Raw genomic sequence first — 72,089 nt, forward strand, 5'->3', positions numbered from 1 at the left:
TTGCACCAGGTTCTAGGTGGTGGGTATTGGGGTACTAGTAAAAGCAATGTAGATCCTTCAACCCTGAATTTGTCTACTTCCCCACAGCTGAAATACTTATAATTAAATAATTATATCAGTCCTGAATCTTCCAACTTCATTGGAAGTTGGTTTACGAGTTCTGGTGTTACGGCAGAGGGAGAAAAACCTTTCCCTATCCTCTTTCTTCATGCTATGCATAATTTTATAATCTTCTGTCATATCGCCTCTAAGTCACTACTTTTTTTTTTTAAGTCCCAAATGCTGTAACTGTTCCTCTTAGGGGAGTTGCTCCACCCTCTTAATCACTTGGGTTGCCCTTTTCTGAACCATTTCCAACTCTACACTATCCTTTCTGAGGTAATGAGCAATTTTAATGCTCATTAAAATCCGCAGTCCCTCAGGAGAAAGGGTTGATTCTGCATGCAAATCATATGCTTTATTATCCTCTGCTGAAGTTTCTTTTTTCTTTTCTTTTCTTTTCTTTTCTTTTCTTTTCTTTTCTTTTCTTTTCTTTTCTGCTGTCCCCACAATGCATCTCAAAAATGCCCCCCTTCAAATGTATACTGTCAGCTTCTATTTCTAGTCAGCATTGTCCTACGCTAGGGCTTGGGAACCTCTTGCAGCCTGAGGGCTACACTCCCTGAGGGCAGCAGAAACAAAGGACTGCAGCAGGGCTCCCCAGACATGGTAGGGTTCCAGACTCGCCCAAGCTGTGGTCACTGCAGCTGCTACTTCCAAAAGTCTCATGTTCATGGTGGTGGGATGAGGAGGAGGAGGAGGCAGTGGCAGTGCAAGCAGCAGTGTCGGCAGTGCCCCTGGCTCGCCTTGTCTCATGGGGGAAAAAGGAGCAGCTCCATTCCATGCCCCATGCCAGAAGCTGGAGAAACTGGGCCTATCCCAGTGCTCTGCTCTGCTCAGTGCTCAGCCTCCTCCACCCTCTCACTATTGGAGGGCGGGTGCTGAGCTCCCTCCTAAACAATATCTAGGGGCTGAGGTGTCTTCAGCCCTAAGGAGTTGGCGCCTATGCCATACACCCTCCCAAACCAGGGCAGGGCCCAGTTCTGCTTGTAAGGAAGAAGAAGAAGAAGAAGAAGAAGAAGAAGAAGAAGAAGAAGAAGAAGAAGAAGAAGAAGAGTTTGGATTTGATATCCCGCCTTTCACTCCCCTTCAGGAGTCTCAACGCGGCTAACATTCTCCTTTCCCTTCCTCCCCCACAACAAACACTCTGTGAGGTGAGGGAGGCTGAGAGACTTCAGAGAAGTGTGACTTGCCCAAGGTCACCCAGCAGCTGCATGTGGAGGAGTGGAGACGCGAACCCGGTTCCCCAGATTACGTGACTACCGCTCTTAACCACTACACCACACTGGCTCTCAGAATATGGGCCGCAGAATATGCTGCTGTCATGCTCAGCCATCTAATTCAACCTCAGTACAGTGGTCCCTCTGGTTACATACGCTTCAGGTTACATTCACTTCAGGTTACAGACTCCGCTAACCCAGAAATAGTAAAATTCCTTCCAGTAGCACCTTAAAGACCAACTATAGTTGGTCTTTAAGGTGCTACTGGAAGGAATTTTTTTTTGTTTTGACTATGGCAGACCAACATGGCTACCTATCTGTAACCAGAAATAGTACCTTGGGTTAAGAACTTTGCTTCACGATGACAACAGAATTTGTCCTCCAGCGGCAATGTGGCAGCAGGAGGCCCCATTAGCTAAAGTGGTGATTCAGGTTAAGAACAGTTTGAGGTTAAGACCGGACCTCCAGAATGAATTAAGTACTTAACCTGAGGTACCACTGTACTGAAATCCAGAGCTAGAGCTCCCTTCACAGATGGCTGCCCAGCTTCTGTTTAGAGACCTCCAGCAAAGGAGAGCACACCATCCCTCTCTCATATTGCCCATACCATCAAGACATGTCTCCTAATGCTCAATCAAAATCTGCCTCCTTGTAACTTAAAGCAAGAAACACTGTAGCTCAGTAGCAGAGGATGATCTGTGCTGCATGCAGGTAGTCCCAGGTTTAAGCCCCAGCACTTTCTGGTGGGGTTGGGAGAGATCTCTGCCTGAAATCCTCAAAAGCCACTAGCAGTCATTGCAGAACAATAATAAGCTAGCTGGATGAACAGAAAAAGCAGCTTCCTATGTATTGGATACTGGAAAATGGTGAAGATTTAAGGATTAGCATGGAGTTCAATTCAGTTCTTAGAGTTTGCTTACTGCATTGAATCCCATTTTCTTCTGATGCTATAGATGCATTTTCTGCCTACATTACAAAGTTAATTGCCAGATTATTTCTATAGATAGCGTGTGGTGTACGGAGCTGAGAACTATTAATTCCAAATGTGTACTTTACCTCTTTTCTACAGAGGGTGCAGAAATCTCCTGACAGGCTGAAACTAAGGAAAACACCCAAATCAAATTACTTTCAAGCTTCCTTAAAGGTCAATTACTACATTGCAAACCTCACATTTGCTGTGAACTGCTTTTGGTCCTTCAATGTCTAAAACACATTCTATATCATCCCTATGAGGCTATAGCAATAGGGAGGAAAATGACAGCCATACTGTCAGGCCTCTAACAAAATGGAAAAAGCTCTTATAAATATGTTTGGTCTTTTGAATCTTTGAACGACACTGGCATGGTAAGAAGAGAGGTTATCTGAAAAGCTTTTCATGTTAGGCTCTCCAGAGAGAAAGCTAACTTTGGCAACCCAAAATCTATAGATTTTTTTAAAAAAATAAACATAATATTCCTGGCCCAATATATAGACTGACGTTGTGCTACAGTTGTCATATTTCAAAAAGTGAATGTCCAGATACAAAAGTTGTTCAGCTTTTATCCCCCCCTTTCCCCCCCTAAAATCTCAGTAAATAAATAAATAAATGATTTTTTAAACCTATTTTTAAAGGAAAATTGCCAAAAAATCTACACTTCTGATATGGGCTGCCATACGCCCAGGTTTCCCTGAACATTTTTGCTGCTTTTCAAAAATTCCACCCGGACGCCATTTTTTGACAGACAAATCCTGGCTATGTCCAGGAAATTCCAGATGTATGACAGCCCTAGATAATGCAGACATGCCTTTTCACTGTTTTATTTGTCTAACATGATGATTGGCAGCTGAAAATGTGAGATGACTTCACTTAAAAGTATTGACTTAAATCTATATTAAGTTAGCCTTGCTTTAGTTCCATCAGAATCAATTGGACTTAAGGGCGTCATGATGAGCAACTTGTCCTACTGATGTTAATAGGGCTACTATCAACACATGTGATGGGAATGCGGTATCGGGGTGGGGCTGGAAGTATGGCCCCATTTCTGTTGCTACATGAAAGCTCTCTACATGTGAGTAGACACATGTCTAGTGCTTGAATCTGGATCCTTTCCAATGCATTTTGGTTTAGAAGTTCTGGTGTGACATTTGATCTGAAATGGCCCCTTCACCCACTTGGTCATCAAGCAATAAATCATGCACGTGTGCATCAGCTTAGAGTCCACTAGCAGCAAAAGTGTCCTCATTAACCTCAGTGTTTAAGAAATGTTCCACACACAGTTCCAATGAGCATGGGGCACATTTCCCAATGCTGGACCTAGTGTAGGAAGCTCTTGCTTATACAGAGCTCAATGGACAAATTCAAAGTTATTCAGAATTATGTATTGTGCGACTGCTATTCATTCCTGTTTGTTTAGGTTTCTGATCATCCAAATTCAGGTAATCTGGTTTAATGAGAGAACATGGTTTTGTTTTTTATTTTTTAATATATTAATGTAAAATACTCTCATTGACGTCAACAGTTGAAAGATAAATTGCTTCATCCTTGTTGCAGGGGATTGATTTATATTTTGGTAATCCCACAAAAAGCAATTTAATTTAGCCAAAGTCAATTGAAATAAATCTCCATGGGCACAGTTATACTTGTTATACCTGAACTTGTTTAAATTCAATTCCCTTTCCCTGGGGTACTCTATGAAATCCAGGACCAAGAGAGGATCTAAGAAACAATTTTGAACAGAATTTTTTGCAGGAAAACATAAATCAAATTGACCCTGTTGTAAAGACGCATGGGGGATAGAGGCTTCTTTGTGACACCATCAAACCTGAATGTCAATCAAGTTTACTGTAGACTGAAGTTTGCTTCAATTCAGCAGTAAAGGGCGGGTTTTCGCAGGGAATGCAGTGAGACAAACAGATAACCAGGGGCGCCGACTTATAAAAAATATTGGGGGGGCCCATACCGACTTATAAAAAATATTGGGGGGGCCCAAGACCTCCAAACCGCTGCTGCTGGGGGAACGAAAGGGGCGAGCCCCGGGCTGCCCCGACCTTAAGTGAACCTGTGAGGGCCCGCCCTTTGCGGCAGCCGATTGGCTGCCGCCGTGGGCGGTGAATATTAATGAGCTAGGGGGAATCCCTGCTACTCGAGGGGGCTGACGGCAGCCCCGCGAGATTGTTGATGGGTCGAGAGCCCGCAACCCCACCCCCTCTCTAGATAAGCATAATATAACTAATGATTTTCTTAAATTATTGGGGGGGCGGAGCCCCCCCATACGAATTTTTGAGGGGGCTCAGGCCCCCTCAGGCCCCATGGAGTCGGCGCCTATGCAGATAACTGCTCAGACCCATGCCTAGAAACATGAGACAAGTGGAAGACCTCTTGGACTCATGCTTTCTAGGCACAGGACATGCAGAAATGTGGGCAAACTCTGAATCTTACTGAATCATTGTTTCATGCACTTTCACTTCTGTTTCCTTGAGATGGCTCCAGATAACCATGCTCTCCAATCTCCAGCACACGATTTAAACAGATTGAATCTTTAATGTTGACTTGTGGCAAAGGCTGCCTTAAACCCTAGTCTTATCAATGGTTCAACAAGTATCCCCATAATGGATAACCCACATCACAGGGATCTGAACCTCTCTTTCATTGGTGCCTTAGTAAATCCTGCTGCTCCACAATTCTGCAAGTGATAATTACAAAAGGCTGCCTTGCAGTGCAGTGCTGGCTAGTGCCCATTTGGTCTGGTAGAGTGGAAGGCAGGGAGGCCAATGGTACACGGAGCCAGAACAATGAAAGGCAGAGCCAACTAATTCTGGTTTTGTCTCCATCTTCCTCCCTAATGACTTCTGCAGGGACTAAAGAGGAGGGACCTAACAGCACAGGCCTCCCCTTGGGGTGGTTGTATGTAAGAGGGGCTGGCTGAGGGCAGTGCCCCATTTGCCCTCATGGACCAGTGTTGCAGTGCAACCTTGTGATATGAATCTCCACAGTTTCCAATTATTTCACATTGCACGCGTACCCTAAGTGAGTGTGTATGACAACAATAATGGTTGGAATTCCCAAAAGGAAGCAAAAAGGGATTGAATGACCTGAGGTCTGTAGAGGTAGGCTATTGAAGGAAGAGGTGTGGCCCAGGGATGGGATGGAGTCAAACAAGGACAAAGGAAAGGCAATTGGTGTTGATGAAGGGGCTGGGAATTGCCCCACAAACTCAGAGGGCAGTTTCTTGGCATCATTATCATGACAAAGGTACATTCTTTTGCTACAGAATATTTTCCACCATTACATGCTGCACTTCAAAAATGAATGTACCACAAGACAGGCAACAAAGAGGAACACAGAGAAGGTGAAGCTTCAAAATGACACACAGAGATTTTTGCAAATGCTTTTGGAATAAGGAAATGGTCCCTATGAGAGGGAGAGGAATAAGACCCACTTCACAACTGCACCACAAATTGTGGGAGCTGCTTCTCTTTGATGATGTCCCATGAGTGAATATTATAACTACATGCCCAGAACTAATCGTATGGATTAGTCCACTTGATTAGCACCCCAGAAGGAGGGAGTGTACTGGTTTGCTATCATAGACCCCCATATGATTTCCTTGCCTATGTGATTGTAGTGTTTCCCCTCCCACATTTTGACCACATGGGATGAAGGAGCCGTTCTCAGCAAGTCTGCCATCCATATGAAGGGTACACAAGCTTCTGAACTGTTGTTGCCAAGTGCAGAATCAGGGCCAGTTCTGAGCTGTGTACTTCCTATTGCAAAGGTGGGAAAGCTCCCCCCCCCCCCGCATCCTCGAGGGCTGCATTTCTCCATGGACAACCTTCCAGTGGCCACATGCCAGTAGTGGGCAGGGCCAGAGGCAAAAGCGGAGGGCGCAATGGCTGTGCCTTGACTTTGTGCAGTAGACTATCTTCCAGCCACACAAATGTCCAAGGTCCCCTGTCCCCAGACCTCTCCATCCAGGCAAGCAAAAGGCATTATCACAGTTCAATGACATATTCCAGCCTGGCAAAAACAATTAAGGGATGTATGGAGCAGGGCCAACTAGAGGCCTGGGTGAAAGGATGTACCACAGGAAGAGCCCCAAAGGCTGGTTGGAGAGGCCTAGGGGGTTGCATTCTGCTCCTGGGACTGAAGTCCCCCACCCTTACCCTTTTGGTGTCTTTTAAGCTATATGGTCCAAAGTTTCACAGGACTGGAATCAACAAAAAGAAAGGAGTCAAGTTAAAAGACCATCACATTTCTCCAATTAACTCATGGTTCTGCCTTGTCAAATTCCCCCTTTAGGTGTATGAAGTTACTCCACGACATAAAAGCTGAGAGCCAGAAAGAAGTTCCTGTGTTGAAACCAATAACAGATATTCATAGATCTCTATTGTAGGACACGCCACAACACTTTCCTCCACCCCAGCCCCAAAGTTAAGAGCGCAATGGCTAAACAATTGTAAATAAAACTAACTGAACCTCAGAGCCTTGAAAATAGCAAGGAAATAATAGCAGAATCGCTTGAAGAAGTCCAGCCTCAAGTGGTCCCATTTCTGAACCCCACAGATTTCACCTTGCCTGAGATTCCCTCAATAACTTGGATTCAGTCGAAGCTCACGTGCTTTGTTCTGCGTTAGCATCATTCCCTTGCTGGCATTCTCCCTTCTGTATTACCCCATTAAAAGCAGCCCCCTCCTTGGGTTGCCCATATTGAAGTACTGCATGTAAACCTCTTCTGGTCCCACCGGAATGATGGGTGCCTTTAAATATCCTCTCCGTTATCGCTGACAGAGACAGTGTGGATTTTAATGGTGGGCACTTTCTGGTCCTTTGCCATGTTTTCCCCTGATGTTCTTGCACAGCAGCAAACCTGCAGGAAACCTTTGCTCTTGACTTTGGCTGTCACACAGCTGGCCTTGTCCCTGGAGGCTGTGCTCTTGGTGGACACACTCTGCATGGCCGAGAAGAGCTTCCACTCGCAGACACCGTCCGATTTGGAAATCTTATAGAAGGTTTCTCCGGAGCCGACAGGGATGCGGACAACGTCTTTTGGAGCTTCGGCGACGTGGTTGCTTGCATGATTGAGGTTGAAGCTAAGGGAATATTTGTTGGCTGAGTACCTCCGTGGTGGGAGGCACTGGGCCCTTAGAACATTCTGGAATGCCTTTTTAAACTCTTGACTTGAACAAGGGTAGATGATGGGGTTGATGCAGCTGTTCAGGTATCCCAGCCAAAATGCGATTTTAAAAATTGTCTCTGAGGGCTTGCTCTCGGGAAAGAAAGAACCTGGAATTGAAAATATATGAACCATTACTGGAAATAATAGAAGCACAATTCCTGATTATCAACTAGTTAAGAAAAAAAGTGATGGCAGGGGATAAAGTTTTTGATTGTGCTCACCAGCACCACATTATTCAATTACGTCTCTGGAGATCAAGATGGCTAAAGCTCAGCTTCTAAGTCCTGTTTATTTCACTGCGGGAGACTGAAGCACATGCATGACTCTCTCACTAAAATGCTCTGCAGGGTGGGGTGGAGTGGGAAACAAAACTGGTGGGTCAAGAGGGGGAGTGAGAATGCATAGGGTGAGGCAGCAGAAACACAAACACAGAAACACAGGGGCAGCTGCAGGACAGAAGAGAGACGGACACACACTCAGACACAGATACCCATCCACTTGTCACATAATCCCATATTGCGAAGGGATGAGTGGGTGGGTGGAAGGCGTCCCACTCCCAGAAGTACCTGTTCAGGTAATGAGTGTGCTGCAACCCGTTGATGTGGTGCTGGCACTCACCCTTCCTCTGGTGGGAAATGTTCTGTGTGGTGGCTGAGGGACACCAAACAAGTGGGGGACAATGAAGGTCAGCTGGGGGGATTAAGAACTACGGGGGGGGGGCAGAAACACATATGGCAAAGGGGCAGCATAGCATCCAACATTACTCAGATGAAAAGGGAGGAAGGAGAAATGTTGGAGGGTATGACATTGCTGGTACTAGGCACACACATTTCACAGAGACTAAATCCACAAATCTTGGTTACAGCTGGTGGTTAAGTCTGGAAAAAGGTAAACCATGAGCCAATGTTCATATGATGTTCAAATCCGGCTATGGCTTAGCTCAGCATGGTGCAGTAGCAAAATAGCTAAGGAGCAGTGAAGCAGCTGTGATCTCCTTCCTAGGAGGCCGCACACTTGCACATCCACACTAAAACATGTTTTAACTTACTGTGACATGCAAACCAGGCAGCTGATTGGCACCTGCTCCCAAGGGTTCAGACAGAGGACATTTCTGGGCTACCTGCAGAGGCCGGGGACTGAACCTGAGACCTTCTGGATGGAAAGGAAATTCTTTTCCACTGAGTTACAGTTCTTGTCTTCCCCAAACAAATTTCTGGTGAGTCTGATTGTTTAACCTAGCTGATGTATTCTGGATCAGTCAACGTTTTATAAGGCAGGTCCATGCATTATTTACTTAGCTACTCATTTCTTCAATTACTTCTTGCCTTCCCTCTCATGCCTTGTGGGATAGAACTATCCACCGAAATAAATAAAAACAGCCTTAAGGTGGCTTACAATAAAATGATTAAAACTAGAATGAAATATAAATGCACTAATGAACAAACAGTGGAAGTCACATACATATTCAGTAACCTGGCAGCTGAAAAAGACAACTAATGCAAATAAAAAAGCTATTAAAATCAGATAATTTAAACAAATTGACTATCATAAACAGCCCATAAAAGGCTCCAAAGAACAGGACACGCAATAGCTCAGTTGCAAGGGTGGCAGAGTCCCCTCTCTGAAATCCTAGAGAGCTGGTTTCAGTCAGTGTACACAATACTGAGATAGATGGACCCATAATCTGAAACTGATAAGGCAGTTTCCTTCTTTCTCATGCACCTGGAAAAAACAAAAGTGATGGTGCCAGAGCATGCATAACTGTGGCAAAACTCATCTCTTTCCAGGAGGGAAAGCAGCAGACAGAGGACACCCCAGCTTCATGCCTTCTCCCCCAGCTCCCACAATGCCTGCACTCAACACATCATGGCTTTCCTCATCTCTGGCTGCCATTGGTGGGGAAAGGAAAGCACACGGCATAATTATGTCCTCAAGTGGTACACTACAGGGTCAAGGGAGTGAACTCAGTATAGGGGTTCCCATTCATTTGTCTGCCGTTTAGGATGGCCACACGGAGAACCCTTCATCTGAAAGAGGTGGTTTAAGGCAGGTGTGGCTAACCCTTCTCAGCCAAGGGCTACATTAATTCCTGGTCAACCTGCCAAGGTTGGCATGTCAAACTGGGCATGGGGCAAGTATAAAAGTGGGTGTGGCCAAATAGTAATAATGGGTACGACCTTTTTAAAAAAAAGAAAGTGTCATCTGGGGGTTGGTTGGCTGGCGCACTCTCACACACAGCTTTTGGCATAATGGCATTACAACAGAGGACCCATAGGAGCAGTCTGTTAAAACAAACTCCCGCCCCCCTTAAAAACAGCAAAAATAATTATTGGGGGCCCAGTTGTATCCTTCAACTGTGATAATGCCTCATGCTTGCCTGAATGGAAGATGGAAGGAGCTGTGTGCCGAAACCTGTGCCTTTTTGCATGGAACGTCGCCCACTGTAGAAAAGTGAGAGTCACATCCATTGATCTGCCTGCCATTGCTCCAGCCCTGCCAACCACTGACATGGGGCTCCCAGAAGGTCACCCATGAGGGAATGCTGGCCTCAGGCTGAAAAAGAAAGTGCTCAGGGCTGGCGTCAGAGGTAGGCATGGCTGGGCACCTGTCAAAACCCCACACCCTAGCAGGGGGGAAGGTACCACCACCAACAGCCCCCTCGATCTGTTTCTTTCCCCACTAGCTCATCTGTGTTGAGCTGCATATCTGTCCACCTTGTATATTTTGTTTACTTTGTACTAGTCATCCATTCCAAGATAGGAAGCAGAAATCTTTTCAAGCTCTGCTGCCTGGAAGCCTTTGAGGTGGAAATCACAGGGATCAAACATAGGACCTTCTCTGTGCAAAGCATGCTGCATCCCACTGAGCTGTGCCCCCCTCTTTCCACATTGCCATTGTCTCCGCCTGACTCTGCTGTTAGCGCTCCAAGGCAGTTTGTAATTTCAGCTGTGATTGAATTGCGAGCTTTTCTCCCACCAAAGTAATTAAAACGGGAAGAGCAAAGTGGCTCAAAGCCAAAACAGACTTCCGATTTCTGCAGCTAAAGCCAGGCACAGACGAGTCATAGTTAGAAGTAAAATAACTTCAGTGGGAAATGTTTGTCCAGAGTGCTCACAATGCAAGAATGAGCCAGCAGCTTCTTCCACCCTTAATAACTTAGAGTTCAACCAGCATATAGCCAGCAAATGAATGGGAATGTATGCATGCACAGTGCCACAGTCTACTCAGAGTAGACCCATTAAAATGAATGAACATAAACCAGCCATGTCAATTAATTTCAGTTGGCCTACTCGGAGTAGGATTAGCATGGGATACAACCCCATTCTTTTTTATTGTGCCTTTGCAGAGGTTGAAAAGCATTTTGAACACTGTGCATCTTTCAGCAAAGAATACACCTTTGGGTTAAAACAGATGCAGAACTGAGCTGTACCAAATGTTCTCCTATTTTACTTTTTAGGCAACTAATGCAGGGTTGTTTGTTGCCGTTGTTTTCCGATGTGCTACAATTTTTATTCCTCACATAGTGTTTTCACCTTCCAGGATTATTTGCTTGGCTGATACTGGCCAGTTAGGGTGCAAGCAGTAAACCGGAAGATATCATGTTGCTACAATATCGTTTGGGTATATGGCAAGTCATAGCCAACTAGTCATAGCCAACATATAGCTATCAAGACTGCATTAAAACGTTTGTGGCACCCTGGGCAGGTTGTTGTGGCAGCTTCCATCTTCTCTTGGGGTGTAGATCTCGAGAGGATATTGGGATGCAAACTGCCCCACTCAGCTCTTCAGAACTGCAGCACTTATGCTGTCTCCTGGCCGCCTCCACCTTGCCATGAATGGGCAATGTAAGATAAATGTTGTAAGCATTGGGATGGCACAGAGACCTCAGCAGCTGGGGTGGTGGAAAGGACAGGGACCTGCATGTTCCGGCTCTGAAAACTGTGAACTGCATCCGGCATCTGTGAACTGCTTGTTAGGGTGGGGGAACTCTGGCAACTTTTGCAGCCAGAAAGGCAGGTGAGGCAGATGCTGTGGGAGCAATGAGATGGAGGGAGCTCACATTAACATTGCCAGAACCTCCTTTTTCCCTGCTCCTCATTCCTGGCTCCCCAAAAGCACAGATGAGAATAGACTCCAGTCTGAGCAGTGAAGAAGGAAGCGCCTTCTGTTTGCACCCTTGAGAGCTTAGCTTGCTCGTTTTCTGTGAATAGCATCACAAATCAGAAGTGATGAGCAGTTTTATCCAGCCCTACTCCCCACTCCAACCTCTCTCATAAAGCACCCAGTCGCCTCTATGGCGCTGGGCCACATGCACGTATCGATGTCTTGAGTCTGGGGTCCAAATTAGCATCTCTGGCCCTGGATAACACATTTAATATCTTGGACTCATTTAATACCTTGGATTTGACCCCCTCTGATCCTAGGCTGTTGTTAGTAGATGAATTATTGGAGCCTAGCAGTGAATTGGAGGTGAGGCTAAGACAGGGGAGCTCAGTTGGCATGTCCCAGTGCAATGATGTGCCAAACTTGATAGCGCTCTTCCCCTGGCAGTCAGTTAGCCCCTCCTTCCATCATGGAGAGATGCTGCCAGTGACAGAGGGAGAATGGGTCCCAACTCAATGTTCACAGGTTGATATAGAAACTACTCCCAAGTACTCAAGGGGGCCCAACCAGAACACCATGATGATGCCCAGAATTCGAGGCCAAAAGTCATCATACACAATTGGTCAGCTCAAAACTTGAGAGGAGCACTGAGGTCTGAGACGGAAATAATCCAAGACATTCAAGATATTCTGGGGATACATCTGAAATTATAAAATGACCTGTGTTGTAATTGGGTGGATATACTGTATACAAGGAGACATGGGTGGTGCTGTGGGTTAAACCACAGAGCCTAGGACTTGCCGATCAGAAGGTCGGCGGTTCGAATCCCCGTGACAGCGTGAGCTCCTGTTGCTCGGTCCCTGCTCCTGCCAACCTAGCAGTTCGAAAGCACGTCAAAGTACAAGTAGATAAATAGGTACCTTTCCGGCGGGAAAGTAAATGGCGTTTCCGTGCGCTGCTCTGGTTTGCCAGAAGCTGCTTAGTCATGCTGGCCACATGACCCGGAAGCTGTACGCTGGTTCCCTCGGCCAATAAAGTGAGATGAGCGCCGCAACCCCAGAGTCAGCCATGACTAGACCTAATGGTCAGGGGTCCCTTTACCTTTACCTTTACTGTATACAAGCAGTGAGGCAGCACTGAGTTGATTTTTCATGATTTTGAGTCTCAAGATTCTGGTCCCTAATATATTTGTTGGCAAACAGAGATCTTCTTTCTGAGCCGAAAGGGCATCAAACAGAGCTTGGGAAAAGACAGAGGAACCGAAGGCCCCCAATATTGAATGGAAGTTGGGGCCTGTGACCCAGGCCCAGAAATGGAGGTCAAAGTAGCAGAGGGAGGGGGCAATGGAGAGCTGAGATTCCAGCGTTTGTCACCTTCTCAAATAACACTCAGACACAACCTAAGAAACCCACAGAGCCCAGGAGGTTTTCATCTAGGGAAGGGGAACTGACACTCGCCTGGTGCCATAATAGATTCACAGCTAAAACCTTGGTATTCTCAAGATGTAAAGCTGGTGACATGGACAGGCGTAGTGATGCTGGCACTATGGGGAGAGCGCCAGAGAGCTCCCAGTACTGACTTAGCAGACACCAGAAAGATTGTAATATCCCCACATGGAATTTGGCGAGACGGGACAATAAGAAAAGCAAAGGGTTTATGACTCATACAAAGTGATGGATAGTGGCTTTGTAGAATATCTTAAGCAGTTTCATGTAATTTGCCTGCAGGAGACTCGGGTGGAAGAGATGACGATGCAAGGATATGCTATCTACTCCCGGCCAGCTATTAGAGTTAATAGCAAGGGAAGAAGGAGTTGATTGACTCTGTGTGTCTTGACAAGTCTAAATGTGAGGGCAGAGGAAATAGGATCTCTCTCCCCAGAGTTCCAAGTGGTCCAGCTGTCCACTGAAAATGAGTTTAAAATACTGTGTGCCAATGTTTATATACCAGTTACAGGCTCCGTCCACTCTGGGAGCAACATATGGGCTTTGTTAGATGCCCAGTTAGAGAAATTGCATAACCAATCACATTTGGCTACATGCTGACATCACTATGGGCAAACTTAGCAACTGACACCTGGATGAGAATGATAACACAATGCTACTTAACGGATCAGATTTGACTACATGTTAGCTTCACTTAGGCAAAATTGTGGTGCACATTAGGAGAAATAGGATAGCTCAGTTGGTGGAGTGTGAGACTCTTAATCTCAGGATTGTGAGGTTGAACTCCATGTTGGGCAAAAAGATTGCAGGGAGTTGGGCTAGATGACCCTTGTGTGGCCCCTTCCAAATCTACAATTCTATGATTCTGTGAAATAATGTCAATTCAGAGTCAAAGCTATTGTTACAGTAACAGGAGAATACTTTTGAAATTATAACTCCCCTCCTTCCCAAAACATTCCCAAAAGATAGGGCCCAAATCCATCAGTCCTTGAAATACTTTAGCTGAATTCTATGCATGAAATCATATGTACTCTTTGGTATTCTGCCAAAGCTGGCAGAACAAAGTGGTAAAGCTTTCCCTGGACTGTACCATTTCAGGCTGCACATGAGATTTGGCTGTCCCTTCATAAAAACAGCAAATAGCTGCTTGTACATTGACAGCTAGCATGTCAGGCAAAAGTGTTTTTTATGATGTGCTATTTTTATATGGACATTTGAGCACGCTTACACCTATGCACTAATCTGCAGCCTAGAGTAGCAGATTTCTGGAAAACATTTGTCACTTAATTCTTTTCATGGTATAATCTGGCCTCGACATCTGGGTGCTTTGTGAATCCAAAGGGGAATGAAAAGGCTGTTCTCTTATGCAGAGTTGACCAACTCCTGTGAAGTTAAGGTCAGCCCTGTGGCCTGACTGTGAGTAATGTTTGAACTGCAAGTCCGACTGGGAAATTCTAGAGCATGAGCAAGACTAATTTGATATGGATCCTAATCAGATTTCAATGAGTCAGAGGAATCCAGCCTGAGACTTGGAGAAGTTCCCATTTTCCTTAGTGGTGGGTTTCCAGTAACGTATCAGAAATTCTGTCTTAGTGGTCAGAGGCAGACTGGAAGGTGATGCTCCTCTTCAAAGAGCTGTGCTTGACAGTGGGGATCACTGACTGATAGGAATGTTGGAGAGGAAAATGGAAATGGCAGCTGAAATTGCCAGTGTTCACTTATGTGTCCCATCTCTGGAAGAGAACTTAGTCTAGTGAATACAATAGGTATTCATCATTACTGTTGTGTGCAGTCCACAAATGAGGTGTGGCACCCTTTTGCATTGCACCTCCTTTGCATTGAAATGAATGGGGTGGAATAATGTAATGTCAATTTAATCAATGTAGACAAGGGTGGGGGGAAGCCAGTACAAATTAAAATGGCCCAGTGGTCTAGAAGGGCCCCTGGCTATCTTGCATATGTTTTATATAATTCTTAATGAAATATATGTTTCATGTTCAATGCATGCACAGTTCTGAAATATGGCATGCCATGAATTCAGCATTTCCAAGTATTTCCGACTCTACATGTACATTTGCTTCTGCGCCTAGCCAGTACAATGCAGTCTCATCTTAATTACACACGATCACATTTGTATGTTTTCATAACTGAACACCCTGCAAACACAACAAAGTTGTTGTGTGATATATATTGTGTTAAGTTACACATGCAAATTTAATGTTTAAAATGTATGGCTAGTTCAGCAATAATCATGTGGGTGCTTATATTATTTATATTAGTCATTAGGATCTTAATATTCTCTACAGGGATGAATATTATCATATTTATTATCAACATACAAATGACAGCACACATGTATTTTATATCCCGTGTAAAGATTTCTAGCTGTTCTACCCTTGGTGGGCCCCCCGGAATTATTCCCCACCCTGGGGCCTGAACTCTTTCTCGGTGGCCCTGAATGTAATTTACAGTACATAAATTAGTTATGTAAATTAATTTACAAAAGTTATATAATTTTGCCACAGTGAACAGTGAAAAAAATATTGTAGTTTTTGGCAGAAGATGAACTGCAGTGGAACAGAAACGGCGCTGCAAGTAGTGACTATAGGGCAGAATGGAGAATGGTGCCTTATTGCTTCACTATTGACTGATCTCAAACAGAGCCAACCCAAAGGTGAAAGATTAGATAGAACACACGCCATTCCATGTATAGAAACTGACTGGCCACTGAATCTCACTCCAATACTGGTAACAGAACAGTACCTACTACATTAAGGTAGGTTTTTTTGGGGTAGGGAGTAGGCAAGAGTACATACCATACACAGGCTGTCATCCAACAGAGGGAAATAACTGGGAGGTTTAGGAGTGACAGCCAGAGGGCCGTTGCAGCTGCTTTCCAGCATCTGCCACTTGAGGCAGTTGCCTCACTGTGCTTTATGGTAGAGCCTGCCACAACCCCAAATTTAGGAGCATTAATTTAGAAGCTATTACTTCCTGAGGACGCGGGTGGCGCTGTGTGTTAAACCACAGAGCCTAGGACTTGCTGATCGCATGGTCGGTGGTTCGAATCCCCGCGGCAGGGTGCGCTCCCGTCGTTCGGTCCCAGCGCCTGCCAACCTAGCAGTTCGAAAGCACCCCCGGGTGCAAGTAGATAAATAGGGACCGCTTACCAGCGGGAAGGTAAACGGCGTTTCCGTGTGCTGTGCTGGCTCACCAGATTCAGCTTGTCACGCTGGCCACGTGACCCGGAAATGTCTGCGGACAGCGCTGGCTCCCGGCCTATAGAGTGAGATGAGCGCACAACCCTAGAGTCTGGCAAGACTGGCCCGTATGGGCAGGGGTACCTTTACCTTTACCTATTACTTCCTGATACGCGAGAAGGAACATAGTTCAGTAATGATGAGGTTACTGTTGTTATTTTGCCTCAAAGTCTTCATTTTGGAAGAGTAATATTCATCTAGAGCAGGGAAGGGGAACCTGTGACTCCTCAGATGTTAGTAGACTATGACTCTCAACATCCCTGGCAGGGGCTGAAGGGGGCTCAGAACACCATCTGGAGAGCCATCAGTTCCCAACCATCATCCAGGACTCCAGGCTATAACCCAACATTCCCCAGCATATTTTAAAAAGTTTTCAAAAGATTTACACCTTTCATCATGTGCTTGTGTTGTTCCAAATATAACCCGGTTGCAGCAATTTCCACTGATTCGGATGAAAAAATTGTTTTGCTGTCATCACTGAGATCTATCCACTATGCTGACTTAAACATGAAATCCTAAGGGAAGCAATATTTTGGCTGCTTTGTTTATGCAACAGCAGAGATTCAACAGTAAACAGCCATTTCTTGGTTTCGTTCCATGCTGTGGGCCACAAAGAGAGAGATGGATCTGAATCATGTCCAAATATTTTAATATCTCATTGGCTCCTGGGGGCAGCTGTTTGGTCTATAAAAAGCTCAGCCAGACCCCCCCACCCTGACCTCTTGCTGAGAATTTATTGTTTAACACTGAGGATGTTTGAGTCTGATTATTTCAATATAATTATATATACACATGTCATTTTCCCATATTGCACAAGGGTCCATCTGTTGGCTCACAAAATTTGAATGCTGAGGCTCCAAAGATTTAGATGTGTTCTCTTAGGCTTGATATCCCAGGGTTGTTATCATCGCACACACTATGGACCATGCTTAATTTTGCCTTCCTGCCTGCTTTCAACAATCTGCTCAGCTGAGTTGTGCCAGCAAGGTTAAAAGATTGGGAGTGTAACATCTCCATGAGTCCAGTGTTCCAGAACACACTATGGGTTGCATTCAGCTAAATCCTGCTTAGAGTAAGCTCACTGAAATTAATGGACCTAAATTAGGCCACAGCCACACCATGCAATTAAAGCACTATGGCACTACTTTAAACAGTCATGGCTTTCTCCAAAGAGTACTGGGAGCTTCAGTTTGTTAAGGGTGCTGAGAGTTGTTAGGAGACACACAACCCAATCCCACTCAAAATTTCTTGAGTGGTTTATTAATCAACTGTCCCTCAAAGGGAACTCCGGGAATAGTAGCTACAGTCCTTGAGTCTGTCAGGGTTGATCCCTGCCCAGATCTCAAAATCACACGAGGACCAAAGCAGGTGGGGCCCTCTAGCAGATTCCAGCACCACTAATAACTCTGAAGAAACGTTGGACCAGGACATTCCTATCCCAAGGCTGGAAGTCTCCACACCAGCTGCCTGGGTTCCTGGCTAGCTTTTAGAAATCCCTGATCTTCCCCACGGCCCCAACAGCAAAGAAGATGATGAGCCAGGTAGAAAGCTGAAGTTGAGTGGTAGAAGACAAAAGGAAGAAGTTCCTCACAGAGCTCATAGTTACACTATAGTTACACGCTGGTGTGATCTGGGGCTGAGATTGTTGGGGAAGGGGGGTGGTCCAAGCAGCCTCTTCGGTTCTCGCATTGGGCTCTCCCCTGTTTGTTGTGGCCGTGGCGATTGCACCGCTGGTGTCGGTGGCATGGGGACCAGCCAAACTGTGCAGCTGGTGTTGGTGGTCCCTCACAGCTCTGCAAGGCCATGGCAACTGCCATCTTGCCTCCCTTTTCCTCTTTTTAAAAAGGGATTTCCCCCTCTCCCTCTAATTTTTAAAGATTGTTACTACTCCCCCTTTTATTTTTGTTTCGTTATCATTTTATTTTATCTAAATACTCGCCCCCCCTTTCCCTCTCACCCTCTCTGCCAATTTGAGGAGGTGGGAGAGAGCTGCGTTAACTTTCAGCTGAGTATACCAGGACCCAGAACTAGAGAGAACCTCACACTAGCTTGTTAAAAACTACCTCCAAAAAACTAACCTTTCAACTTTCGGTTTATTTCTTTAAACCTTAATTTGAATCCCCATTTTGATTTTGCATTTTTATCCTCAAAGAAAGAGGGGGGATGTTTACATTTTGATTTTTTAACTTAACCTGCCATTTTGAACTTGATTCTCAGTCTTGAACTCTGACTTTTACCACCAAACCCTTACTCCTACTCTCACGCTTGCACTCTTTACCCTCATTCAATAATTTAATCTTCCCCTTCCCTCTCCCCTACCCCATTTCCCTTCCTTTTCTTTTCATTTTAATCTTCATCTATCCTCTCATTCTATTCTTTCCTCTACACCCCACCTCTCCCCTTCTCCTCCTCTCTTATATGAGTGCATAGATACACGCAAGTACAGACACATACACTAGGGCTGCCATTTGTTGGGTTAAAAGTCCAATCTGCAGTTAAAAGTAGAAGTCGGGGGGGGGGGGGAGAGATTTGCTCTTCCAAATATGGCAACCCCATCTGATACCCACACTTGCACAATATTTGCACAGTAAGACTGTGACAGCACTTTATTAAAACAAACAAACTCCTTTTACAAGTTAGTGTTAACACCCTGCAGTAGTAAAGTACAGTAAATTATACATAATGTTTCAAGTATGCCATTCCTGCCCACTTATTTTGTTCAGAAGGCTGTCAGCACTACAGGTGTTGGCAGCTGAATCTGATGACCAATCTAGCCCTGCTGATATTGTTGGATGTAGTTTCCATTATCCCTGGCTATTGGCCATGCAGGCTGGGGCTGATGGCAGTTGGAGTTCAACAACATCTGGAGGGTCTCAAATCAACCACCTTTTGTAGAATAAACTCTCTATTGTAAGGGTCAGCAGGAATAATCATGCAAGCTTTGTCTCTCCATCTCCTTCCCGCCACCATCATTCTAGTCACTATTCATTAATTGCAGGTTAACTGTGAAAATTGGGAGTATGCATGGTGTTAGGTCAGTTTTTGGCATGAATCTCTGTTTGTGGTGAAACTGATCACCCTTGTAGCTGTGGGGTACAATGGAAGCAAACTCTGGTCAAGAAGACTCTAGCTCATGGTTTAAATTAGCCCAAATGTCAATTTAAAGGACAGAAGTGTCAGTCAAGCTGAGATCATATATCAGGATGCAGCAGGCTTATGTACAGCTCTGAGTAAGCTTCATGAGGTTTCTAAGCCTTGAGAATATCCCAATTGCCCAAAATTGTTGATAAATAAAACAAAACAAAACATCTGTTTTGCAGGTGTGTGTCTCCAATGTCATTGCCAATGTGGGTTTGAATTTTCATGAGAAAAAGTAGGGTGAGGGGGGGGGGGAGACAGGAAATTGGAATTGTAGGGAGATTAAAAAGACTGCACCCCAGTGTTAACTTCACTATTTCTCCTTTGTTTCAAGTTTAGTTTTGCTCAGATGTTTTGCAAGGAACAATCTATTAAGAGTCTCATAGCTGTTCGTGAAGGAGAAAAAACCCACCACCCAGTCATTCAACTTTGCTGTGACTTCTGGCAAACTTTAAGTGGAATCCTGATATGCTGCCAAAGTCTGTTAAAAATAGTGATGACAGATCTCCCATTCTTTTTGGGTGCAGGGGAGTGAGCAAGATACAAACTTATTGGACTATCCTCAGTGTTCAAATGTCCTGTTTTGAAGAAGCATGCGCTCAATGAAAACACACACAAATAAAACAGTATTAAGAACACACAAATTGTGCCACCACACATTTTCTTTAACTTCTTCATTTTTTTAATGTGTCCAACTTTCTCTTTTATGATTTGGTGAGTTTATCACATGATAAAACAAACATACTAAATGGTAACACGTATGGGGCAGTGAGGATGGTAGTATAGCTGCATTGTAATGCCAGTATTAGACATTTCTTCTCTTCCCTTCCTTTTATTTTAACTTGCTCATCTCAAAGGCTAAGAGCAGCAAGGCAGCAAAAGAAGTGGTAACTGATGCCCATTGGGGCAGGTGGGGTTCGGGGCAGGCAGACCAACCGAGCCAATTACAGGCATCCAGCTAATTCTAGCTTTGCCCCATCTTTCTCCCTGCTAAGCTGTACAAGGAGCAACACTAAGACTAAGGTGGAGGAAGCTGACTGGCTGGTGCTACCTCCTGGACTTTGTAAGTAAGAAGGCAGGGCAGGTGGCCTGGAGACTGGCTGAAGTCAAGTTGGTGGGGCAGTGCCCCATTCGCCTAAATGCAACAGCCTCCAGTGAAACAAAAGTGTCGCCCAAGGAGTCCCATCAGTGATGACCCTTGAGCTGCTAAAAGGCTCTCTGATCCTGCTCAGGCTACCATCAACAGAACAAGTAGCATTTTTGCTGAGTCCCCCATCTCTCCTGCATTTCACTCTCCCCCAAAATCTGTTTGGAAGAGTTGGGGTCACCTCTGGAACAGCAGGGGAGGAGGTTGTGTGAAGGGCCTGCAGGACTAGGGGGAATCAACAAAAACACATCCCTCCTCATTCCATTGGGAAAAGAGCCTTTGCTCAGTGCAAATGCCATCATTAGCTAAAAGTGCAAAATCTGACTGATAAAGTTGAATTATCTCACTTGTAACTGAATCCTGATTCTGGGAAATGTTTCTGGAAATTGCTATGACTTGAGGTCTTACTGGCCATGGTGGCTCTGTCCTGCCTCCACAGCTGGAGGCAGTGATGCTTCTATGGCTCCCAGCAACTGGTATTCCGGAGGGGAGAGGGCTCTTGTGCTTGTTTGTGGGTTTCCCAGAGGCATCTAGTTGGCCACTGTGGGAACAGGGTGATGGACTAGACCCAGAAGGCTCTTCTTATGTTCTTATAGTCCTCACAAGGATACTTATTACTCATTGACTTGTATATATTAATGAGCCATCCCTGACTGACCACTCACTGAAGAAAATTAAACCTATGTTTAGGCTCTACTATTTCAGACTGTGAGTGGGGCTAAAGTTAAAATAAAAATTCACCCACCCAGGAAACTAGCCATCAGTTCCAACTAAATATTTTCCATGATGTGCTAGTACTCCAGGCTCCCGCCCAAGAACAGCCACAGGTGTACTTTCTTGTAAGCAAAAAAGCCAAGATTTATTCTAGTGGACTGAGAGTGTATAATTGGTGGGAGAAGAGCAGGGAGTAATTCAGGTGCCATGAGGCACCAGCAATGACAATGATCGAACCACCTCAGGAGAAGAGCTCCAGGGGACTCTAAAGGCAGGAGGCAGAATTCCAGGACCAGGAGCTTTGATCTGAAGCTGCACAGGAGCAGGAAGCTGTTTCAACAATCAGCCCCGTTTGCCTCACATGGTTTTAAACAGAGGCTGGGAAATGCCTGACTCACCAAGAGCTCCTGACCTGAAGATGGGCACCACTTCTTGCAGGCTGGTTCTGCTCCTGCCTCTTAGGCACCTCTGTTGCCTTGGAGAAAATGCATGGCTTTGTGCCTTCCCTGGAAGCTCAGTCCATGCTGAAGAACTCCCCCTCCTTCATGGCCTAGCAGGGGTCTCCTTGGCATTGGATGGAACTGCTTCTACCCCTGGGCCAAGGAAGGGGGGGCTGTGAGACTTCTAGAGGGAGAGTCTCAATGGGAAGGCCCAGAGGCTTGAGGGGAAGGGCTCTGATCCAGGGCCAGTTGCTCCCATTCGCCATCCTGATGAGAATCCTCAGGGAAGGCCACAACACTGATTTCCTGTGTGCAGAATCTTTTATTTGTATTTTTGTAGTAAGGGACATTACATCCTGTGAGACTCTACCTGCAGTCTGAAGTGGGACAGCCCAGAAACGGGTTTACTGTCTCAATAAGTATAATGTAGCCACATGTCCTACTTTGCACAACAGAGTCATCTCTTTGAATACTGTCTGAGTACAAGTAAAAATCAAGAGCCATCAGAAGGGAGAGCAAGTGGGCCCTTGAAGTTGCCCCTCAACAGTTAGCATCTAATACTGATGAAGCTTCATGAGGACTTTTTTAAAAAAAGGAAACTGAAGTGGAAATGTGGAGAACCAAGATAAGAAAAATGAGAAACTGAAATTGATAGATTTGTACATCGCTACTGAGGCAAGGGCAACACGATGCCTGCCCCATTCCATTTGACAAAGGCTACCAAACCAGCTGTTGATGCTCTCTTCAACACTGGTAACACCACATCTGAGGCATGGCTCACAGAGCTCTGTCCACTTCCCAGCATCCGCCCCTTGAAGCAGCCAACTCTCTCTGCCTAATGGTAGGGCCAGCCCTGCTGGTACAAACTGTAATGACAAGAAATACAGAAATTGGTTCTTACCGTGAATATCTGTTTTCAGAGTAGATTGGAGGACGTTCATTTGACAGGATGACTCCTCCCAGGCCAGGGGGAGAATTAAACCTCTCAAACAAATGTCTTCCATTCAAATGTCTTGAAAATCTAACTGGAAGCTGCCATGGGGGACACACAACAGTGATATTACCTCAGCTTTATTGGCTGCCACTTTCACTCTAGACCCAGTTAAAAGGGTTTCAACCTTCAGAGCCTTTAAATGGCCTGGAGCCATAATATTTGAAGGATTGCTCTTTACCATATAAATCTGCCCACATTTAACTTATCTCTCTTACTTGATGACTATGATGGCTCAGTTCTAACTGATGTCAAGGATACAGATATTTCCTATTTTGATGGACAATATCCTCACTTACCCCCGGCCCAATTATGCCTGTGCAGTTTGTTTCTTAATCACGGGTCATTTCTACCCAGGGTCTCCAAGCACATCAGCAGAAGCTACTCTTAGCAATTAATTCCCAAGGAGTGACAAGGGACAACATTAAATTATTCTCTGTGCAAGGATTCTTCCACATCCATATGTTTGCCGCCAAGTTAATTACTGGTTTCACTGCTAAGGGGGTTTGCTACTACTTAAACACACATGAATGCTTCGCAGAGTACCACACAATGCCAGACAGATGCAAAGTCTGGAAAAGAAGGAGAAGAAAGTGAACTTTATAAATAGATGCTCGAAGGTGGTGCAGCTCTGCTGAACCAAATGCTTTGGAGAGATGAGAACCAGAACTGCAGCAAAAGGAGGTTCAATTTTCTGGGACTCATCAGTGCTCCAGAGGAATTGTCTTCACTTTGGAAAAAAGGAAGGCTAGATTGCAGCCCTGTGCAAAAATTCAAACGTGTGTCTGGGCGGAAATGCCTACTGTCATCATCTTCATTCTAGTCTCTCTCTCTCTCTCTCTCTCTCTCTCTCTCTCTCTCTCTCTCTCTCTGACACTGACACACACACACACACACACACACACACACACACACACACACACTGAACAGGGTTCAGTACTCAGCCAATGTGATTATATTTATATGATGTGTACTGAAGCACCCTATGCTTGTAACATGAAAAATAAAACATCTGGAAACCTTTCTCTGTCTGTCCCCTTTAGGTTAAGCTGGTGTGAACTTCTGGGCCAGGCATCCCCAAACTCGGCCCTCCAGCTGTTTTGGGACTACAACTCCCATCATCCCTACCTAACAGGACCAGTGGTCAGGGATGATGGGAATTGCAGTCCCGAAACAGCTGGAGCGCCAAGTTTGGGGATGCCTGTTCTGGGCCTTAATTACGTTGATCAGAAGGGGCAATTCTGGGGGAGGGGGAGCACCCTAGTCTTGATCTCTAATGTCTCTAGGTTTTATCTGGGTTTTAAAATCCTAATTACATATTAGTCCATGAACTTATTCAGGACCAGAGACAGGGCTGGATGGGGTGATATTTCCCAGGTCAGGTGGTAGAGACGGTGCACAGCCCTAATGAAAATACATTTTGGGGGTCATTAAGAAGCTAAACAAAAATATGAATATATAATAAAAATACATTTTGTCTTTAAGAAGCTAGACAAAATTAAATTGTAAAGATATAAATCTTAGTATTGTTCTTGTTTCTTAGAATTCCTGGAAAGTGCTGGGTACTGTCTACTAGTTATTAATAAAGAAGACAGAATACGAGACTGATTTGCATAAGCTGATTTATGTGTATAGGTGCCAAATTAAGAAATAAATGTTATAATTTAAATTGAAATACAATCTCTCTCCCCATAGTGGTAAAAACCGTTGCCAGGTGAGTCGTGTGCCTGCTCATCTGCTGCCGGTTGCTAACTGCTAATGGCTGCTCAACTGGCAAGTTTGGCCTTGGAGATCAAAACGAAGCAGGGCAAAGGCTAATAGAGTTCTGCCAAGAGAACAAGCTGGTCATCACAAACACGCTTTTCCAACAACACAAGAGACGACTCTACACATGGACATCACCAGATGGGCAGCATCGAAATCAGATTGATTATATTCTCTGCAGCCAAAGATGGAGAAGCTCTATACAGTCAGCAAAAACAAGACCTGGAGCTGACTGTGGCTCAGATCATCAGCTTCTTATAGCAAAATTCAAGCTTAAACTGAAGAAAGTAGGAAAAACCACTGGGCCGGTAAGATACAATCTAAGTCAAATCCCTTATGAATACACAGTGGAAGTGAGGTACAGGTTTAAGGATTTAGATTTGGTGGACAGAGTGCCTGAAGAACTATGGATGGAGGCTCGTAACATTGTACAGGAGGCAGCAACGAAAACCATCCCAATGAAAAGGAAATGCAAGAAAGCAAAGTGGCTGTCCAACGAGGCCTTACAAATAGCGGAGGAGAGAAGGCAAGCAAAATGCGAGGGAGATAGTGAAAGATACAGTAAATTGAATGCAGATTTCCAAAGAATAGCAAGGAGAGACAAGAAGGCCTTCTTAAACGAGCAATGCAAACAAATAGAGGAAAACAACAGAATGGGAAGAACCAGAGATCTGTTCAAGAAAATTGGAGATATGAAAGGAACATTTCGTACAAAGATTACCATAATAAAGGACAAAAGTGGTAAGGACCTAACACGACTAAACACGACTAAACGACTAAACAACAACAACAATGGCTGCTCTCTTTTCTGATTATTCATCACTGTTATAGAGTTAGGAAAGCTGTTTGTCTCTCTGCCTATTCTCTATGCCAGGCATGTCCAAAGTCCAGTTTGGGGGCCTAATTTGGCCTGCTGGTTGGTTTAATGTGGTCAACAACAAGCTCAACAACTTTGGTTGGCCCTCTGGTCGGCCCTCACTTCATCAAACCTGGTCCTCTTTGAAAAAAGTTTGGACACTATGCATTCTGACAGCTCTTGAGATACCAGCAGCGTAGCTAGCCGCTTGGGCGACTGGGGGTGGGGAAACTGCCCATGGGGATGGCTCAAGCCACCCACAGGGCGGAGCGAACCTGGGCTGCACAGAGCCTCTTTGGAGCCCACCTGCTGCCTCCCCCTCAGCCCCCTACAGCTGAGGGAGAGGTGACGGGCCACCCCCCACAGTGTAGCACCCAGTGCACCCCACCCCACCTCCTAGCTACGCCTCAGTAAGATACCATAACCAATTAAAAAAAAAAACAATTTTATTTGTAATTTTTCAACAATTCAACACTTCAAATTTAGCAATCAATCATTCCACCTACAACTTCGCCTCCCTCCCTCCATGGTTCCCTCAAAAATTCAATTTATGCTGCATATTGTAGCTACTCTATAGCAGGGGTGGCCAACTCCCAAGAGACTGCGATCTACTCACAGAGTTAAAAACTGGCACTGATCTACCCCCTTTTTTGGGCTGGGGGGGCTTTTTTGGAGCTTTTTTTAGGGAAGAGGAAGGCCCATTTTTTAGGGGTTTAGGTCAAAGTTGTTGAACTTTTTTTAGGGAGGGGGAAAGCCACATTTTTAGGGGTGCTGGGCAAAAATGATGAACTTTTTTTAGGGAAGCCAAATTTGCTGAGCTTCTTTGGGGGGAGCCAGTGGACTACCAGTGATCTACCACATATGTCCAGTGATCTACCGGTAGGTCATGATCTACCTGTTGAACGTGCCCACTCTATAGTATACCTTTACCTTTTCTCACAATACCGTAAAAACAATGTTCACCCCCACTGCTGTTATTACTCAAATCCTATTTGCATTTTAACATCTTTACACTGGGTTTTAAAGTAATCTGTATTTTCCAATCTTCTTTAAAATCAGTCTCTTTCTGATCTCAAGTTTTACATGTCAAGCTTGCCAATTTTACATATTGTATCAATATCAGCTGCCATTATTCTTTAGTAGGTACCACCTCATTATGCCATTTTTGTGCGTGTGATATTTGTGCTGCCGTTGTTATGTAAAGAAATAGGTTTATCTGTTTTCTGGAATATCTCCTCCAGTTATCCCTACTAAAAAAGCTTCTGGTCCTTTTGGGAAAGTGAAATTTCCTTTTCATCTCCCAAAAGACCTTAGATACTTTGCACACCCACTATACAGTGGTACCTTGGGTTACATACGCTTCAGGTTACGGTACATATGCTACATGTGCTTCAGGTTACAGACTCCGCTAACCCAGAAATAGTGCTTCAGGTTAAGAACTTTGCTTCAGGATGAGAACAGAAATCATGCTCCAGCGGCCCAGCGGCAGCAGGAGGCCCCATTAGCTAAAGTGGTGCTTCAGGTTAAGAACAGTTTCAGGTTAAGTACAGACCTCTGGAACGAATTATGTACTTAACCTGAGGTACCACTGTATATGGTAAAATGAGCCTTCTACTACTTTGATGTTTTTTGATGTTGATTTATACATTTGGGTTAATTTACTAGGTGTTAAAAAGGTAAAGGTAAAGGGACCCCTGACCATTAGGTCCAGTCGTGGCCGACTCTGGGGTTGCAGTGCTCATCTCGCTTTATTGGCCGAGGGAGCCAGCGTTTGTCCGCAGACAGCTTCTGGGTCATGTGGCCAGCATGACTAAGCCACTTCTGGTGAACCAGAGCAGCGCATGGAAATGCCGTTTACCTTCCCGCCGGAGCGGGACCTATTTATCTACTTGCACTTTGACGTGCTTTCGAATTGCTAGGTTGGCAGGAGCAGGGACCGAGCAACGGGAGCTCACCCCGTCAAGGGGATTCAAACCGCCGACCATCTGATTGGCAAGTCCTAGGCGCTGTGGTTTAACCCACAGCACCACCCGTGTCCCTATTACTAGGTGTTAGGAACCATCTATATATCATATTTGTAAAATTCTCCCTCAAGGTATAACATGCTGTGAATTTCAACCTGGATTTCCAGAACTTTTCCCATGATTCTAATTCTATGTTATGTACTATATCCCTAGCCCAGTGGATCATAGCATATTTAACCTTTTCGTCAAAAGCATAACCAAATTTTGTTTGATGATAGTTATCTTCATTTCAATACAATTGGATCCCATTTTCACTCAAGGTGGCAGACCGAACCTTTCAAAACTGCGCTGTTTTTTGTGGGTTTTCTTAGCATTCTGAAGCAAGGCTGGGCACTTTCCATTAGTTCTCTTTAAGTTCTCAAACAGCTTTTCCAGCTGAGGACTCCTTCAAACAGAGGACTGTCTTCCGTAAAGTAGATGTGGCCACTTCAGCAAAGTTGTGCTTTGGATCCCAACAACAGAGTTAAAAGGCTCATTAAGAGTCTTCAACATGCTCTCAACAGGCTCTTATTAAAAACTAAAGGAGCCCTCCCTTTTTCTTTTGGTACACCTGCTTTCTAATTTACTTCATTTCCTAGGAGTTGCCCTCTTTCCATAAAAGTGGAAGATTTTGGTGGTGTTTTTTCATTTTATTCTGCAGCTAAGGGGTGTGTGGGTGTGTTTACTGCTCTGAGCTGACAGCTGTAACATTTCCATGTGCCTCCTGACGATAAAGTGCCAATTTGGTGGCATCCCTTGATTCCTCTGCAAATACATTACACAGAAGCTGTGATTACGGCTTGTTCAACAATCAGGCCTTGCCTCATGCAGAGATGAGTTAAAATGGCAAGGCAATGGAGTGAGGAGGAAGAAACACTGCCGAGTTCCAATTAATGCAACTACATGCCCATTAGGTAGGCATCACTTGGCCACACCTGGACTGCGGACATGGTCCTTTCCTGCAGCATTCTACCTGTCCCCATAAAGCTGAGTGACTGTTAAGGAGGAGGGGGGTTGCCTGAAGGGAGAGGTAAAGGAGAAGAGTGGGGAGGGATGTTGAGGGTAGAAGGAGAGAGAAACACAGAAGACACTCCTCACTTTCAGGGTTATTTTTAAATCCCTCCTTACAGAGTACACATACATCCAGGCACACACACCAACAAGCTACCCTTGCTATTTTCTTGCATTTCTCATGCTCTGTGTCTAAAATTAAGGAACTGTTAGTTACTGAAGCTGGGGAGATTTTTGTTTGTGTGTAAGAAAGATTTTAAGAAGATAAACAGTCATGCAAAAGTGTTTCCCTACTTTTTTTTGGCACTGTTATATTTCAGGAAGAGAATGGGCTGCAAGTTAAAGCTACCGGTTCGTCTGAATGTTCGTCAGAGGGAAGGAGATAGAGATGATGCAGGAAGATACGGGCTGCAAGTTAATGAAAGGAGCCCCCACCCTGGGCTCCCCTGAACATTCCTCAAGTCACCCCAGGTTGCCATGGAACACCTGTTGAAAACCAATGGCTTAAGGTGAATTCTAGCAATGAAAAGGTGAAGACGAAAGAGTCTCTCTCCCCCCTCCCCGTTGTACTGCAGTATCAGGGACAGGCAGGGGTCTGAAGGGTGGGCAGTGGAGAGAGGGGGCGGGATGATGGTCCAGGGGAAGAGGCCAGTGAATTGTGGGGTTTGTTGCCACCCATGAGGCAGAAGGAAGAGGAAGAGTCTGGGCAGTCAGAGATAGGAGAAGGGGAGGCAGGGGTAGAGTTGCACAAAGGTGCAGAGGGGGAGGAGATGATCCCAGACAGAGTCTGGCCATTAGAATCTCCTCCATCCCCTACCCCACTGTCTCCAAAGATGAGGAGGGGTTTAATGTGATGGGAGCTGCACAGGAGAAGTTGCCAGTTTCCTGTGCACAGTATGCAAGAAGAGAGGGTTTAGATTTGCTGATGGAGGTGTTGGTCCAACTGTCTGGGTCAGAGCACAAGTCAGAAAAAGAAGATGCCTAGCAGGACCAGTGTATGCAATTCTTGCACCTTAGGAACTGGTGTAGTCAAGTGCTTTACCAATCAAGAAATAAACTTCCAATTGTGTATCTTCAGTGGTTTTCAACTAGTGTGCCGTGGCACCCTGGGGTGCCTTGAATGATGGTCAGGGATGCCGCGGGCAACACTGGCCTCTGTCCCTCTTTCTTTCCCTCCCTCCTCTGATGCCCTCTTGCGTCTCTGCCTCCCAAAAGCTTGCACAGCAATGTTTTCCTCCACCGTATGCAAACTGTGTAGGTCTGTGTGGTAGTGAAGAGTTAGAAGTTGTAATGCATGTGTTACTACTGTGTAACTTTTATACTGACAAAAGAACCAGATTTATTAGTCCTTTGATTGCTTCCTTCGTGGGGAGGTCTTTAGAATACATGCAGGGTTCATGCACGGTGGGTTCATGCATGACCCAAGACTGAGACTCAGTTCAAAAAGGATTAATCGGAACATCAAGAAGAACAAGAATAGCAAACGGGGAACTCAGCCCAGGCTTAAGGTACAAACTCTGTGCTATTTTTGTAGAAAAAGAGGTGCTGGAACTCACCACGAACGTCTTCCTTGTTCTCTTGTAATGGCAACAGTGCCAACCTGAGAGGTGCCGGAACTGAGTTCCAGTTTTTATCGTTGCCGTAAATACAATTCTGCCCCTTACAGCTTTCCCACAGTGATTTACAGCTAGGAATGACTTTGACAGAAGACCACAGGGATTTAGGAACAGATTTCCTGCTACAACACGGCAAAATTGTTATCTATACTGAAGGGGGACAGTACAGAGACGTCATGGCTTGGGCACCCACAGGCTCCACGCTGCCCCAAACGGTCCACCCACCGCCTCTCCCTCAGATGTGGGGTGGCTGAGTGAGAGGAGGCAGGCAGACTCCTCAGAGGCCCCACGGAGCATCCTGCCTCCCGCCCCACAGGCAGCTGGCCCCATCCCCGCGGGCGGCTGGTCCTGCTCCTGGGCGCAGGGCACGCGCACTACCCCAGGTGCCCAATCGGCTTGCTCCACCGCTGAGGGCAGTCTCCCATTCAAGGGTTCAGATTGGGATTGCTGGATATCCCCCTCATCATGAATTCACAAAGTGGCCCTAACTTAAGCAATAAATTATTTCACAGTACCAGACGTCTCCACACCTCTGCCAGACTAATAGGGAGATAATACTTGTCTGTCCCCATAGAGGTTTTATTAAAATTTTCATTTTTGGAAAAGGGATACTGGACTGGTCAGATCCATCAGTACTATTGAATAAAGTTGCTGTAATTCAAAGTGGTGTTCAAAACCAATGTTATTTGTTTATTTGTTTATTTCAAATCGTGCTCGCTCATTCCTTTGGAACTGGCAGCGGGGGTGTTTATTTCCACATTTTGCATCCAATCTTTGCATAAGCTTACATCTAACAAAAAAGTGTCTTTTAAAAGTTGCAGAGTCACACTGGTATTCAAATGCATACTTCCTCCAAGCAGTTGCCAACTGTTCCAAACGACCAGTACCCTGGAGTTATGATTTGTGTTCTTCTGAGCGTTCAAAGCAAGCTGCATTCTAACTGCCTCAGAACTCCAAGGAGCAGTTGCTACGGTGCTCAGACCAGCTCCACTCTTTCCAGGTCTTGTCCTAGATCAGACGCTGGAAGAGAAAGACCTGGAAAAAGCCCTCGCTCTGGAAAAAGACTGGTTGAAGAACTGATTCACGCAGGTGCATATATGCAGCGCTCCTCAGTTCCCCACCAACAGAGCAGTGTTTTCTCAGATAGGAACAAATTGACTTTTATTGCCTTTTGTCCTGTCTGAGAGCCACTTGGTAGGCTTTTCACTGTGTGTGTGTGTGTGTGTGTGTGAGAGAGAGAGAGAGAGAGAGAGAGAGAGAGAGAATGAGGACTAAAGCCAGAAAGGATTCTTTCCTGAACAGGAGCTGTATTGGTCTGTTGCACCAACTTTCTTTCAAGGGTAGAATGCGTAACTTTGGTGGGATCATGCCTGACATTTTACCAATGGAGAGGGAAGGGAGGGGAGCATAGGAATGCAGAGGAGGAGTGGACTAGACAAGAGCCCAATTATCTGCATGGAGGGGGTCCCTAGAACAAAAGGGGTTGTGCGGTTGTGCAATTTCTTCACCCCGAGGAAGTCTGATTCCTGGCACTTATGATTGCAGGTACAGCAGACTTTTCCATTCCTATGTCTCAAGGTGGGAAATGCAGAATTTGCCCTAGAATGATGGCATTGTTTTAGCTGCACATCAGTATTTGCTCAAACTTTAGGAGATGTCCATATGATACTGTGCCTAAGTATCTAACGGTTATCTTTTGTCTGTGTTTTTCTCCAGCATGCCTTCTATCGCCAGCTTTCCCAGCACTAAAGTGGAACTTCCACCCCAGGCGCATGATGGGTCCTTCCCAGTCCGCCTGTTGTGCAGGGTGTCCTGCGTGCAACTAGCTGCCTTTCTCCTGGCTGTCCTGGGCTGCCTAATGAGCATCTGCTCCACATCTGCCAACCTTGACTGGAGAGTGTGGCAAGTGGACAAAATCATGGGCAGCAACCAGCAGGGCATTGTGGGCATTGGCATCTGGGGTGCCTGTTCTGTCAGAAGAGTTACTATGAAGAAAACTAACATCATATGTATACCATTCAGTGAGGAGGAGTCCCTGCCAGCGGAAATCATTGTGGCCCAGGACTTGATGCCAATGGCCTCAGTGGCCAATGCGGTGACCGTTCTTTGGATGGCCTTTGCTCTATGCAACATCTTTGAGCCGGGAAAAGACGAGAATTTCATTGATACCTTCTTTTCAATTGGAGCAAGGATAGAGTTGGCAGTGGGTACTTGTGTACTGATTTCCATTTCATGGAATCTTTATTCTGTGTTAGCAAATGAAGGAATTCCGCTTCCGGAGATTTTGGGAGTGCCTCCGATTCCCACAGAACAACGTGCTGGAATGGCCATCTATATTGGGTTTCTTGCTGCAGCTTCGCAGCTTTTAAGCGGAACTCTGGTTCTGGGTGAAAAATATTTTTGGAAAATGAGTGGAATAAACACTTCCAAGCCAAAATTTGTACTTGACCCAGAAAGTGTTACAGACACCGAAAACCCAAAGCTGAGGATGAGACAGTACTTCTCTTCTTTGACACTGGAATGTGAAGAAGAAAAAACCCCTATCTGGCGGAGATATCAAAGTCATATTAAAACGGAAACCATGCCAGGCTCGCTAGCAATATGGCTAATGAATGGTTCTCGTCCTGTGACTGGCTTTTTTTAAATGGAAGCACGGGACATTGTGTATATTTATTTTCTTATGCATATTCTGTTGTGTGTGTTTTTCAACTGAATGCTTCTGGGATGCTTACGACATAGGGTTAACTATAAATAGGGGCAATAAATGAAAAGTATAAAACTGTTATATTTACCTGTAGATATTTATGCTATATCTCTTTTAACAATAAAAAGAATGTTATCTCATCGCAAACTTATGCTGGAGTGCTTTTTCTGCTGCAAACTCTGCTGTCTATGGTGCTTTTTGAATTTTCTACATTTCAGAAACACTGCAAATCGCAAAAGGTTCTGGGGCCTGCTGTCTGTGTGTGTGTGTGTGTGTGTGTGTGTGTGTGTGTGTGTGTGTGTTTGCAGTCCGTTTTACAAAGAATACTGGCCAAGCCTTTGAGTGCCTGTGTGCTGCTCCCAGCCCTGGCCAGCAAGAACAATGATCAGGGACACCCGGTTTCAGTGGTCCAGAGAGACCTAGGCCACTTCCAGCTTTCAGGCAGAATAAAAAATTAAAAATTATGGAACACCAAACAAAATAGCACCACACACCAAAGAAGTGAGATGTAATTAAATATGATGAAATATCTGCGAACAAAAAAGAACCATGTCTTTTACCAAATCACATCTCTCATTTGCTTAAGTTTGCAGCTCTAAGCTGAGAGTGGGAGTCACATTTTGGTTTGCTGCAGGTGGAAACAAGTTGAGAGAAGAATCAAATACCAAAAATATTAAGAAGTGACTAAATCTGAGGCCCCCTTTGAGGTTTTGCCCCAGGCCAAATGCCCCCCTGCAACCCCTCCCCCCAACTGGCCCTGCTTACAGGATTCCTTCAAAAACTCCTGCTGCTGAACACCAAACATGACAGTGGAGCGGGCCCTAAGGAAGGTCAGGTGGTACCCGGTGTGGAAAATTTCTTCTCAACCCCGCCCCCCCATTTATTTTTTATTTTTTTATTTTTGACTGCAAAAATGGTTTCACGTTATTTCATATTTTCTTACAAAGAAATGTGGATTCTGGGCCTCTGATAACAAGTACGCGACTATGGGCAGATACTTAAATCTACAGGATGGATTGTGTTTTGGCTTCTGATATTTTATTCATATTTATTGTTTATTTATTTTAAAAAACCTGGTTTACCAAAAAGTGGTTTACCAAAAAAAACAACAACAACAAAAAACCACAGCAGTAAAATAAAGAAAAATTAACAATTCTACTTTAAAACATACAAAAGCTAAAATATTAAGATTAAAATTACTACAACTTCCTAAGCATCTAGGTAAGCCTGCTTAAAGAAGAATGCTTTTAGCAGGTGCCCAAAAAGAGTCTAGCAAAGGCATGTGCTTTGTTCCAATAGGCGGGGAGTTCCTAATAATAATAATAATAATAATAATAATAATAATAATAAAATTTTATTTATATCCCGCCCTCCCCAGCCGAAGCCGGTCTCAGAGCGGCTAACATCAAATGTATAACACATTAACATAAAATCAGACAATCAATTAAAATACATCCCCAAATCAGATCAGGATCAGAATAAAATCCAATCAGATGGCAACCCGCAGATTAGGGATTTGGGACCTTAAATGCTCACCAGGCCCAACTGTGGAATTCACAGACAGTTTTAGGGCTTTTTGGGGGGGGTAACCCTAACTGTGCCCCTTCAATACGGGCCTGTGAGAAAAATTGGGAGGCCACTTTCATGCAAGTTCTTATGAAAGGGGAGAGGGAGTCAGACTGAACCCCGACCAAAGGCCAGGCGGAACAGCTCTGTCTTGCAGGCCCTGCGGAAAGATGTCAAGTCCCGCAGGGCCCTGGTCTCTTGTGACAGAGCGTTCCACCAGATCGGGGTCACAGCCAAAAAAGCCCTGGCTCTGCTTGAAGCCAGAATAACCTCCCTGTGGCCCGGGACTTCCAAGATGTTTTATTTTGAAGACAGTAAGGTCCTCCGTGGGACATACCAGGAGAGGTGGTCCCGTAGGTACGAGGGTCCTAGGGCTTTAAAGGATAAAACCAGCACCTCAAACCTGATCCTGTACCCCACTGGGAGCCAGTGCAACTGGTATAGCACTGGGTGAATGTGATCTCTACTACTGAAGGGGAGGTTTTATTTATTGTGATTTCACCGTGCTCTGTATTATCTGAAAAGGAAAATGTTTATTTAAAAAACAGGACTGCATGGCAGCAATCTAGTCTCATCATGATCAGCGGGACTTATTCCCGAGCTGACGGTGCATAAGATGGGCTGCAATCATTTGCACCCCTTGCATCCAACTTGTACCTAAAACTCTGCACAAGCCTGCGCCAGAGAATTGTAGAGTTGGAAGGGACCCCTGAGGGTCATCTAGTCCAACCCCTGGGGTAATGCAGGAATCTCAACTAGACCATCCCTGACCGATGGCCATCTGTCTTCTGTTTTCCCCCTCAGCCAGGACACCCAACAACGGAGACTGGAGGTGGGGGGGAAAGGTAAATTTTGACAATGGGGCAGATTTGTCAGGCGTGTGCAGGAACAGCTTGAAGACTTTACACAGAGAGGAGCCCCACACGGGTTTCCCCACATGTAATGTAACAGGCAGGGAGCCAGCTCAGATTAGAGGGAAAGACATTGGGGGAGGGGAGGGGGAAAGAGTGCCAAAGTCCGTCCATTTGATTCTCTTTGGGATGGTGGCACTAGGGCTCTGGGACCACCCTCCCCAAAATACTTATTGTCTTCAATGTATTGTTACCGCTGTTCTTCTATAGTACAGATCCTTTTTCAATTAAACACTTTTTCTAAAATTAAAACGGCAGAAGTAATCAGTAGCACAGATATCAAAGGAAAGGCGAGAGAATAGTCCCTAATAGACACAAGGGAGACCCAGGTACACAAGCACACAGAAGTCAATAATCCGGCCTTGGGGAGAGGGGTGGGAATGTACAGTTTGCTGGACTTAGCCTCGAGATGGAAGACTGAAAGGGCTTAAAATATAAAAGTATTGTGTCTAGGAATATTTTTCTGCAAAAGCATCAGACTGGTTGTCAAAAGTGTGAACTTCATTAAAGGTAAAGATAAAGGTACCCTGACCGTTAAGTCCAGTTGTGGACGACTCTGGGGTTGCGGTGCTCATCTCGCTTTACTGGCTGAGGGAGCCGGTGTACAGCTTCCGGGTTATGTGGCCAGCAGGACTAAGCCGCTTCTGGCAAACCAGAGCAGCGCACGGAAACGCCGTTTACCTTCCTGCCGGAGTGGTACTTATTTATCTACTTGCACTTGACATACTTTTGAACTGCTAGCTTGGCAGGAGCAGGGACTGAACAACAGGAGCTCACCCCGCCGTGGGGATTCGAACCGCCGACCTTCTGATCAGCAAGCCCTAGGCTCAGTGGTTTAACCCACAGCGCCACCCGTGTCCCTTCATGAATAGCCCCCATTTAAAGGAATTGTTCAATTAGCCACAGAATTGCTTTGCTGATTTTTCTCCTCTTCTTTGAATTCCACAACTGCTTTTGGGGGTCCTAGCTTCATGCAGGGGGGGCTGGAGGCAAAGGGGAGACTGGCCTGCTGAGTGTCCAGGGTGGCACTGAGCTGCTCCTCCTGGTGCCACACGTGGGCAAAACAAGGTGGCAGCACTGCCATTGTCCCCCGTGCTCCACTTTCGGGGGCAGAAGAGGCTTTCTGGAGGGGGATCGGGGCCCGAATGAAAAGCGCAGGCCAGGCAGCGGCCTTGGCAGGCTTCCCCGGCAGCCCGGAAGGTGAAGAAAAGGAGACTAGGCTGAGGAGATTCGGCCTGGCCTTGCCTTCACCCCCAACCCAGCTGGCCAGTCTTGACCCTGCTCCCCTGAATGGAAATTTCAGCCTTCACAACATAGGAAAACAGCCAAGTAAACAGCTCTTTTCGTGGAGGAGGATATGAACTGATATGCATGAAGTTTCATAATGCCTAGTGTAGTAAATAAGACCTTTGGAGCAGGCATTTTCAAAAAATGGTAGTAGGGCAGTAATTGTTCCTTGATCATTTGCCACCCCCTCCATGATGGCACCTGGGGCGACCCACCCCCCACCCCCCTTCCTGCACCCCTGAGTATATAGTGTTACAAAAACCTGGTGTCTGGCCCTCCCTCTCTCTGGCAAGCAATGGCAAGAGCGCATGGGGCCAGAGGCAGACACACAGGGTCTGTGCCCCTTTGGAGAGCAGAGACACGGCAGAGACTGTGGTGCTTTAAGAAATAGGATTTACTCGCCTATTTACACCTTCAGTCTGCATGGGGGATGCCCAGCTCCTACAGCAAGCACAAGTACCCTTCAGGCTGCTTCCCTCAAAGATGGCCTTCCTTCCTCCTCCTTCTGCCTAGAAAGCCTTGCTTCAATAATAATAATAATAATAATTTTTTATTTATACCCCGCCCTCCCCAGCCAAGGCCGGGCTCAGAGCGGCTTACAAGCAATAATAAAAAGAAGTTGAATGATTACAACTTAAAAACAAAAATAAAATACAACATTAAAATAATGGAACATTAAAATATTAAAATGTAGCCTCATTGCAGGAGGAGAATGAAAAGAAAAAAGAAAGAGAGGGAGGGAGGGAGGGAATCAAATTGGCTCCAAGCCAAAGGCCAGGCGGAACAACTCTGTCTTACAGGCCCTGCGGAAAGAAATCAGATCCTGCAGGGCCCTGGTCTCATGAGACAGAGCGTTCCACCAGGCCGGGGCCAGTGTTGAAAAGGCCCTGGCTCTGGTTGAAGCCAATCTAACTTCCTTAGGGCCTGGGACCTCTAGGGTGTTGCTATTTATGCACCTTAAGGTCCTCCGTGGGGCATACCGGGAGAGGCGGTCCCGTAAGTACGAGGGTCCTAGGCCATGAAGGGCTTTAAAGGTCAAAAGCAGCACCTTGAACCTGACCCTGTACTCTACCGGGAGCCAGTGCAGCTGGAAAAGCACTGGGTGAATATGCTCCCATGGCAGGGACCCCATGAGGAGCCTCGCTGCAGCATTTCTGCACCCGCTGGAGTTTCTGGGACAGCTTCAAGGGCAGCCCCGCGTAGAGCGAATTACAGTAGTCAAGCCTGGAGATGACCGTCGCATGGATCGCAAGCCTCCCTTTTCCTGTCCCCTCAAACACACAGTTACCCCCGGCAACCTTTGTGACATCTGACTCCCCAGGCCAAAGGGGAGTTCAAAGTTATCAGAGTTCAGTGACACATTCCAGCCAGGAAGACAGTCATGGAGGGTGCAGAGCTGGACTGGTGATGGATGTGGACCGGGGAGAGTCAGGATCAGGATTGGATGAAAGCATACGAAGGCCCTGTGTCAAACTGAAAAGGCCCCATAGCAGGGCTGGATTAACCATTAAGCAGAATAAGCACGTGCTCACTTAGGGCATCAAGGGAAGGTGGACACGACAGAAATTCCCCACACAAATTGCTCAGCTGAGCATTCATTTTCTCAGTTGAAGTATATTAAAAATCCCAACCGAACAACTATACAACAAGGCAAGGCTGGATGCCTCACCTCTACAGAAGCAGATGTGTTACGCAAGATTATTTCTGAGTATCTAATCAAACACTTTGCAATTAGAAAAAGTAGGACATTTCCCTCCAAATATATATAAAGTGGAAGTATACAAAAATAAACATTATTTTCCATCTTAATGTAGGTTTCATTTCATTTCAAAGAATGCAATTTTATTTTACGGATTATTATTGTTGATATTTTGAATTAGATTTTTGGCACACCAAAATCTTTTAGGTGCTTCGTGCCTCCAAAGTCTTGATCCGGCCCCACTCCATAGCATTACCCCACTGCTAAGTGCATTGTTCTCACAGAAAGGACAGTGGAAATGGACCTCCAGGAGCTGCAGGAGAGGAGCAGCATCCAGAACAACTAGAGCAGGGGTCTGCAACCTTTAAGACAAAAAGAGCCACTTGGACCCGTTTCCGAAGGAAAAAAAACTGGGAGCCGCAAAACTCGTCATTATAAAAATAACTTTTTTGTCACTTTTTAAAATTTTTTCTTTGTTTGACCCCTCAGAATTACTCCTCCTCATAGAAATAAACGTTAAATTAACAAGTTACCTTTTTGTGTGTGTGTGTGTTCTTCACTCCCCTTCAAAACAGTGACCAGCGTACATGCCCCCTTTCAATGCAGTGACCAGCGTACATGCCCCTTACAATGTAGCGGGCCGGTGGGTGGGAAGGTGATGTCGGGACGGTGCGTGACTAACGCACGCACTGCCCCCATGCGACGTCACAGCCAGTACAGCGCCTGCCACAGTGGGGAGTGTCGGGGCGCACAATGCTCCTCCTCCCCTCGCTAGTATCCGCCCCGGAGCCGCGGCAAAGGTGTAAAAGAGTCACATGCGGCTCTGGAGCCGCGGGTTGCAGACCCCTGAACTAGAGGAAAGGCAAACCTTCGCCACCTGTCCCTGCTCTGCTTTAGCTGCTGCTTTTCTCTTCAGGGAGAGAGAGAGATGTTCCCTCATCCCTGGAGGACACCCGCACCCACCAACCCAATTTGCAGCTGCCAACCTTGAGGGGGGAACAGCTACATTGCTGAGCTGACTTCTGAGCTAAGGGGTGGGTATCTGTGTTTTATATTTATCTGCTGGTCAGTGTGTGTATCATTTTCTAAGGGAGCCAGGAATTATTTATCAAATCGATCATGTGCCTAGGAAAACGTACCTTGGGCCACGTGGGGGCAGTAGATGGGAGTCCATTCTCAGTGGCCTTGGATGAGGGGTAGCTATGGAGTTGGATCAAGGGTGTGTCACGTTGAGCGGAACTCACCTAGCCTGGACCACGGCACAGGGCGCTGCAGCCTGTGTTCTGTTCTGACACTTTTTCCAGCTGAAGTTTGTTGGTGGCTGTGCCAGGCTGCCCACGGGTCTCTGGGGGCAGGTTGGTTCACAATAAGATATCCCTTAAGCATGGTCTAATCAAGGATGAGAAGGCTGACCTTGCGTGCATAGCTGAGAGCGGGGGGGGGGGGGGAGGGGGGAGTTTGCTTGTGCCCCCAACCAGTGTAGGCTTTAGAGCAGAGAAGGGGAGTTGATGTCTAGCTCTCTTTACATCCAGGTACCAAGTATCTGAACCTTATGTTAGACCAATGGGAAGGATGGGGGGGGGGGGTTCTGTTATTGTACTTTTATATTTGGATATATACTAAGGTGAGGATGCAATGGAAAACCAGCAATCTAACTAAAGCATATATTGCAATAAGACTATTTGCATATGAAATACCTTTAAATGAAAATACCTTGTGATTTCGTACTTAGCATATACAGTATGAGTACTGTACAGTCGTACCTCTGCTTACATATCCCTCTGGATACGTAAACTTTGGGATGCAAATGCGGCAAACCTGGAAGTATTTTCCCAGGTTTCACCGCACATGCATACGCAGACGTGGTCCTCCGGTTGCGAATTCCTCGGGATGCGGCCGGACCTCCGGAACGGATCCCATTCGCAACCGGAGATACCAGTGTACTAGTATTACAGCTTTTCTGAATAGATTTATAAATACAATATGGCAAATGATGGTGCAACCATTAAATATATATTTGTATATTTTGTATATCAAAGGCGTATATTTTCCTTTATTTCTTAACCAATAATGTAAAACTTGGAATCCATTAATTTTGGGCATTTAGAGGTCCCTTATAAATGTGAAGCCTTAAGCTGTAGCTGACCTAGTTTGTGCCTGGATAGCTCCACCCCCCACCCCCCAAGTTGGGCTTATTCTGATCTTGGAACCACTTCACTCTTTGCCCCCCCTGGCCTCTGCCCAGCAGCTGACTCTCTTCTGGCCCCTGCCCCATTCCTCCCTTCCTGTCCCTTGCCTCTTTACGTTCCAGCTATAAGGCAATGGAGAAGAATGTCCTGGCCTGTATATTTCTGGCATACTCAAATTTGGCAGGAAGGAGCTGGAAAACCTCTTCCCACAAGCAAAAATTCAATGAAATGACTGATACGTCTGTTAAGAGCCTGGAGAAATATTGTGCCAGATGCACAACATTCTCCCAAGTAGAGTGCATCAAATATGGTGCAAGGACTTTTCAGCAAGGTCTGCAGAGCTATTTGCAAAATCCCTATGGGCTAAAAGGATTCAGGGGATGCAAGCAGTATCCCAAGACTTTTGAAAAACCAAACTTAAAACACTGTAAGGCAACAACGTGACAATCACTTTCAGATTTCTGGCATTGCTTATATATTTTTGGCCATAGGGAAGATAGATGGAGCTTGTTCCCTAAAAAAGGCATTTTATTTTTTTGTGTGTGGTGCAGCTCCTGTGGTTATTTTTATTTATTTATTTTTGCAAATGGACATTATCATAAATCTTCATGGAACCCATGGAAGAATGATTAGAATCTAGATGCAGCCAAGCACGTAGGCAGATGTGGAGGATTTCAGAAACTGAATTTATAGAAGCGTGACTTGGTTGCATAGCAATGTCTCTTTGTCATGGATTCTTCCCATGGAATCTTGGGATTTTAGGCCCAGGTCTCTTTAGCAGAGAATTGTACAGTGGTACCTCGGGTTACATACGCTTCAGGTTACAGACTCCGCTAAACCAGAAATAGTGCTTCAGGTTAAGAACTTTGCTTCAGGATGAGAACAGAAATCGTGCTCCAGCGGCGAAGCGGCAGCACGAGGCCCCATTAGCTAAAGTGGTGCTTCAGGTTAAGAACAGTTTCAGGTTAAGTACGGACCTCCGGAACGAATTAAGTACTTAACCCGAGGTACCACTGTAATGATATTCAAAATGCTATGGTACTTTAAGCACCATAAGACATATTTTGAATTCAATATATTACATATTCTGCTCTGTTAATAGTTCTCTTCTGTTCTACCTTTGTCAGGCCACACCTGGAGTCATGTGTCCAGTTCTGGGCACCACAATTTAAAAAGGATATTGAGAAGCTATAATATGTGCAAAAGAAAAGCAACCAAGATGACCAAGGGTGGTCTGCAAACCAAGCCTTATAAGGAAGAGCTGAGGGTATGTTTAGCCTGGAAAAGGTGAGACTGAGAGGAGATATGAAAGCCATTTTCAAATACTGTATTTAAAAGGCTGTCACATGGAGGATGGAGCAAGTTTGTTTTCGCCTGCTCTGGAGGGTAGGACCTGAACCAATGGATTCAGAGTACAAGAAATGAGATTCCAATGAAACATCAGGAAGAACTTTCTGACAATAAGAACTGTTCAGCAATAGAATAGTTTGCCTCATTCCTTGAAGGTTTCTAAGCAGAGGGTGGATATGTTTTAGTTGAGATTCCCGCATTGCAGGGGGTTGGACTAGATGACCCTTGGGGTCGCTTCCAACTCTACAATTCTATGTCTACTCAGAGGACAGCCTCATTGATGATGGAGTCAGAAGTGGGGATTATTGCATTAGTTTTCCCGGTTCTACTGCTAGCACTTTCACGGTTCCTGGTCCTCCTTTTACATTTCACATTATGGAATTATGGCTTTTTGATTGATTTACCCCCTTGTCACACTAAATTTCATTCACACCAGGGGCCATGGTGTGACACATCAGTGGACATGCCACCACACTCTAGGTACTTGTTCTCCCGTGATTCACACATGGAAATGGTGGGAAAGAACTGTATGCCAGAATACCATTCCAAATTTCATCACATTGTGTGATCATGAAAACCACTGGAAAATTATAATGCTAAACTCCCACAATTTCCCTGGTTATTGGGGGTTGCAAACAGATTCCCCCCACCCAGAAGCAATTCATGCAGAAATAAATGGTAAACTTCTCCTAGGTTCCATTAGATTTCCAGAAGTGAGTTTTACATTGTATGAAAGATCACATAAAACATAAAATGTCAGGAAAATGGAATAAAGTGCTGTCTGGATGCAGCCAGTGTCATGCAAAGGAGTTGTTGATCACAGCTGACCTCCTAAGAAGTAAATGTATTACTGAGACGGGACAAATGTCCCAAAGTCCAGTGGTCAGACGAGCCTCACATTGGCACACACAATCTCTAGCCAGACTATTCGCAAATTATCAGCCATGTCTGGCAGTGACATACTCATTCTGGTGTCTGCTCAGAATCTGAGTAATAAACAACATATCTGGAGCAATTACAATTGAAGTTTTATCAGGCTCTTCTAAGATTTTGTTACATGCAGTTTTCACTTACACAAAGTCAGGAGATGACTCTTGTCTGAATCATTTAACTTCATGTGTTCTTAACTAGTTTCCCTGCCTTGTTGGAACAAGTGCTAAATAACTACAAATCCCAGTCAAGTGAGAGAATCTGTACATGGTGAATAAAAATAGGCCACGTTTCACTTCTCTTTCAGCGTGAAAGACCATTGATACCGAAATCCAGCATCGCCTGAGCTCTGCGAGTGCGGCTTTCTCCCAAATGAAGTGCAGAGTGTTTGAGGACCGGGACATTCGCAGGGAAACCAAAATGCTTGTTTACAAAGATATTGTACTACCAACCTTACTATATGCTTGTGAAACATGGACCCTTATAAATACCATCTCCAACTCCTCGAAAGATTCCATCAACGGTGTCTCCGAAAAATTTTACACATCACTTGGGAAGCAAAGATCACCAGTGTTGAAGCAATGATTCTTCAACTTCAACTTCGTTGGACTGGTCATGTTGTGCGGATGCCTGATGATCGTCTTCCAGAGCAACTACTCTATTCCAAACTTAAAAATGGAAAGCGTAATGCTGGTGGTCAAGAAAAGAGGTTTAAAGACTGCCTCAAGGTAAATCTAAAAAAATGTAGTATAAACACTGACAACTGGGAAGCACTGGCCTGCGAGTGCTCCAGTTGGAGAACAGTGTCATGGGCGTTGAAGACGCTTGAACTCAGGACACAAGGGAGAAATGTGCTAGGAGGAAGGCACGCTTGGCAAATCCACACCATGATCAACACCCACCCGGAAACTAATGTACCCACTGCGGAAGGATGTGTGGATCCAGAATTGGCCTCCACAGTCACTGACGGACTCATTGTTAAAACCGTGTTTATGGAAGACAATCTTACTCGGCTACGAGTGATCACCAAAAAAGAAGAAGAGACTGAAAGGCATGTGTGTGTGCCGAATGTGGGCTTCACATAGGATGCCGCTGAAATTTGAGATCCTATTGTTTAATCCCTTGCATCAAAATGAATTCATTTAAAGGTAAAAGAACCCCTGACCATTAGGTCCAGTCGCGGACGACTCTGGGGTTGCGGCGCTCATCTTGCTTTACTGGCCGAGGGAGCCGGCGTACAGCTTCTGGGTCATGTGGCCAGCATGACTAAGCCACTTCTGGCGAACCAGAGCAGTGCACGGAAACACCATTTACCTTCCTGCTGGAGCAGTACCTATTTATCTACTTGAACTTTGACGTGCTTTCGAACTGCTAGGTTGGCAGGAGCAGGGACCGAGCAACGGGAGCTCACCCTGTTGCAGGGATTTGAACTGCCGACCTTCTGATCGGCAAGCCCTAGGCTCTGGGATTTTAGGGGAACACAACTGGTTCGGTCACACTGGGCATGGAGCCTTGGAGATGGCACAGCTATTATGTAGACTGGAAGGCATGTGTGTGTGTGTGCCGAATGTGGGCTTCACACAGGATGCTGCTGAAATTTGAGACCCTACTGTTCAATCCCTTGCATCAAAATGAATTCATTTAGCACGGTGCAAAAGATTTCTGCCTGAGGCCCTGGAGAGACGCTGTCAGTCAAGATAGGCAGTCCTGGACTAGAAACATCAGTGATCTGGGTCAATTTGAGACAGCTTGAAATTGGATCTTATCAATTGAGGGAGTATGCAGAAGAAATGGTATCCTTGTCAAAAGGATTTGGAAAAATAACTTTGTAGTGGCGTTACCATATTGTAAAAGGAGCACAAGAATCAGCCCTTAGTCTTACAAAAGCCCCCGGCAATGGTTTGATTCCTAGGTTGCTGTGCAAATCACAGGTATCAGATAAAAAGCTGGGGGCAGGGAAGATCCTATAATGCCAGCACAGGCTGGACCCTTTTCCAAATTCCATTTGACTCACTTAGCAAGTGGATTGGTCTTATGAGCAGAGGGGGAGAAATCTGACAATGGACATGATCCGGCTAGTATTCTGCAAATTTGAAATATGCAACTTAAGGGGGCTTGAAAGTGCACACCTACAGCTGAAATGTAAACCTGCCTTCAGAGGCTGGGTGTTTGCTCAGTTCATAACCTAAGACAGAGCTTTCCAAACTGTGTGTCGCGACACATTAGTGTGTCAGCTGCAGTGTGTAGGTCTGTCGCATGAATGTTCCCCGTGCTCCTCACGGGGTTAGTTTGACCTCTAGCTTGCTAGTAAAACTGAATTATTGTGTCACGAAATGATGCATGTCTAAAAAGTGTGTCACCAACATGAAAAGTTCAGAAAGCTCTGTCCTAAGACAATCCAGTCTCCTTCCAGTAGCCTTATTCAAGCTCCTACTAAATTCCCTGAAGAGCTGTCAGAGCACAGCCCTCTGAAAGAAGCAGGGGCGTAGGAAGGGGAGTGCGGGGGATGCAGTCCACCCCGGGTGTCATCCATGGGGGGGAGGGTGACAAAATGGCACACCGCAGTGATCGGCACTTACCGCAGGGCCTGGCCTACAGCGCGCCTGGGCTGTGCATCTCTCCTGGCAGTGACGCGGTGGCTCGGGGCTCCACTCTGCCCGAAATGGCAGTGTGGGGCTTGTGTCCACCAGGCAAACTCCATGGGCAGCTCGTTGCGGTGCCCCCATGTGCGGATCATCGCGGCGCCCCTGTGCATGAGTCACCGCAGCACCCCTGTGCAGTGCCCCCATGCGCGGCTTGCCACGGAGCCCCTGTGGACAGCTCACCCACCCCCATGGGCGGCTCGCCCCACCCCCGCCGCTCTGGGTGCTGGAGCAGTTAGCTACGTCCCTGGAAAGAAGTAATCTTTGACTTGAAGGGTGGTTCAGTTCAAATCCAGTATGCTGATGGGACTCAACTCTATTTCTCCTTTGCATCTGCAGGTGAGGCAGTGGAAGTGCTTGGCCAGTGTTTTGCCTCGGTAATGGACTGGATGAGAGCCAACAAACGGAAACTCAATCCAGATAAAACTGAGGCACTGTTAGTGGGTGGTTCCCTAGACCAGATGGGTGGGAGATCGCCTGCTCTTGATGGGGTTACACTTCCTCTGAAGGAGGAGATTTGTAGCTTGGGGGTCCTCCTGGATCCTTGAGGCTCGGGTCACCTCAGTGGCTCAGAGTGCCCTCCATCAGCTTTGACTGGTGGCCCAGCTACGCCCCTACCTGGACAGGTATAGCCTAACTACTGTTGTCTATGCTCTGGTAACCTCAAGGTTAGATTACTGCAATGTGTTATATGTAGGGTTGCCTCTGAAGATGGTTCGGAAACTTCAGCTGGGGCAGAATTCAGCAGCCAGGTTGCTCACCAGAGCAAGACAGTTTGAGCATATTACACCGATCCTGGTCTGACTGCACTGGCTACCAATTAGTTTCCGGGCCCAATTCAAAGTGCTAGTTTTGACCTATAAATCCTTAAATGGCTCAGCACTGCAGTACCTCAAGGACCGGTGTCAGGGAACTGCCATCAGCTCAGAGGCAAGAGGTGGAAGGGCAGTTGTGTTATAGGGAACCTCCAAAGATCTTGCGAAGCAGTTCCTCCTCTGGCAAGGAGGAAAGCCCCACCTCCAGTGGGGAGGGGGTGCAGGGACCAGGAGATGCTAGGGAGAGCCTCAACACCGAGCCTGAGCAAAGCGGAGGGGAGGGAAGTACCCCTTTGCCAGCACCCACTCTGCGCAGTAGGTTTTGGCGCAAAGAGGGGAGGAGAAGGATGGGGGTCATACGGCTGTTATGCTGGGGGAGGTACAAGGACCGGCCACTCCCAGATTCTGCTAGCGACTGAGCCAGACATGAACTTGCGGCGCTCTTCACTGTAAATAGTTTGCACTAAGAATAAAGCTGGGAAAGACAGGTCAGAGTCTTGCCTGTTTGCTCTCGATCAACCACACCACCACCTGACAACCGGGTATAGTGATTCAGGATGAGAGGAAGGAAGAAATTAAACAGCACCCACAAAGCATGTGCAAAGAGTGGCCATGTCTGCAAGTCGCGATTAGAAGCCAGCAAAAGCAGCTACAGGGCAGGCAAGTCAGGAGAGCCAGCCTACTCTCTCCTGCTGATTGGAGCAGAAGAAAGACACTCGGTTATTCAGACAAGCAGCAGCTGCCGCACAGCCGAATTCTGAATGAATTGCAATTCAACTCACTCAGGGATCTTTTTTCATTTGACTAAAAAACGAAAAACCCTGGACATTTTGCCAATTTTTAAAAAAAACCTGGGCAGAAATTTTAACCCTGAAAAAACCAGGAAAACCAGACATATGATGCTCCTATATTTACAATATATAAAATATTACTCCAAGACACCACAAACACCCTCAACACAATTAAAACCAATGGGAACACAACATAGGATACAAAATAAACTCTACCCAGTGTTCAAAAATGTGGTCCAAACCATCATTTAAATCCATATCAGTGAGAAAGAGAGAGCTCACTCTGAAACTTAACTACAGGTGGTACCTAACACTAAAGAAGTTGTCACTAATACAATATCAAAAGATAATAACACAAAGTGAAGATATGCAAGTGAAGGCAAAAAATAAATGCAGTAGCTGCACAAGATTAATTGTGCCACTTGTCTAGGTCAAATAAACGGCAGCAGTGTGACCTGGTACCTAATAATATGCAATGTATGATCTAGGTTTCTTTCTTTTTTTAATATTTAGTTTTATTTGTGTTTCTGATACAATTCCATATCAAAGAAATGAATGGAAATGATGCAAAGGACACAAAAAAGAAAACTCTGAAATAGAAAAGAAAGAACAGTTTTAGGATATCAAAAAATAAGCAGAAAACCAGAAAGCACTCCTCCACTGACTTCTCATCCTCTCCTTCCAGGGTTCCTTTTGTCTCCTCTGTTTCTCACGTTTTCTTGGTTTACCCCACCTATCATAACTACTTAAATACAAATTAGTTTTTTCTTACACTGCTGAAAATCTTACCATCTTGCTCGGTTAATTGTTTGTTTATTATATTTTTCCACATATTCAATAAAAAATATCCAGTCCTCCTTATAGCTTTCATCATTTTGAATTCTTATCATAGTGGTCATCCCTGCTAACTCCACATATTCTAACAATTCGATAAGCCATTCTTCTTCTTTTTTGGTGCCCTATCCGTTTTCCATTTTGGGGCTAGTAATACAGGTGCAGCTGTTGTTGCGCAGAGGAACAAGTTTCTCTCTTTTTTAGTCACTTCTGTTGTTATTAACTCCAGCAACAATACTTCTGGGTTTTCAGATAAGGGTTTCTAAAACATTTTTTTTTTACTTCATTATGAATCATTGCCCAGTAGTTTTTAATTATACTATGCGTCCGCCACATGTGGTAAAAGGAACAACCTTGGTTTCTGTCCCAGGCCAACACATTCCAGAATCTGGATCCCACCATTGAAAAGGCCTTCCTTTGCAATGCCTGCCCAGTGTTCTTGAGGCAGAGATGGAGTAAGCTTTGCCTCAGGGTAGCTACATGCAGGAAGGGTCTTTCAATGGGGAGAGGGAGCAAATGGGCTACATTGTAGTAGGAAGTTTTTAAGGAACAATAGGATCATTCCAAAATGAGTGATTTTTAAGAATACAGCTGCACTTGGTTGATGTCTCTCTTAATGAGAAGCCTGCAAACTTGAGTTATGGAACTCTGTGCTTGTTGGTTGGATCAACATTTGCCCGTTGTTTCTAATGGGGTAGCTTTCATCATGTTAGCCTGACCGTTGTGTTCAATTTTCTGCATTACAAAAGGGGCAAAAAAGACTCCGAAAAGACTAACGATGTGATTCTAAAATAACACAGGAGTTGTGGAAAGAGATGGACACAAACCATGGGCAACTGCCCTTATAAGGGATCAAATATGTGAGGTCAGTTTCAAATTGAGGAAGATTTCTTAAAGCTCAGCCCAAGGACTCTATGGCAACAGCTTGATTGCAGGCTCCATGTAAGCAGATAGAAGGGGGAATGTTATGTCTCTCCTTCTCTTTCTAATCCTTTTTGGGTATGTTTGTGGCTGTTTGGCAACCAGCATTCCAACATCATTACAGCCCGGGCATTGAAAGCTAGTCTGTTCAGGACTTTACCTTCTGAAGAGCCGAGCAAACCTTGTCCACAAGCCGTTAGTCAGAGCCCAATGATTGTTCTAAAGAATGAAATGTGAAATGTGATTACAGCTTTTTGAATTCAATAGCTGAATTGTTCACTTTCTAAGCTTCCTTGAGTGTTTAAATGAAAACATGGAATTGAAAGGCAGCTGTCTTCCTTGAAAAACAAAAACTTACAGACATCACTGGACATCCTTATGATTATAAACCATAATTGTCAATCATCAATTTAGTTTATCAATAAGGTATCATATTATAAGAACGTCTGGGACAGTGCTATCTAAATGTAGAGACTCTTTTCAGTGTTGGCAAAATATATATGCAGCATTGAAATCAGAAAATTCAATATATAAATATCAGAAAAGAAATGTTGGAATTGATATAAAAACAAAAATTGTTAGATATCATTTAACTTTATATGAAGCCAACTATGAATTATTTGCAATTGGATATTGAATGCGTGCTACCTTGCAATTTTAATAACATCTATAGAGATGTTTTGGAGCTCCTGGAGAGTCATTCCCAGTCAGTGTAGACAATTCCAAGCTAGATGAACCAATGGTATAAAGCAGCTTTCCTTTTTTGCCCTGACCTTCTATATTTCCCGCCCACTTCCATGGGGCTTACACATGAAAATTCACACAAGGATTGTGCCAATTCATTTATAAACGTCAATAGATATCAATTGTTTGTTAATAAAGCCTGTAAAAGCGAGCGTCTGTGAAATGAAAAAATAAATATGCTCAAATTAGACTTATTAGAAGTAAATGTTTTTGTGCAGTCCTTAAATGTACTTGGTAGAGATGGGATTGAGCCTCATAGAACACCGTGGCAATTACCGGTACTTCTGAGTAGACACATATAAATGGGTTTTGATAAGTTACATTAATTCTTTTGGGTGTTAATAAGTTTCCCAGGCTGGCAGGTTGATTAGCATAATATTTCTCAATAACTTGTATTTTTTTTCTTTACCTTGAATTATAAGGAAATGATCACTTTAAGATATTTAGCTGCTAATTATCAACCAACAGACAAGCTTATCCAGATAAGAACTGTTCTTCCTATATTACAAAAAGTACAAAAAATTCCCTATTTCATCTTGTTGGAGGGCGCATATGATTCTGCTTTGTGATTAAGATGCTGCAAAACTATGGGGCTGCATAAAATATTTTTTTCCAAATATTAGCTTAATTATACTTTTCTGTGGGCGGGGGGAAGTCAACAGTTACATTTATTCATGTTACATGTTTTTTCAGGGGTGTTTCTGTAATAGATAGACGAGGAGGCGATAAATGAACAAAGAGTCACAGAGTGAATACCCCAGGGATGCCAAACAACTGAATATTAATTAAAATCAATAAATAATTCAGAAAACGCTTATGTATACTCTCAGCTGAAAATAATGAACTCAATTACTTACCAAGGAACTGTACCTAAATAATTTCTGTCTGACTTTATTCAGGACAGTTAACCAAATCATAACTAGCACAGGGAGCATTATGGTGTGACACTTTCCCCCAAAACCCTCTTCTTATACAGTTTGCTATTTGAATGTAACAATTCAGTAAAAATATCTAAAAGATTTGGCCCAAAATTTTAATTTAATTTTAATCATTCCCACCCCACCTAACCCTTCCTCGTAAAACTATATCGCAGAATTGTAGCATTGGAAGGGACCACAAGGACCACGCAATGCAGGAATCGTGTGCCCAACGTGGGGCTCAAAACCACACCCCTGAGATTAAGAGTCTTCCTTCCACCCTCCCAAGCACCCCAGCCCTAGGATCTCCCAGCCACAAAACTCATAAAACCAATGAACAAATAAGAAGTGCGGAGTGGAAGAGAGTAGATTAACGTTTCTTTAAAATTAATTGAGTCCGACCCCTTGCGAGCAGCCTTGTTAAATCAGACTTGGCATTAGCACTGTACGGAATTACATTACAGCATTTCAAAGCTGTTTAATTCCCACTCACCCCCCTGCAAAAGAACGGCAGTTCGCTTGGCCACACCTAAGGATTTAGCCTGCTGGCAATTCTAGTGCTCTAACAAGTTTAAACTAGAACTAATCTAATATCCAGGATTAGTAAGCAATTCTTCATTCAGACTATTCCCTAAATAGGAGAAAAATCTGCATATAGTTCTTGGCCAGCAATTAGTTTTGTGGAAATCTGTATTTTCTTCTCTTGGCATACTTAAAAAAAAAAAAAAAAAAAAACAGAGAGAAAATCTCCATTGTGCTCACTTCCCAAATTTTCTAAAATTGTAATGATTATACTAATGAGAATAGACTGAGACAACTTACTCAACATACCTTCTATTTTCCCATGATCTAAAATAAGCACAGTTAGGATCATATATCTCAGTTATGGGTGCATGCCACTGGTTTGCTTGTATATAGTACCTTCCACCCATAATGTGAAGAAGTCTGATGTTTATCAGAAACATAACTTCACAGATGGTCCTTTTAAAGCTATGCACTTGATATTTGAAAATATACTTAGGTCTCCAAGTTTCAAAATTCAAGAGACCCCCTTTTCTGAAAATAATCACCAAGAATATGACATTTCCAACAAGTACTGCTTATTCAGATAATTCAGTCATTGTGTATTACACCTTCAGGTAACTATATATAACTTCCCATTTTAAAAACCTGTGCATTTTGATAGCAGTAAATTGTGATTTACATACAGAAACACGGTTCCGTATCCAAGTGGCCAAAGCAGAGGAGAAGAGAGATTCCTCATATCCAGTGGCTCCAATTGTACACATAGCTCTAGCCACAATCAAATAATGGTAGAAACAATTAATGTGTTGGGACAGGAGTTGAACTCAGAGCAGGTACACTCTGCTCACAACCTTGCCAATTATCTCTTCAAGAAGGTAATGGATTTGCAACAACTGCTGCTTTCACATATGTCTGGATTGGGGCCATTAAATAAAGGTCAATCCAAATTGGTTCACACATGTACCGCATTTTTTGCTCTATAAGACTCACTTTTTCCCTTCTAAAAAGTAAGGGGAAATGTGTGTGCGTCTTATGGAGCGAATGCAGGCTGCGCAGCTATCCCAGAAGCCAGAACAGCAAGAGGGATTGCTGCTTTCGCTGCACAGCGATCCCTCTTGCTGTTCTGGCATCTGGGATTCAGAATATTTTTTTTCTCGTTTTCCTCCTCCAAAAACTAGATGTGTCTTTGGTCTGGTGCGTCTTATAGAGTGAAAAATACGGTATGTTTTTTGCTTGCAGCACTGAGTGAATTGGCTTTCAGAGATCCAAAATCACTTTAGCTCCAGTCCAATGAGCTATAATCATCAAGTGTTGAGAAAGCAAGTATTTTTGTAAATGCTTTGAGATTTTTTGCAATCAAGCAGTGTATAAATTTATTAAATAGATAGATAGATAGATAGATAGATAGATAGATGGATGATAGATAGATAGATAGATAGATAGATAGATAGATAGATAGATAGATAGATAGATGATAGATAGATATAGATAAAATAGGACCATGCAAATGCATTTGGGAGTAAGCCCTAAACCAGCTTGCATCCAGACTTATGATTTGAGTGTTTGACATATACAGATTGTACATTGAGCAGATGTCTGATCCCAAACACATTGATTATCAAGGAAAGATTTCTTCTGAAATAATCAAGAAAATCCACTCCTCCACAGGCACTAGAATAGGGTACCAACTCAGATTTGGTACTTCACTGGCAATGATGGACTTTTGAAAACCACAAAGAGGATAGCTTCCAGCCAGTTAGTTATATCAGGTTAGTTTTAAAATACACAGATCTACCCCAGAGTCGATACTTTGCAGCCTGGTCTTAGGTCTCTTTACTAAAAACAAGAGCATTCTGTGGGGTTTATTCCTATATAGGCATGCACAGAATCACATCCTTCGTCCTTTGGGTCAAACTCAGCACAATGAAAGCAGTTCAGTCATATGCCCATGCTGTTAACATATCAAATAGACTGTGAGATCTTAGTCCGACATCAAAAGGGGGCCAAGGATGAGTGGAGGAGAACCATCCCCTTCCCTTGTCTCATTTCCCCATTGTTACTTGTGCAAAGTTGTGCCTTCCCATTTTTTCTCCAGCTCCAGGACTGGAAGCTGGGAAAGAAGAGCATGGGATAATGGACCACAGGAAAGGAAAGGGAGAGCTCAGTTTCCTCTGCCATAGGTGCCAACTCCCTGGGGCCCTGAGTGCCTGAGCACCCACAAAATTCCCCATGAAGGGCACCCACAAGGGCTGGGCACCCACAAATTTTTGTGCCAGGGCGATGCACACTGCATGGCACCCACGGTCGTGGGGCCAAGCTGGCACTCCTGCCCTCTGCTGTGCACTCCTTCCAAACAGAACCCATATACCACAATTTAGATGTGAATGAGAAGGACATGCAGCTAAAATGCCGCAGTGGCTGTCACGTCTGGTTTGAGTCTAAGTAAAGCCCTACTGGATCAAACCAAAATCCATTCAGTTCAGCTTCCTGTTCCCGTATTGGCCAACCCTATTGCCCTATGGGAAGCCTCATGGCAGGAGTTGAGTGTGACAAAACTCACCCTGCTTGTAATTCCCAGCAGTTGGTCTTCAGCAGCATACTGCCTTCAAGGAACTTCGCCATGATGGCCTGCAGCCACAGATAGACTTATCCAGTGCCTTTTCCCCCGGGGCTGCTCAAGGGTACTCAGCACCAGCACCGTTCCCCCCCAAAATGTTAAAAGTGTGGCACTTACTGTAACAACTTCATGGTGAGTACTGGCACCTTTCCCCCTAAAAATAAAGCACTGGCCTTATCCTCAATGGATTTGTTCCCTAGCTGTCCCAGAGTTACATGAGCACCAAATATCTTATTTACAATCACCAGAGGATCTGATGCAGAATCGTGGACGTTAATGCAATTCACCACAATAGTTGCGCAACCCCACCCTCTTCGTGACCAAATGCATTTGCTTGACTTACCAATGGGCATGATGATAAAGAAGGGGAGCCAGCAGAGTATGAAGCATCCCACCACAATCCCCAGACTTTTAGCTGCTTTCTTTTCCCTGGAGAACTTCAGGAGCCTCACGGAGAAATTGGATTTGTGCTTGGTGCTGGGTGTTGATCCAGTGGTTTCTGTGGTGGTTTTGCGGTGGATGCGAAGAGTCACTTCCTCTGAATGGGACTTCTCTGTTTTCAGGCCGCAAGACAGTCCTTTGCTTTCCCTTTTTGCCACCACATAGACCTGGCAGTACATTGCCAGTATGATGATCAAGGGGAGGTAGAAGGAGCCCAGGGCAGAGAATAAGACGTAACCAGGGTCAGTATTGATCTGACAGATGGTTTCATCTTCTGGAGCTGGCTGTTTCCAGCCAAAGAGGGGCCCTACTGATATCACAAGGGACAGTACCCAGACACACAGAAGGGCTAGCAGGCCCCTCTTTTCAGTCACTATGGCTGGATATCTTAGCGGGTAGCTCACCCCAATGTATCGGTCTATAGAGATGACACAAAGGCTCATGATGGAAGCTGTGCAGCATAGAACATCCACAGCTGCCCAGATGTTGCAGAAGATCCTCCCAAAAACCCAATACCCCAAAATCTCAAAAATAGCAGAGAAAGGGAGGACGGTAGAAGTCAACAGGAGGTCAGCCACAGCCAAGTTGATAATGTAATAGTGAGTTACGCTTTGCAGGTGCTTGTGACAGGCTACTGACAGGATAACCAAAATGTTACCCAGGACTCCAAAAACAATCAGCCCCCCCAAGATAACACCTAATAATATGGCTTTTGAAATGTTTACTTCCTCCACAGGCTGGGTGCAGTTGAAGCAGTCAGAGGCAGAGATGTTCTCGGAGTTCAAAGCCATTATATCAATACTGGTTAATGTTCATCCAGTGTTGTTTGTGATTCACTCTGCCCTTTCTTTGAAAGAGCGAAGAACAAATATTTGGTAGTGTTGCAAGAAGCTTTATTTCCACATTGTTGATAAAAACTAACTGGAAATGTGGTTCTTGCTTTATAAATGCAGAACCTGGAAGGACACCTCTGACTGGGAAACTTATTTGAAAATCCACATTTATTCCTTGGCATCTGTTCCAGTTAGGCCAAATAAAAATACTGCTGCAATTTGGAAGACTCTCTTTAGGACGCTCTCCTTGATGTTCTCTTGTGGGGTGCTTGATGACACAGTATTGCAGAAGGGGTCAAAGATCTCTTTCCAAGTTTCTGTTGGGCTGTTAAAAAAAAGAGCCATCAGGTTACAGAATGCTTTCTGCCACTAAGCAAGGAAAATATGTTTGGGTTTGTAGCAGAGGAAAATATCTGAGTTCGTGGAAAGGCCATCAACATCTGAAGTGCGTCCATTTAAATTTGTCTCATTAGACACAAATGGCAGGAACATTCTCTTTTCTCCCATTTATTTGGGTCTTTATCATACTTGATTTTCAAATATGTTTAAAGTTGGAATAGTGGAAGACCACAAGGATGTTTCCAATTAAGCTTTGCTTTTGTTATCATCAGAGATGTGCATCACAGTCTTGAGATGTGGAACAAAGTTTGCTGCAGCCGTAAGATTCTCAGCGTTCTGCCAACTGCCTCCAGGATGTAAGCTTATTAACAATGTTGGTCATAGCTCCAAACAGCGACTTCTTCTTCTTGTGCTCCTTGCAGGATAGATATGCTAACTCCTAAATAAGAAAAAAAGAAAAGGAAGCTTATTTTAAAAGCCATGGCTCCTGTAATGCTGCTGTAATGTCCAGACTGCAAAGGTTTTCTGTGACCTGGGACTCAACTTGACTGATTTTTCCTTATCATCTGCAGCACTAACTTCTGTTTACTAGTATATTGCTTGCTCAGTAGATGCTGTTGCTCAACCCCATTGTTTTTGACCAATGGTGGAGCATCCCCCACCTGTGTCTGGAGCAGGTGCACACCAGGGCACATGCAGGGCACGCTGTGGGGGCAGGGGCAGGGCGCACCACAGGAGGGACTCCTGCCCACTGCTGCAAAATGGGGTGAGTTCACGGTGCCCTGCAAGCCCAGTGTTGCTTTGCAAGACTCACAAAAATGGGCTTGTGGGGTGCTGCGAGCAGGCATGCAACTCGGTCCTGCAAACCCAGTGCTGCTTTTGCAAGTGTTGCTGGGCTTACAGGGAGGGTACTGTGAGCTTTTGTTGACTTCTCATGGCATCCTGCAGTTGCATTGCAGCTGAGAAGGGCACAACAGGGCTGTGCCCTGGTCCCTGTGAATGCAGCACTATGGCACTGCTTGCAGGGGCCAGGGCGCATGCCTGTTGCCTCCTTCTCAGCTGCCCCCCAGCTGGAGGGCTCCGTGTGAAGAATGCAACAGCTCAGGGCACCCTCCCAGCAAGCAGAACCACTAGGAAAAGCAGCGCTGGGCCCACAGGGGCCAGGGGGCACACCTATTGCATCATTCTCAGCTGCCCTCTAGCTGGAGGGTGCTGAGAAGGACGCAAGTGCTCACAATGGGGCAGGGCGCTAAATGGCACCAGGGGCAATGGCCTCCTCAGCCCCCCCCCCACATTACGCCATCCTTTCTGACTCTCAGTGCAAGAATGCTATTGCTGCCTGGTGGTTTTGTCAATCACAACCCTGCAGTCTCAATATAGGGACAATGCCACATATTTCAAAAGACGTCTCTCCGAGTTTTCCTTTTTCATCTGATGAAGACAGAAAAGCTTGTGGCTACACAGTGAGAACAAATCTATGGACATTTTCACACTACAGGCTCAAAGTGATTTGTAACGCAGACTAGCAGCTGGAATTACAATGATCTCCCACTTTCTCTTCCACATTAGCAATGGTCCCACATATGCATAAATAGTGGGCGAGATAGACTTTACACTGATTCAGCTCTTAGATACGAATATGCCATGGCTACTCTGTAGGGATTTTTCCAGCCTGCATTTTCTTTTTACAGCCAATGGTTTGCCCAGGCAAGAAGGCCTGATCCATGCTAGGGATGACCCCAGTATCAATACTTAGACATAGCTCTGTGCCATATGTAGAATACCTTCAGCACTGAGTGATGAGTAACCACCACCAGCCCTTGCGCATAAGAGAAGGGCGCCGTGGTTCAATGACACAGCAAAATCAGAAGACCCCTGCTTCAATCACTGGCATCCCCACTTAAAATGATCTGGTAGCACTTTAATGATAAAGACTCCACTCTGATTGAGACCATTGCCAGACAAAGCAGAATAATGGGATGAATGGGTAAATTAGTCAGACTATGGGCAGTATCTAATTCACTCATTCCTTTAGCGTTTTGTCTGCATGGGCCAAATTCGACAGGTGAGTGGGGCCACCCATCTATCCATTTTCTGATGTCACAAATGGCACCAGGGGATTTGGTGCTCTGAGGTCCCGAAGTTGGGGCTTCAAAAAGCAGAACTGACTTTTATCTCATTCAGTTGCAACATCTTGGACATGCTGAACCACCAGGGCTCCTCAACCCCTTGGCTTCTCACCCCCCTTTCCCAAAGACAAAAAGCAGGCAGCCCCCGTTTGTTTCAGCAGCTGTTTCACTGAAACCCCTTTGCAGTGAATGAACTGCTGAAATAAAGGCAGAAAATACACCCAGACCAAGGAAAGGTTGTCCTCTTTTCACATCAGCTGATGGACAGGGGGAGGTTGCTGGGTGCTGGTTTTGGGTGCTCTCCCATATACACAGATCAAGCAGGATCATTTGCTGTTGGCATCAGTTGATGTGTGTGTGTGTGTGTGTGTGTGTGTGTGTGTGTGTGTGTGTGTTGGGGTGTGTGTGATCCTGCATAGCCCGGGCCTCCTGCTCTGTGCAGTGCTTCAAAGCCTTGTTGTTGGGCAAATTGGAAGCAAATCAAGCACAATGTTACTTGCACAATGTTGGGTGTAGGGTGGGTAGGTAGCCTTGCAGGCCAAATGGGGAAGCCTGGGTCGGGACTGGCCTGTGGGCTGGAGGGTCCCCATTCCTGCATTTGCACAAGGATTTATGCTTGTGCAATGAACCCTCACTTCTCCCTACATGTACACTCCATGCCTTCCCCAAATCTGCCCTGGAGGGTTGTGGGAACCCATAGAACAAATTTAGGAGGTGCAGTGAGAGAATGGAGGGAGAACATTCCATTGTGCAAGCAGAAATCCTTGCACTGTTGGAGTGTTCCCATAGTACTACTTTGGATACAACCCCAGGCATTTGAATTAAAGCCCATAGCTTCCATCAAAGAGTCCTGGGAACTGTAGTTTATCCCCCAATGAATTATTTTTCCAAGCACCCTTAACAAACTACAGTTCCTAAGATGCTTTGAGTTAAGTAATGTTCAAAATGAGCCTATGATTAGGGTGTTGGGCATTCATAGATCTAATGAATAACTTTGGGGTACATGTGAACCCCAATGGCCCTCTTTTAAGAAACTAAAGCAATGGTATAACAAATAGTTTACAGCGAAAGCATTTTTAGAAGTTTGAAAACAGTGATTTTCACTCTGTATGAGAGTTGTGTACACTCCAGTTATTGAAACAGCATGTGCACCTCTCCAAGTAAGGAAAGAGGGCATATTCTCCAGATGGGCAGGGTAATAATAATAATAATAATAATAATAATAATAATAATAATAATAAATAATAAGCTTTGAATGTTCCAAACAAATAAACAGAGGAGCAGAAACTACAACATGTTTTCTTCCCTCACTTGCTAAGAGATTCTGAAATCTCTCCTGAGTCAAACCATGCAACTCATCCATCTCTTTAGTCATTAAAGATGGCAGCACCTCCCCAGAATCACAGAATCTTTCCTAGTCTTGCTCCCCAAGTTCTCTCTTCATTACATGGAGATGTCAGAGTCCAAACTGTGACCAACAGACACACAATATTGTCTGCTCTGCACTGACTGTTCTGACTGCCTAAGTTTACAGACATCTTTCCAGTCCTACTTAGCTATTCCAGGGACTGGACTTAGGACCTTCTGCATTGCAAAATGTGTCCTCTGACACTGATCGGTGACTTTCCCAAAAGGCTTCTACTAAGAGTAATGCAGATAAAATAAATCACAGAAGAGCTGGACCCAATCTTTGTAGGATTTATACGGTTGGGAACACAAAAATCAGGTATCAACCGGGTAACAATGCCTCCTGTAACTGGTAATTGTCCAATTTCCCAGTATGCAAGACTTGCTTGTATTTTGGGAAACAATATATTAAACCTCACAGATTCTACTTCATTTTAGGACTTAATTGAGACCTGAACTTTTTTAGCCACAATAGGGATGAAATTAACACAGACAAGTTTGCAAAGTTATATTACAGCTAGTTATTGGTGGTCGCATCTAAGCAATGTATACATTTAAGCTTTGCATAAAATTGCCACAGATCGACTAGACTTGTATAATTCCTGACCTTTTGGACCCAACATTCACATCTCTCCCCACCCCCCGCTGTACATGGATGTCCACATGTGTACTCAGGCACCCATATTTTGGCTACCTGAGGAAACAATTTGAGCATCTGATGAAACAGGTTCTAGACACAATAAAGCTGTTAGTTTTTAGAGTGCTACAAGTCTCTCTGTTAACAACAACCACAACAACCACAACAATGAAAGTTACTACCATCATCACTTGGTGCCATTAGGTCCCAGAGTAGGTTACAACAATTTAAAATTCAGTACTAAAAACAGTTAAAACAATTTACAATCAGGAAAAAAGTCATTTCCCTCTTCTTCACACATGCTAGTTACCCAGAGAGAGAAATACTGCTGTGTTTTCCCTCCGCAAGTAGTTTCACAGTTTTAGTTTTAAAATGTCAAGATATGAACACAAAGTAGCCTCTTGGACTGTTCTGAAGTTGTTTCCTTGTCAGAAGCAAAGAAAGAAAGAAAGAAAGAAAGAAAGAAAGAAAGAAAGAAAGAAAGAAAATAAAAAGCGTATAGAAATGGTAAGTTCTAAGATGAACAAGTTATGAGGTAAAAATTATTGAGGGGAAAATGATGACAAATAATGAACACAGTTTCATTCAAATGGTATAGATGTTTCATAACAAGTGGGGGAAACTGGAGCATTAAGAGTACCCCCCCCCCATACACATATACACAATTGGGAGGAGAAAATGCACCAAGTCCCAGCAGAGGTCTAAACCGGTCTAAGCAAGTCTAAATAAACAACAACAGTGCCTATTGGGGGACTAGGAAATTAAAATGGGGAAATCGCGAATGGGTGTAAGGTGGGCAAACCCCGAACGGACAAACAAATCGTGTCAGCATTACCTAGGGAAAAAAGCAGCTGGCAGATGCCATTGGGGAACGCGGGTCTCTAGCTCCGAGCACCGTCTCTAAGCGGCTGCCTGCGCTTCTCCTTCCAGCTGAAGGGCTGCAGACCTCCTGTTGCAGAGCGCGCGAGGCAGGAGGATGACAGGCAGACATCTCCAGCGCACCGTGGGACATTCTGCTCGGAAGCAACACCAAACCATGCAAGCACTCTCCACCCCCCAATGTATTTTGATGACTCACATTTACACTTATCCCCTCTGTCCCAATGGCTGGCCGGGGATGGAGGCCGGCTCCGTGACCCCCCCCCCCTCCTCCCAGCTGAATAATACTCCGCTTTGCACTGTCCAGAAGCAGCAACTTCGCGGCTGCGGAGCTGATGCAGCTGGCTGGGTAGGATGCCCTTCGATTTTACCGTAATCTCCCGCCTCTTACCGTATTGCAGCATAGTGAAGAGCACGTTTGACAGTTGTCAACGTCTCTCTCTGCTGACTCTCCCTCCCTCTCTTTCCCTTTCCTCCACCTATTAGATGCAAAAGCAACGACAGAATTTGGTTCTTTAGCTGCCTCTCGTAAGCACGTAAAATAATATTATAGCAACAATATTTGGGAAATGTTTGTGAGCTGTGCATGCACACCGGGCTCGTGTGATACAAAAAAGAAAAGGGAAATGCAGAAAAGGAAAAAAAGAACGGAGGGGGTGATGTTAGAACTGTTGTAAAAAGCTTGGTGTGTGTTTTTTACGCAGAGGAAACTGTCACGATCTTTCTTGCTTTGGAGTACATTCAGAGGACCTGTTTATCGAGCATTTCCCTTGACTTCTTTGCAGGAAGGTCTGATAATATTGTATCCACCAAGTGCCACCGCACACTTCTCGGCGCATTTTCCTTATCGCAAAAAGTCCAATCTTTCAGGGAAGCGGGTTTATTGTGCAAGGCTTCCCTGTCAGCTGTAATGGAGCAGCCTGAATTTGCTGGCATGTGATTGAACGGTCCTCAAAATATCAGCGGCTTGGAAGTGCCATTAATTAAAAAGCAAAGCGAGATGAATGTGACCTCGCCTACCTTCAGCACTGCGGTGCACATTCGCTGGCAAAATGTGTTCAAGCGGCTGTCAACCACACATGCAATTTGGGGCCAGCCCCCCCCCCCCCGATTTACCCCAGCAAAGAACTTGCTTGATTGAAGATAATAGGCTTGAAAAGAATTCATTTAAAGAATAAAAGCTTCTTCTCTGAGTAGGAAAACTACGAGTTGAAAAGAAAAAAAAGAAAGGAAAAGAAAAATCGGGGCAGCTATTGCCCCCCCCCCATGCGAGTGCTCTGAAGACCATCCATCTGATTCTGCTTATTCTGAGCACCGCATGTTCTCTACTTTTTCACAGTAATGAAAACCCTTATTGATCGATTCCCCTTCAGCTTCTAAAACTCGCACAAGCACTGTCTTGCCCTTTTCTTTCTTTGAACCTGCGCCTGGAAATAAGGCAGCTCCACCAAGCAAGGGAGGCTGAAAAACTCCACTGGAGTCAAAGTGAGGGCTTCGAAATCCTGAAATGACAATGACATGTGAAAAGCTGGCCAACAGAATGTATCAGAGCCCCTACATAGAGGGTTTGGCACATGGCACCAGCTGGGGCACACAGCCACCACCAATGCCAGAGGTGAGCACATAGCTCAGCTTTAAGATCAGTCCTATTTCCTATTTGCACAGGAAAGCACTGCATTAAAAAGAATATTGATGCACACTGGTGCATCTTGCTAATGCCGGGAGCTTGCTGGGGCAACCCAATCAGAAGGGCAGGGTACAAATAAAAATAAAATAAAAATAATACAAATTAACTGAAGGAACTGAAAGGGAGGCAAGCTCCAATTTCTAGAAATTCCTAACGCTAAACCAGAATTCAGGAGGCAAAGGAAGCTGAGGACATCCTCTAGTTCTTAGATATCACTTGATGTTGCAGTCATCAAATGATGAATTTGCTTATGGGAATCAGTTTGTATACTGCCAGTAATGTGGTTCAAGCAGGGGAAAGTAGGCATTATATTTCCTGTTCTTAATGCATGAATCGGGTGGTTTTGAGGCAGAGTTTGGTTTGGATGAAAGAAGGCTTATCAAGTGATCCACACACATAGATCCTGAGGAACAGATCTGAACTGGATTTAATTTATAAATCCACGACACAGAATGGCACATAGGATTAATGTTCTCTGTCTTTGTTTTTTTTTATTGCATCAGTACCGCTTTCTCAGCACCATAGAAGAATATCTATAAACTGGAGTCAGGTAGGTAGCTGTGTTGGTCTGACGTAGTCAAAATTACAAAAAATATTAAAAGTTGTTCGAATCCCCGCAACAGGATGAGCTCCCGTTGCTCGGTCCCTGCTCCTGCCAACCTAGCAGTTCGAAAGCACGTCAAAGTGCAAGTAGATAAATAGGTACCACAGGAAGGTAAACGGCGTTTCCGAGCGCTGCTCTGGTTCACCAGAAGCGGCTTAGTCATGCTGGCCACATGACCCGGAAGCTGTACGCCGGCTCCCTTGGCCAGTAAAGCGAGATGAGCGCTGCAACACCAGAGTTGTCCGCGACTGGACCTAATGGTCAGGGGTCCCTTTACCTTTACTTTAGTAGCACCTTATAGACCAACTGGGACACGGGTGGCGCTGTGGGTTAAACCACAGAGCCTAGGACTTGCCGATCAGAAGGTTGGCGGTTCGAATCCCCGCGACAGGGTGAGCTCCCATTGATCGGTCCCTGCTCCTGCCAACCTAGCAGTTTGAAAGCACGTCAAAGTGCAAGTAGATAAATAGGTACTGCTCCAGCGGGAAGGTAAACGGCGTTTCCGTGCGCTGCTCTGGTTCACCAGAAGCGGCTTAGTCATGCTGACCACATGACCCTGTCTGAGGACAAACGCTGGCTCCCTCGGCCAATAAAGCGAGATGAGTGCCGCAACCGCAGAGTCAATCACGACTGGACCTAATGGTCAGGGGCCCCTTTACCTTTACCTTATGTTGTAATATTGGATATAGGAACCTAGCAAGCTTCCTAAGGGTCCATTTAGTTCAGCACTGACTAGCAGGGTTCTCCAGGATTTCCGACAGAGGTCTCTCCCATGATGCCAGGAACTGAACCTGAGATCTTCTGCATGTAACCATTGAGCTAAGGCACTTCCCCTGTAAGGTGAGTTGCATTGGTGGAGCTGGAATAGATGACCTGCAAAGTCCTATTCAGGTCCATAACTCTGTGATTCAGTAGCCAAGGACTGAAATGCATAGGTGTAGGATCACCAATCTTTTGGGAATTCTGTATACATTTGCAAACTGGTTGACATTATATGCAACACCCCAAATCAAGGAATGGATGGATAAAATATAGGATTTTGCTAGTACCAAGCAGACAAATTTCTTAAAATATCAAGAAGGAAGAGAGAGGCAGGGCATTTTATTATTATTTTTTGTAAAGTTGAAGGCGTGTTGATTGCAGTAAAAGATGTCATTTATTACCACACATATGTTTTGAGTTCGCAATGTATTCATGGCTAATTTGGTAGTAAGTAGTAAGCATTGCAGTAAACACACTGCATGCCTTTACTAGTTTTAAATGTGCTTTGGGAAATAGTCCTAGGCTGATTAGGTGTAGTGGCTTTCTCCTGGCACAATAAGCAATTTCCTATCAATTTCTTGTTCTGTTATCACCTATGTATTAACATTGTCAAATGATGTTGAGTAGTAAATTATGAAAAAAGGGAGAGAAGGCAATCAGCAGCTTTCTCAGAACATGTGGAGGATGTGCTCTCACCAGTGGCGTAGCGTGGGGGGTGCAGGGGGGGCCGGCCGCACTGGGCGCAACATCTGGGGGGGCGCGCTCGCACTCGCAGCTCTCTGCCCCTGGTTGGGAACCTGCACAATTGAGATTCCCAGTGATCCAGAGGATTCGAGTTGTGTTTGGATGGGTGTGTGAGGATTCCCTCTTTGGACCTTCCCACTCAGTAGATAAGGGTCTGGGGTGGGGTTGCTGGCGATGGGGATGTTGTGGGGAGGCTATCTTATATTGCTTTCTGTCACCTGCAGATAAGCCCACTGGGGGAGGGTGTTAATGTAGAAGTGGCTTCTTCTTATGAGGGTGTTTTGAAAGAGAGACATTTTTACATGCAGCTGCAGAGTAATATGTAGTTATGCCCTGAGTCATTTGGAGGAAGTGTTAGTTACAAAGGAGCTCAAGAAAAAAAATGAGTCTCCAGCACTGTTGCAGTTTTGATTTTTTTTTTTTAGCAAACCACACAAATCTAAGATCTTTTCTTCTTCTCTCTCTCTCACTGAAAGATATTTGAGACCTTGTCCTGAATACTGAGCACGCTATATAACAAAATCCAGACAAATAAGGAATGGTTGAAGGAAGGTTTTTCCTTTTTCTGCAAACCTTCTGCACAAAAATTTCCTATAAGGGTCAAAAGCCTAGCCGGTGTTTTTGCTCAAATGTTTTGAAATGGAGCAAGTGATGATGTCCCAGATTGCGTGGATTGGGAGAATCTCTGGGTTTCATGTCCATAGTATGCAGTTTGTAGCAAATGTTACATTTGAGTGGATAGAAAGCAAGACAAGCACTTGATACAATCATCTATAATAGTTGATGGAAATATTTCTGCCAACCTCCAGGCGTAAACTAGGCCATCACATGTCACTGTGGAAGTTTCCTTGGTTTCTTGAGTGACTGCCATTGCAGACCACTACTCAATTGTAGAGATGACTTTCACATATGTGCACCAACGAGTAATCTCTCTGTTATTCTGTAATTTATTTTTTTAAGAAAGCGCATTAAAATACACATACAAATATTTCTAAATGAATTTTCTCTCAAAAGATGCATTTCTATACGTGTTTTCTCTCAAAAATAACCACTTTGGTTGAAAAGTCATATTTAAGGAATATACAGTAAAGGTATCAATGGCTCCTAGCCACCACGACTATGTTCTGCATTCACTGTCAGCGGCAGTTGCAGGAATCACAAGTGCTTTTGTGCTCTGTGTTCCGTTTGTGGGAATCCCATAGGCATCTGGTTGGTCACCATGAGAACAAGATGCTGGAATTTATTTTAAGCATTTATATACTGTACAACTTAATATTTTAAAAATCTAAGCTGTGTGGGCGATTAGCCTGGGTGGACCAATGGCCTGATCCAGTAGGCTCTTCTTAGGTTCTTATATCCTTGGGATGCTATTCTAAGTTGGGAAGGCAGGGGAAACTGAAGCCACTAAATCTTCCTGATGTCATGCACTGTTGCCAGCTTCATATATATATATATCGTTGCCTGCCACCAATGTTACACCCCAGTCTCCACAGTGGTGTCAGATTCCAAGGATTCCAGGCATGCTTACCCTGTGTTTCCTTTTGGAAATGAGGCACAGAGGAGACTGTGGTGTCTGTATGATATGTGGTTTATTTACACATATATACAACCTGAGACTATTTGGGAAGGGTTCACAGCATTAGCACTCCAAGAGAGTGTTGCTTCTCCCAAAGGCCTTGCCTCCAGCTCTTCTATTGTACCTTGCCTCCAGCTCTTCTATTTATCCGTCACCTACTCCTCACTCTAATTGCGGGTGGTGCTGTGGGTTAAACCACAGAGCCTAGGACTTGCCAATCAGAAGGTCAGCGGTTCGAATCCCCGCAATGGGGTGAGCTCCCGTTGCTCGGTCCCTGCTCCTACCAACCTAGCAGTTCGAAAGCATGAAGTGCAAGTAGATAAATAGGTACCACTCCGGCGGGAAGGTAAACGGCGTTTCCGTGTGCTGCTCTGGTTCACTAGAAGCAGCTTAGTCATGCTGGCCACATGATCCAGAAGCTGTACGCCGGCTCCCTCGGCCAATAAAGCGAGATGAGCGCCGCAACCCCAGAGTCGGTCACGACTGGACCTAATGGTCAGGGGTCCCTTTACCTTTACCTAAAAGGGGCCCATCCCTTTGGTGCCTCACACAGGTCCTAGTCTGACACTATAACCACTACACCACACTGACTGGGCACTGCTACAAGAGTGTGACTGCAAGACTTCATCTGAGCCTCAGGAACTACCATGGACCCAGCCCTGAAGGTTTCTAATAGAGGAGTGATCCTTTAGGTGCAGGGTACATTTGTTTAATCAGTGAGTAACCACAGCTAGCCTTTCAGCCCCTGTGATTACTGGGCAAAGTTCCTGACAGGCCAAGAGCACATGGTTTCCTGGCAGGTACACTTGCCCCATCATCTCTCCTTTGAGAATTTAATTAATGTGCAGGCAGGCATCCTCCCCCAATGTCATCCTCATCCTGCATGCAGCTGGGTCCAGGAGAAAGGAAAGGGGACCCCCTGCAGTGGGAACTCCATGGGAGGGGGCCACCAGTGTCCGCCTGCACAGCAGGATGCATGGGGGAGTGTGGGAAGTCGAAGGGGAGGCTAAGAGTCATCCCTGGCTCCTTTGTCCTTACATGGTATTGCTGAGATCTTATTTTTTTCTTTCTTTTTCTTTTTCAGCATCATTAGGCTCAAAGGAACTGCTGAGTGCTCTCTGTTAAGTAATTACTTCATTTCATAGAGATTAATGACACTTGCAATGTTTCACTGACAAACACAGGTATGTTGAGGGAGCTCCAGGGAAGATAGCAATTATCAAAAGGGAGGAGGAATTGTGCTTTGGAAACGTGAGTGTGGCAGCGTTGCCAAAGCATCCGTGTTCTCATACGCATGCAAGAATTGAAAGGCCTTTTTGTTCTCTCTGATGCAGATGTATGGGAATTCAGTGCTGTCCAGTAAACAGCTTGATCCAAACCCAAGATCCACCAGGAGGAGTGAGTTTGGAACAGAGGGTGCTTGGGCTGAGCCAGCTAAAGTGCTGGCTTCAGTCGAAGGAACACTGATGTAACTCCTGCATCCTGGCTGAGTCAGTGATTAGCCAGCTCAAATGAAGCCTGAACAGACACAGGTGTAAAGCTGTTTTAAAGGTTTGTTTCCAATTTGTCTGGCTGGGGCTAGTTCAGCTGGGAGTAACCCTGTGCCTGAATGAGCTTGGAACAGGAGGAAGTTACACAGCCATGATTTGTTGTTGTTGTTTAGTCGTTTACTCGTGTCCGACTCTTCGTGACCCCATGGACCAGAGCACGCCAGGCACTCCTGTCTTCCACTGCCTCCCGCAGTTTGGTCAAACTCATGCTGGTAGCTTCGAGAACACTATCCAACCATCTCGTCCTCTGTCGTCCCTTTCTCCTTGTGCCCTCCATCTTTCCCAACATCAGGGTCTTTTCCAGGGAGTCTTCTCTTCTTATGAGGTGGCCAAAGTATTGGAGTCTCAGCTTCAGGATCTGTCCTTCCAGTGAGCACTCAGGGCTGATTTCCTTAAGAATGGATAGGTTTGATCTTCTTGCAGTCCATGGGACTCTCAAGAGTCTCCTCCAGCACCATAATTCAAAAGCATCAATTCTTCGGCGATCAGCCTTCACATAAATTATGGCCAGCAAGATTAAAGCAGGAGAAGAATGCAGAGTAGGGGCAGGAAACCTTTATTAGCCTGAGGGCCACATTCACTTCTCGGTACCTTTTTGGAGGCCACATGTTCATGGCTGGTGGTACCAGAGGCAACTGTGGGCAGAGCAATGAATACAAATATTAGCCATTGTCCAGCAGGCCACTTTCTATACACCTTTTCTCTAGTCTCTGGAGGGTGGACATAAATACTTATCTGTCTTGATTTACAATCACAGCTGGGTAATAAGGGGTTTCCCCCCTCACACACTTTCCATTTATTGTGGTATAATTGTTGTTCTCTCCCACCACAGATTTATTGGCATGCTACTACACTATGACATCATTATTTAGCTAATATTTCAGAATAATGTATTAAGGGATCCCATTTTTTTATTCCACTGCAAAAATAATAACTTCAATGAAAGATAAGAATGAATTCTCAATATTTTCATTGTGTGGGATGTGTACAAACATCATCCCAGTTTCTGCGTGGTGGGAATGGTTTGTGAGACATTTGTTTTGTGCCACTTCCCTCTGACTTGTGCTAGCTGTCAGTTTGTGAACTTAGTTCAGATGAGAGATATGGAAGATGGAAATGATGGTACTGAGACTTAGTCCTGCCCATGATAGCAATAATTAGCTGCAGACAAAATTTCTTCACAGTAACCAGATTTTCCAGGCAGACACAAGGTTAGAATTCCAGAATACTAGGCATTAATTTTTTTATTTAAAAATCCCCAAAAGAAAGAACAGTGAGAAAGGGCTGTGCCCATGCTCATAGTTGTGCGTGCTCATAATTGCAACATTTATTGGCTGGAAGAACATGAGGGTACGTAAAGCACCACATAGCCTGTGATTTCAATTTTTATTTTGACTTACTGATAACTCACTGATTTTTCTTTAAACCACAGAACATCAAATATCCTCCTTGATTTTAAACGGGTAGAGAAGTGGCCACAGAAAGACAAATATACCTTACAGCAGAGCTGAGTCTTCAGCATTGCAATTATTGGAAGTATCCCTAATTTGAAGAGCTGTTGGCAGATTTTCTGCTGCTCACAATAAGCAAACATATCCAGCTTTCCTTAGTGGGAAAACAAATGCATTACTAGTGCAATCCCTCCAGTATAAATTATGCTGAGTAATCACAGACAACTCAGCTCAACTAGGCCCTGAAGGGATGTGTAGCTATATCAGCATGTAGCAAACTTGCTTGTGTGTTGACCCTGAGATCACAGAGGCAGACACATAATGGCAGAGTGGGAAGCAGAAGTCAGGATGCAAGATGGCAGTCAGAGAAGAAAGAGCAGAGCGTTAAAGCTGTGTCCTCACAATGGAAACAACACATCGGTTCAGACCTATGGCAAGAGTGTTCTTTCCATCACCTAGACCAGTGGTTCTCAAACGTTACCTACCACAGACCACATGAGGGTCTTAGGAGACCTTAGGAGACCTTGAGGGTCTTAGTAGACCTTTCTGAGGGTCTTAGTAGACCTCATAATGATTTTTGTGCCTGTTTCATCAATTGTAATTTCATAGAATATTGTAATGCAATATGTAAAGCAAAAATTAATTTAAAAAACCACAAAAAACCAATGGAAACAACACAGCCAGTTTGTTAAATTGCACTGAAGATGCATGAGGATAGCTTTCTTTTTCTGGGAAAGATTTCTCCTGACTTTAGCTGCAGATCATTCTTGCAAAAGGCTATTCTTTCAATTTGAGATTAATACTTACCTTTTGCCATCTTTGTGGCCTCAAGGTTCATCGTTCTAGAACTTTGTGGCTTTGCTCCACCCAATATTTCTATCACCAGACAATATACAGCTATTGCCTTGTCTTCCCTTTAAAGCTTCCATCTCCCTCTTGTGTCTAAATAGCAACTTTGGGCTGCCTATTTTTCTAAACTGTTGAAGGCACGTCAATAAATAGACAGATCACTTTTCATCCAAAGAGGTGCACTGACCATTTAAATTCTTTTTTAAAAAAATGCAAGCTCAAAACTCAATTTTGCCAACACTACCTTTAGGGGAACAGCTCTGTGTCAGCAACATTACACTATATAGTATTTAAAAAGGAGACATGAAATGTTGTGCAGCATGGCCAATTTATCGAAGTTTGTCAAGAAATATGGTTTCCCATTAGTTGCTGACTATATATCTTGTTTAAACTCCTTTAAAGCAGAAAAGTCCCAAAGAAATAGCTGTGTGAGCCACTACTTCTCAATAAGAAGCCCACTTGCTAAGCAGCTTTGGTGCACAGTTTCTGCTTCTACTTTGGGTCTGTGCCCTAAAGAATTTGAAACGCTGTTTCAGGGTTGACCTTTATCAAAAGAAAAATTACCATTGTCGTACTTCTGACAGCAGCTTCTTTAAAGGCATGAGGTGGCTCTTATAGAGATGTGAGAGAAATTAAATTCAGTTCACATTTAAAGGTAAACCTACCTCATCCACACTTTCCACAACAAGAACCAAAGCAAAGCCATCTATTGAAATTCGCACTGCTCCGAGTTTTTCAGTGCAGTTCCTCAGTCAAGGAACGTGTACAAAAATGCACGTGGTTGGGTAATGTGTCCATAAAAATGTATATATAGATGAAAATAACATACAGAGATGCAATATAATAGTGAAAACTGCTTTGCAAACATGGTGTATATTAGGAAAAATTGCATACAAATTTGTGTTTGGTAAGAGAAATTCACACTAAAATACTGGATAATTTTCAATGGGATTTTTTTATTAAATCACAAATCAATACAGAAATGTGGAGAAGTATGTATTATGTTGGAAAAATGAGAAACTTTCAAGTTGCTGCATTTCCCCTCTTTATTTTATTCCAAGCCATCCTCCAAAGGTGCTTCTGTTCACCCTCAACCCAGCATCTGCTAAGCTGGACGCTGGACACAGAATTGGCTGTTGCCTATAATGAATAATATTTTGGCAAATGGAAAGCTACCGAAAACTTGGAAGGACAGCTTTATTATTCTTATCCACAAACAGGGAACAGATGCCTCAAACATGGCCAATTATAGACCCATTGCACTGCTAAACAACGATTACAAGATATTCGCAGACATTCTTGCAAATAGATTAAAAATGGTGCTGAAAGAGATAATTCATAAAGATCAAACTGGATTTCTTCCCGGACGATTTATGCAATCCAATATTAGATGTGTGATTAATGTATTAGAATATTTGGATATTAAATTGATAAACCAGCAGCTATTATGTTGATGGATGCTGAAAAAGCTTTTGATAATGTGTCCTGGAAGTTTATGAAAAAATTAATGGAAGAAATCGGACTGGGAGAAAATATTTGTAAAGGAATAAATGCCATCTATTCAGAACAATATGCAACAATCTCTGGTTGCGGATGGGATCCGTTCCAGAACTCTGGTCGGATCCCGAGGTTTTCACTACCAGAGATACCTGTTCTGCGCATGCGTGGCGCAGTAGAGCGCTTCTGTGCATGCGCGTGCGGCGAAACCCAGAAAAAATACTTCCGGGTTTGCCGTGTTCGCATCCTGAAGTTTACATAACCAGAGGGTTATGTAATGCGAGGTACTATTGTACTGAGAATTTATATGGACAGCTTCCTATGTTCCAGGGCCATATCTCTCCACAATGCTTCTGAGGAAGTGAGCATCCCTTCCCAGATACATCTTGCTGCCCTAACAATACAGCCGGAAAGATGCTTCCCAGAGGCACTGTGAGATGACATGCCCCTGGATTGGAGAAGTGCTTCCATTGGTGCTTTCTTTCTTTTAAAAGGAAGGAAGAGGAAAATTAGGAGGACAAATAGCAGGAGATTAAAGAGAAATAGTGGTGGTGATAGTAGTGTTGGTAGGAGAAAGAGAAGCCACTGGCGTGAACTTCTGCAAAAGGAAGGGGTGCACCCAACTACTATGGTTGTATTCATTCACTTAAATGGCTCTGCTCGGAATAAGACTAACATTGGATATGACCCAAAGTCACCTACTCCCTGAAGTTCAGAGTGAACACTGAAATAGTTTAGATGGATAGTGCCTGCAATGGTGAAAAGGACAATTCAGCTCTGTACTAGTGAATCCGTTTCAGCTTGATGTTATAGGCCATAAAATTGAGCCTACAATAAGTAGATTATACATGTCCAAGAACCTTGCCTATGCCTGTGGACCTCAAGAAGCATAAGAACAAAAGAGGAACCTGCTAGATCAGACCAGTGGCCCATGTAGTCCACCATTGTGTCCTCACAGTGGCCAACCAGATGCCTCATTAGGAACCCACAAGAGGGAACCAAACACAATAGCACTCTCCCACTGCCACTTCCTGCAAGCTGGATTTGATAGCAACAGACTGACTCCCTGATTCAAATTTTACCTGAACCATAAGCTCACTAGTTTCTCCATCTTCAATATCAGGATAATAATAATATTGGCCTATTTAGATGAATGGTCATAGCTCAGTGGTCAAGCATAAGCTTTGTATGCAGAAGGTTCCAGTTCCAAACCCTTTCATCTCCAGTTGTAACTGGGAATGTCCTCCATCTGAAACCTGGGGGAGCTAACACAAGACTATTTAACAATACTGTGTTAGA

The 72,089-nt window shown here is 44.7% G+C and overlaps 1 protein-coding gene across 3 annotated transcripts; it reads right to left on the reverse strand.

Moving 5' to 3' along the window:
- Window positions 1–3,743: 3,743 nt before the first annotated feature.
- Window positions 3,744–60,391, reverse strand: ADRA1A (adrenoceptor alpha 1A). 3 transcript variants are annotated; one of them, XM_077919248.1, is made up of 4 exons: window positions 60,027–60,391; window positions 53,749–55,457; window positions 48,763–48,821; window positions 7,453–7,581 (listed from the first exon to the last, which is right to left on the reverse strand). In XM_077919248.1, the coding sequence occupies exons 2-3, from the start codon at window positions 54,635–54,637 to the stop codon at window positions 48,799–48,801; spliced, it is 912 nt and encodes a 303-aa protein (XP_077775374.1). In that variant the 5' UTR covers window positions 54,638–55,457; window positions 60,027–60,391; the 3' UTR covers window positions 7,453–7,581; window positions 48,763–48,798. The 3 variants fall into 3 exon arrangements, with proteins under 3 accessions (XP_077775373.1, XP_028564117.2, XP_077775374.1); XM_077919247.1 differs by lacking the exon at window positions 48,763–48,821 and having other exon boundaries at window positions 3,744–7,581; window positions 53,749–55,004; window positions 60,027–60,387; XM_028708284.2 differs by lacking the exon at window positions 48,763–48,821 and having other exon boundaries at window positions 3,744–7,581; window positions 60,027–60,387.
- Between the last annotated feature and the right edge of the window lie 11,698 nt (window positions 60,392–72,089).

The sequence above is a fragment of the Podarcis muralis genome, chromosome 15, assembly GCF_964188315.1.
Source record: "Podarcis muralis chromosome 15, rPodMur119.hap1.1, whole genome shotgun sequence".
Lineage (NCBI taxonomy): Eukaryota > Metazoa > Chordata > Lepidosauria > Squamata > Lacertidae > Podarcis > Podarcis muralis.

Bases quoted from the DNA above. Each gene is read 5' to 3' on its own strand.
- ADRA1A (XM_077919247.1), bottom strand. From the start codon at position 54,637: ATGGCTTTGAACTCCGAGAACATCTCTGCCTCTGACTGCTTCAACTGC. The intron at 7,582-53,748 runs GTAAGTCAAGCA...TTTCAATTCCAG, and splicing joins CTTTATCATCATGCCCATTG to GTTCTTTCTTTCCCGAGAGC.